General features: G+C 46.8%; 1 protein-coding gene across 4 annotated transcripts; it reads right to left on the bottom strand.

The window, feature by feature from the left end:
* Positions 1–16,570: 16,570 nt before the first annotated feature.
* Positions 16,571–71,557, bottom strand: NGF (nerve growth factor). Of its 4 annotated transcripts, none has more exons than XM_084755742.1 (3): positions 71,506–71,557; positions 23,669–23,792; positions 16,571–17,472 (listed from the first exon to the last, which is right to left on the bottom strand). In XM_084755742.1, the coding sequence occupies exon 3, from the start codon at positions 17,458–17,460 to the stop codon at positions 16,735–16,737; it is 726 nt and encodes a 241-aa protein (XP_084611868.1). In that variant the 5' UTR covers positions 17,461–17,472; positions 23,669–23,792; positions 71,506–71,557; the 3' UTR covers positions 16,571–16,734. The 4 variants fall into 4 exon arrangements, with proteins under 4 accessions (XP_084611868.1, XP_084611867.1, XP_084611869.1 ...); XM_084755741.1 differs by lacking the exon at positions 71,506–71,557 and adding an exon at positions 71,046–71,132; XM_084755743.1 differs by lacking the exon at positions 71,506–71,557 and adding an exon at positions 25,104–25,124.
* Positions 71,558–72,089: the final 532 nt, after the last annotated feature.

Raw genomic sequence — 72,089 nt, 5'->3', positions numbered from 1 at the left:
GTTTCTCACTTTTATTTAGTTTTAGGAAGGTTTTTTACTTCTTTTTTTTATTTCTCCCTTGATCTATCCATCATTCACTAATGAGTGTTTTAATTTTCATGCTTTTGTGCAATTACTAGAGATTTGCTTGCAGTAAATTTAAGTTTTATTGCATTGTGGTTAGATAGGATACATAAAATTACTTCACCTTTCTGAATGTGTAAAGAGTTATTTTGTGTCCTAGGAGGTGGGCTACTTTAAAGAAGCTTTAGTATGCTGCTAAGCAGAATGTGTATTCTTTGGTATTTTAGTGTATCTTAGGGTTTTATTGCTGTGAGGAGACATGGAAACTCTTATAAAGGAAAACATGTCATTGAGGCTGGCTCACAGTTCAGAGGTTTAGTGCGTTATCATCATGGCAGGAAGCTTGGCAGTGTGCGGGTAAGCGTGGTGCTGGAGAGGAGCTGGGAGCTCTACATCTGAGTTGGCAACCGCAGGAAGAGAGAAAGAGAGAAACACTGGGCTTGCTTTGAGCTTCTGAAATCTCCAAGCCCATTCCCAGTGACATACGTCCTTCAACAAGGCCACACCTCCTAAGAGTGCCACTCCTTAGGGGCCTATGGGACCCATTTTCATTAAAACTGTCACAGGGAGGGATATTCTGTACCGGGATATTAAGTCCACTCAATTCACAATGACATTTAACTCTGGTGTTTGCTTTTTGTCCAGATAAACTGTCTATTGGAGAATGTGCAGTACTGAGCTTTTTTTGTTTGTTTTTTGAGACAGGGTTTCTCTGTGTATCTTTGGCTGTCCTGGACTTGCTTTGTAAACCAGGCTGGCCTCAAATTCACAGAGAATCACCTGCCTATGCCCCCTGAGTGTTGAGATTAAAGGCGTGCGCCACCACACCTGGTAAAGTAGTAACATTTTATGAAACTGGGTGCTTCAGAGTCTGGTGCATATGTGTTTAAGACAGTAATGCCTTTTTGGTTAATTGTTACCTTGATTAGAATAGAATGTCCTTCTTTGTCTCTTCTTATTTGTTTTAGCTTGAAGTCTGTTTTGTTGGCTATTAAGATAGGACGAATGCTTGTTTCCTAGTACCATTTATTGGATTTTTTTTCTCCATCCTATTTACTCCAAGGGGGTGCCTATCCCTAAAGTTTCTTGTAGACAACAGATAAGTGGATTTTGTTTCTTGACCCACTCAGCTAGTCTTTACTATTTGATTGGAGATTTGAGGCCATTAATATTTAAATTTATTGAAATTTGTATGTTGTGGTCAATCAATTATTGATTTTTGGCGTGTTCTCAGTGATACTTGTAGTAATTATAGATTTTCAGTCTCTAGGCTATTCTCATTTCTCTCTTCAGTCTGAAATGTTGCCTCTTGTATTTTCTTTAGTTTATTGAATATAAGTTTTAAAAAACACTATATTGTAGAAAATTTTTCTATCACTTTCAATAATGACAGATAGTTTGGCTAGGTGTATTATTAGTTTAAATTGGCTGTCATGATCTTTTGCTTTGGGTGTTGGAATACATTGCTCTAGGCTCTATTGGTTTTCAAATTTTCCATAAGAAACCAACCATTATTCTAATGGGTTTTCCCTTATATGTGCTCTGTGCATTTTTTTTTCTTAGATTTCAATACACTTTTTTTGTTTTGTATAATTCAGTGCTACGTGTATTTGTATGGCTATCTCTTTCCTTAGTTTGGCGAAGTTTTCTTCTATTATCTCTTTACAGGTCAGCTCTATGGCATTGAATTGAGATTCTTCTTCATCTATGCCTATAGTTTGAAGATTTGCATTTTTATTGTTTCCTATATTTCTTTCCTGTACTTAACTTTCCCCCTCATATCCCTTGTTTATTTGGTCTAGTTTTTCTACTTTATCTTTGAGTCCTATATTCTATCTTCTGCTTGATTCACTCTACTTGTTAGACTTTCCTTTTAGTTTTCTGGGTAATTATTGGCTTTTTCCCCCAGCTCTATCTTTAATTCTGTTTGAGTCACTTCATTGTTTCTATTTCTTTATTCCATTTCACTTTTAAGTCCTGGATTGTTCTTGTCATTTCCATCAGTCATGTGTTTGTGTTTTCTTGGGAATCACTCATGCTTTTTTTCTTCTTAAGGTCTTTTCTTTTAGTGGTGTTTCTTTGTGTATTCTTCAAACTCCTTAAATTTTTGAATGAAGTTAATGATTTTTTTTTTTAAATTCTGTGTCTCAGGGTTCATCTAAGTAATTCTCATCGGTAAACACTTTTACAGGACTAGTGAGTTTTGAAGATGAGATGCTGGTTTGATCTTTCATGTTGTTTGTGATGAGACATGGGCATGTTAGTTTTGTTTCTGATATGGACTGAGAAGGTTAGAGCAGAAAAGAGGATATATGTGTAGGCTGAGCTTAGAAGTTGAAAATGACTTAGGAGGAATAAAGTCAGGTGGACAGAGGGGACTAGGAATAAAGACAGATATACAAGATTGCATTCTGGTCCAAACCTGGGTATGGAGGTTAATCTGTCTGGGTACACAGATTGGATGTACTACAGGAGGAGCCTGTGGTTTGGGGACAGGCATGGCAGGTCATGGAGGAAGCTTATAGATTGATTGTGGCCTAGCAAAGGTGTCCAGACTAGTCTGGGAAAGAACATGTGAGACCTGGTCTAGACCTGGCAGGTTGGAAGGCTTTCATAGAAGGGAGGATCAGCGTGTTGTCATTATTACTATTGTGTCTTTGTGCCCTGAGCTGAGGGTTCTTCAGACAGCCTTCCCATGGAGAAACATAACAGAGATTTTGAGGACAAGACCTTGGGTGTGAATGTCTAGAAGTTTCTGCCTGTCATTGTGTTTTAGAACAACTCCACCCAGACCCCAACACACGCTGTGGGCCAGGAGAGGAATGCGGATGAATCAGCAGGGCCTTGGGGGTATAACCAGGCCCATGTAGTCGCCTCCCAGTGGTCCTGGCTAATCTCTGTCAGCCCTGCAGTTTCCTATTGCCGTCCACCCTCTTTTTCCATTCTTTAAACCAAAAAAAAAAAAAAAAGGAAAAGAAAATGATACGAAACAAGATATTTCATTATAATTCTACAATGCACATGTTATACTTCAAAATTTCCCTATTATCTTTCTTATCATCCTTCCACACACCCCTTTTGCTGTTCCGCACCCTAATAATCCTTTTACTTTCATGCCCTCTACCCCAGGGCCAATTTCACATGTGATATTTGTCTTTGTGAGTGTGGCTTATGTACTTAACACAATGATCTCCAGTTCTAACCATTTCCCTATAGAGGACATAATCTCATTCTTTACGGTGATGGTTCCCTTGTGTACATGGGCCACATTTTCTTCATCTCTTCATCTGTTGGTGGCACCCAGGCCGATTCCATGACATGGGTGAGCAAGTATCTCCTTAGTAAGCTGACTTAGATTGTTTGGGGTTTGGGGTAGAGACCCAGAGACTCAGAAGTAGTATAGCTGGATCATACAGAAATTCTGTTCTTAGTTTTTCTGGGGAAATTCCATATTGGTTTCCAAGCTGGATAGACTAATTTATCATCATGTCGATAGTTTGTAAGGCTGCCTTTTGCCTTTTGTCTTTGCCACCGCTTGTTGTTGATGATAGCCATTTGATTGGGGTGAGATGGAATCTCAGTGTCACTTTATTTGGCATTTCCACTACCACCAATGATACGTAGTTTTTTTTTTTTAATGTACTTAATGGCCACTTGTATTTCTCCATTTAAAAACTGCTCAGCTAATTAGTCTAATTTTTTAAAGCAGTTACCCACTTCTCTATGTTTTCCTGCATCTCTACATCTCTGCAGATGATGCCTCCTCTGTTAAAGATGGCCTGCCTTGATTTGGGCCCAGGGGTCCCGCTCAAACTATGGCACCAGCCAAGGACAATACAGGCAGTAAACTTCAAACTCCTACCCAGATCTAGCCAATGGACAGGACATTCTCCACAGTTGAGTGGAGAGTGGGGTCTGACTTTCACATGTACTCTGGTGCCTCATATTTGACCATGTCCCCTGGAGGGGGAGACCTGGTGGCACTCAGAGGAAGGATAGCAGGCTACCAAGAAGAGACTTGATACCCTATGAACATATACAGGGGGAGGAAGTCCCCCTCAGTCACAGTCATAGGGGAGGGGAGTAAGGGGAAAATGGGAGGGAGGGAGGGAGGAATGGGAGGATACAAGGGATGGCATAACCATTGAGATGTAATAAGAATAAGTTAATAAAATAAAAATTAAAAAAAAGATGGTCTGCCTTGAACAATAGTTTGCTTCTCATATTTTATGCTCCAGCTCCTGTGTGACAGCCCAGAACTCTGTGCTTACATATGCAGAGTTGTTTTTCTTACCTAGGTTACCACTCTCATCCTCTTGTCTATTTATTGTCCATTAATTGTGTGATGGCTAGCTTTCTAGCTTGTCTGTGAGTCCACAGAGGTCAAAATTCTGTGTGACTTACGTTTTTATGCACTCAGTGCAGCCCATAGTACCAATTTAATTCCATTGTCAAATGAACAGGTGGTCAAATGAATGTTCAACATAAAGGATAGCTGTTCTTGGCTGTAAATTTGTAGACAGTGTCCAGGGAACCTGGAGTGATAAGAAATAGGCACCATGTTCTGTGGTCAACTGTTGACGTCTCTTTCCAAGAAGAATAAGAAAAGTGCTGTTGAGTGAAGGGATTCTTGAGGTCAAAGCAGAACCATTCAAAGAGAGAAGGTGACGTAGCAGCTAGCTCTCCTCACTGAACACTGGTTTTTCCACCCACTTGAATCTTCTTTAACACTTAAAGTCTCTCCTGTCTTCTTTCTTATGCTTTCATAGATGCTTAAGCATTTTCTGCTAAACAAAGAAAACAAAGAAGAACCCCATCCCCCCATTTCCTTTGAAAGGCTACCCCCAGAGTCTGCGACGAAGTCTTTGCTCTATCAGGTCCATGATCTACACGTGGAGTATTTTGGTCTTCTCGAGGAATTGGTCAGTGTAGTCTGTGAAATGCTTGCAAACAGGGCAGGGAGTCTATATTAAAAGTTATTGGATAGTTAGACTCAAAGAACATTGGCCAGAGATCAGAATTATTCTTAGCGACAAGGTGAGCAACTACTTCCATGGCCTCATCTTCCTTCAAGCCTCCCCTGTGCATGATGTCTATGGATTACTTTTATGCACCTTTAGATTGTAAGTTCCATATTTGATTTTTTTCTTTACAAATGTATTCTTTTGGTGGCGCGCCCCTTTAATCCAAGCACATGGGAGGCAGAGGCTAGGGGGTTGCTGTGAGTTCAAGGCCATCCTAGTCTACAAAGTGAGTCTAGGAAAGCCAAGCCTACACAGAAAAACCCTGCCTCGAAAAACCAAAAAAAAAATGTATTCTCAACTCCTACTCAGCCCTTGGCTTTAATGAATAAAAGGATGAACAAAAGATCTGAAGTATGACTTCAGTGAACCACAACGCTCAGATGTCTGTGAGAGAGAATCTCCAGGTTAGACAGCGTCAGGAAAACCAACAGGGCAAGAGACTCAGTGTCCAGTCAAAAGGAACTTGCAGTGACTGCCTTGAGCCAAGGTCGCATGTGTTGGTGGTGTTTCTTTTACTAGCCTTGGGTCGGCCTCACCCTGCCTGGAGTCATCTTTCTTTGATAGCTAGCGAAACAGTCAATGTGTTGGACTACCAGCTCAAGATTCAGCAAGGCACAAGGCTGGTGATCATTCGTGTTGTCGGATACCCTTACTTATCCTAGGCTCTAACTTTTACAGGGATCCCTGAGATTCCTCCTCGCCTTACTGGGTAACCAGAAGAGGAGGACATTATCTTCATGTGATGAAAAAGCAAACCAACCCAAACTGGGGCCTGGACTGAGCCAGCATTCTTTCTCCACTTCCTGATTTGGACAGTGCTTTTTTATTCCATTTTCTTTTTTCTTCCCTACTGAGTTGGCCATCAGATAGACCTGTCTGCATGAGTTCCTAAAAGTTCTACTGAGGAGTAGAACTCCAGGTTTGCCCTGTTAAGGCCTGGTAGCTAATATTTTGCATTTAAAATGGAACTTTTTCTCGGCACTTTCTTGGTGTCTTCATTCTTAGGGCTTACGTCACGGTGGGGGAGGGCACCCAGCAGAAAATGCAGCCAATGTGTCAGCAGATGAGGCACCGTGCTAGACTCTGGAATATTACAATGAGTCAGATAGGATTCCTGGCCACACAGATCTTATGTCTTACCATTTAGTAAACCAGATGACTTTGTTTAGGCCAAATTATCATGGAAAAAAAAGCAAGATGGAAGACTCTTGGTTATAATAGTAAGAGCCAAAAACAAAATCAAGGGCATTATCATGTACCATAAATTTGAAATGGAAATCTAGTGTGATGTGGCAAATGGGAAAGTCTGTGTAATATCAGTCTGTAATGATGAAAATAGGTATGCCATGTGGTTCAAAGGAGTTCATAGTCTGGTTATAGTTAGGGCTGGTCAGTCTGCAACTAGAGTATTGTGTTTCTTTCTGGACGCTACATTTACCACATTTTAAGGGGACAAATTAGAGTGTGCCCTGAGAGGGTGGGTCAGGATAGCAAAGGGTCTGGAACCTGTCATACAGGGGATTGAGGGACCTGGTGATGTTTAGTCTAGGAAACACTGACTTAGATGGGAAACATATAGCTATTTTCAAAGATTTGTCACAAGAGTGTGAGTCACCTTCTTCATTGTCCAGGGAGCGCTCTTGCGACATCAGTTGAACGAATGGCTGGAAAGGTTGGGGAGGATCCGTAGTTCAAAATGAGCAGAAACTCACTTGATATACACTGTCCAACCTTGGGCCAGTCTCCCCATCTCTAAAAAATACATCCATCACAAAAGCAACATGTGCATTGTTAGTCTGGGTGAATGCTGAAGGAAAAGGGTGTTGTCCCAGTAAATGAGGCCAAGGAGGAAGTTGGTATGTGGCTTATTGGGTATTTTGAAGACAGTGGAGTTCAGTGTGCCCCAGGGCCTGGCACCACTTGTCATGTCCATAGGGAAATGCACTTAGTGTCCTTGTGAAAAGAAAGCACTGCTCAGCTTCATCCCACACTTCCTGTGTATGGTAGGTTGTTTTTGTTATTGTTTTTAACTTTCTCATTTCACTGGGGTCTTGTTATTTCATCAAGTCTTTATTGCTTTAAGTAGGACTAAGCCTTACACAATGAACCAAGTAACTGAAGAGCTTCTTCCACTTAAAAAAAAGAAAGAAAGAAAGAAAGAAAAAAATACTTTTGTGATTCACCCAATATAAACCACAACCCAATAAAAGCACGATTAAAGTGGATGCAGACTAAATCTCTCAATGAATGGAGTTTCGCTTTCTGTTTTCACGAGTCATCGGAGTCCTTTGATGTATGTTGGGCCCTCTTGCTCATGGCCCTCTGTTCGTACATGACTCTTTCCTGCCGTGAACCTCATGCCTGCGATGGCTCAGCTCAATCTTGGCTAGCAGAAGATGTAGGGAAAGGCTTCCCGGAACATGTGGAGCAAAGTCAGGAAAATGACCCAAGTGAAGGAAAGCCCAGAGAAAGAAGATTCGCAGCAAGTGCATGGCTTTTCCAGCTGGAATGCTTTCCTCTGCTGACTCCAAGGCTTCTGGAGTAAGTGATCGACACTGACTGGGAAGGACTTTTACCCCCAGTTTGGTCTTCTGGGTCTTTCTCTGTATAGAATTGCTTTGTAAAACTTAAAACAAGAGCAGCAACAATAATGAAACGCCAGTCTCTGAAACAACATAGTTTCAGAGAATATATATTTACCGCTTGAGGCTTACAGTCCATGGCACCGTTTACCTGCATGTAAACCACAGAGCTTCCCTGGGTGATGTTAATATATGGCTTTTGGCAAACACAGGCAGTGTTTACTTTGATTCTAATGCTCCAAGCAACTATTAACGTAAAACATTTACTCCATCTGGCCTGACAAACTTTGGGTGGTTTGAATTCTTTACAATATTTTTCCCCAACAAATCTCCTCTTAGGGCAGTCATAAGCCTCATTTTTATTGTGTCCATGATCTTTTACCCAAAATAGTGATATTTTTAACGTAATGGATCAAAGAAAGATTGTGATTATAACGGGGACTATTATGAAACCAGAGAGGGGCCAACTAAAGAGAGAAGGAATAGAGCGGGTTATTTTTAAATGGCATTCTTCAAATATGACTGACTGTAAATAAACTGTATATTGTCCTCGGAGGGTAAGAGCCTGAAGTGGAAACACCACATATGGCCATCAGGAGGTCTGGCACACGGCTTCTGAATGTTTCAAGTGACTCTAGATACAGTTTGGCTATGGAATTCTTCGGCTTAAAGCTGCAGGAGACAGGATTTCTCGGAGCATTAAAAACTACTTGTTTTATCCAGTGAACTGTGACACTTGTCATTTTTACGACCATTACTGATGTCAGTAGAAAGAGCTTTGTAAACTCTCCTGGGTTCAGTGTGCAAACAGTCCCTCGAGCAAGCTGTAGGATGGTCCTAAAGTCATTTGGAAAGGTGGCTTTTCATGCCCTGTCCTCAAGAATATGAACTGAAGAGAGGTACCCATAATGATGGAGAGCCTGCCCCGTGTTTCCATGGTGATGTTCTGTTTGTGACCAAGTCCTCTTTCCCCTCCAAGTAGGACCATGCCTGGTGCCAGGTGGCAGGCTCTGTTCCTATTTCATCTGACCCACTCTGTTTTCTACAACCTGCTTCTACCTCCAGCTTCCCTTTGGTATGAGTTCCTACTTTGGGAGAACTTTGGTTGCCACTCTCCCCACCCCGTACTTCCTGGCATGCTGTTGGTCATGTGACTTCTACATTTCCAGAATAACAGAGCTGACCTCGGAGGACGTGGGCCAGGAGAATCAAGATTAGATCACCAGAACTGTCACATAAGTCCAACTCAGACTCTAAGAACCAAGGAAGATGAACCTCACAAAAGTTCTCAGGTGAAAACTGAGGACCAGCCCACCAAGAGGCAGGGCACGGTCCCAGGCCTGGCTGTCCAAGTATGGGCTGTAGAGCAATGGCATTAGCATTCTTGGGAATGGGTAGAACGTGGAAGCTCATGTCCCGGCCTCCAATTGCCATATTAGACCTCTGGGTTGCTTCTGCTGAGCATAATCTGAGAAGTACATCTCAGGTAACCTGAGGCAAGGTCAAGGGCCTAGTCAGGGTCCTTTGAGGGATTAGACCACAGTAGTGTTGAGAGTGAGAGCAGGCAGAGAGAGACCTAGGAGTGGGCAGGGTTGATTCCTGCCAATACCAAGGATATTTGAAGCCATTTTCACATGCTGTGGGTCTGTGGCTATATGGTATGCAGATATATTTAGACTGTAAAGGGGGCTTGAATTAGCCTTCTAAGAGACTGTAAGAGGACAGGGGCCCACCTTGCTTCTCTATCTACCTGAGACCTGCCATGATCCTTCATAGGCTACAGATGTGTACTTCCTCTTTGTGGAACTGAATAGGGTCCCCTTGGAGCACCACTAGTCATGTAGCTTGGGTTTATCGTCATAGAGAGTCACTTCTGATGCTGCAGCTCCCTCAGGAACCTCCTGGTGAAAGAGCAATGCTTAGGTGTTTTCTCCAGCACAGGGCCAAGCAAAGCAAGACACCGTGCTGGGTCAGAGCAGGCCCAGCATCGCAGCCCTTGAGAGTTCCGTGCCCTCAAAGAACTCATGCCAATTGACCTGCTCATGTGCAATTTCTGAAAAAAAAAAAAAAGACCCAGGAACCTGCTAGCTCCCACGATGCCTGTTTGAAAAGTCAGCGCCCAGATGCCAAATTCAGAGGCGCACTTTGTCCTTGGAGAGACAGAGTGGGCAGCAGCCACCTCCAGGCTCCGGGACTGGACTCTGCCCACAGCAGCCTCCAACCGGCAAGAGTTAACGCTAAGGAGCAGCTGCAGGAATGCGAAGCTGGAGAGCTAGCACGGGAATTGCTATTGCAATCAAAGGACAGCCCAAGTCAGAGTTCCAAAGCCCTTTGAAGGGATGCCAGCTTGGACACATGGTTCCAATTATCGTCCGCAATCTTGAGGCAGTGTGCGAGCTGCACTTTCATTATGTCAAAGTGAAAGGAACGGCTAGGGTGAGATAAAGGGGGAGAGGCCGCCGGCTTGGAGACTGGGCTTTGCTGTGGCACCAAACGTTAGCGCAGGCGGAGAGTGAGCCTCCAAGGTAAGTCGGCCCTGGAGCCTGGCGGTGTGTGGCCCCTACTCTAAGAGCCTTTGTTTCCTTTGCTCACTCTGAGGATGGAGGAGACCCAGCGAGCGCCGCGATACGGGAGTGCGGTCTCCAGGAAGCTAGACCATCTCTTTGGACCACAGATAAGAGTCTATGGAAACCATACAGGGACACCCAGTGTGTCCAGCCGCGGGATTTCAGATCGTTTTCTAAGTGTCTCCAAGCTTTGTGTTTCCAGGAGGAGTTGCTTCTTCTGTCCGATGTTACTCAGAAGGCGGCAGGAGACTAGACCGCTCTTCCGTCTCTCCTACCCAGGGCTGGGCCATTCCTAGGCTGGGTTCGCCTTCTTTCGCACTCTGAACTAAACCCTAGGCCAGGAGACCATTGTCCTCAACTTTGTTTCCAAACACAGCTCAAGAAGTTTCCTCCGGAGGAAGTCTCCCAGGCTTAGCCCCTCTACACCACTGCCTCTTAGGACCCTGCTCATCATTTGAAATGACGATTTGGCGGATCCGCATGCTGTGTTTTTAAGACAGTGTGCAGAGGCATAGGGGGTAGAAGGTGTACTTTCTGGCTGCTTTTTAGCTCTCAAGAATTATTTACACACACACACACGCACACACACGCACACTTACATATTCACACATACAGTCCTTGTGTGTGATAGATCTTTACATATCGATTTACATATGTACATGGATGCACCTGTGGCTGTGTGTATCTGCCTGTTTTATATACAAGGATTGATGCCGGACCAAGACCAAGTGCTTTATAAGACAACCCTGGAGTTTCCATGCCCATCCTTGTTTTGCATGTAAAAGGATGCTCAGCACAGTCCTCATAAGGTCTCCCTCTGAGAGCCACTCAGACATCTCCCATGCAGTGTACCCAGGAAATGTCACTCGAGCTAGTAATCCATTTATTGCTGACATAGGAGGAGTGTAGGGGAGAGGTGACAGGGTGGGTAGGACTGGTGGCTATGAAGAAAAAGAGAAGAGCTAAGTTCTGCCTTACGCGCCCTGAGACACTGCTTCAGCAGACACTTGCCTGCTGCCTGTAAGACTGGGCCCAGGTGTGGAAGAGAAAGACCTCTGACACCCAGAGCAGCCCTGGGTTGGAGGAGTCACCTTAGGCTGCCGCTGTGGTTAGGTCTGACTAACTTTGGCTTCTGGACCCTCCCCCCCCCAACACACACACAGAGCTTCCTCTGCAAGCCCAGAAAAACTCTGGGGAGGTCAGAGCTCTTTACTTGCAAATCCAAATGAAACCCAGCAAAACACACTCCACGTGCTTGCCACGTGGAAACTCTCAGAGCCAGCGGCTGATAAATGTGCCAACCTTGAGGAGTAAACACCCCGGAGAAGGCAGAGCTGCATGCAGGCCTTCCTGGCCTCATCAGGTGGCTAAATTAGCTTCAGAGCCTGGCGGCCAACTAATAGCTAATCCATACAAGGTGTTGAGCCTGGCACATGGTGAGCACACGCTCAGTAAGTGCTAAGAGGCACTATTAGTACCATGCACTATTGCGAGGCAGAGGGAACAGATCATATACTGATAACATTGGCAACAGAGGAACTTACTTGCCTTGAGGAAGACCATTCCACCACATTTTAAAGCCCTAGAGTGTTCATCTGACTCTAGGCTTCAAAACTAAAATTTGTTACATAGTTTTTAAATGCTAGGCACTTACATACATGTATGCATACATGCATGTATAAGCACACAAACATATATATGTATATATATATATATATATATATATATATATATATATATATACAAAATCTTAATTATTTTTAGACTTTCTGAGAATAGCATTATAATTAATTATCCTCATTTCACAGATGCAGAACTTAATTCATAGACAGTTTTTAAGAACTGTGTTTAAAGCCGGGCATGGTGGTGCATACCTTCAATCCCAGCACTCTGGAGGCAGAAGCAGGCGGATCACTGTGCATTCGAGGCCAGCCTGGTCTACAAAGTGAGTCCAGGACAGCCAAGGCTACACAGAGAAACCCTGTCTGGAAAAACCAAAAACAACAACAAAACCAAACCTGTGTCTAAAGGCTGGTCCCTCCATGAAGTTGTATTCTGCCCCCCAAGCATGTTCCATGGTATATATGCTAAAATACACTGCACACACACACACACACACACACACACACACACACACACACACACACACACACGAAGTACATTTGAGCTCCAGTCCACATTCTCTATGTGACTTCAAAGCCTGGCTCTTCATCATTACTCTGGAACTCCTGGACCCTAGGTGATCTCCCCAGCTCAGATTCAGGTGGGCTCTGTAGCCAAGGGAACTGCTATTCTGCTCCTACCCTCCTCAGCCCAGTGGTACACATCTGTATTCCATGATGCTCACAGAGCAGAGGGTTTCTCAATCCCATCTGCACACCCTGCAGAAACAAGTCCAGTGAGCCCTACACAGTGGCTCCTCTCTAAGCCGGCACAGGGCTGCTCACAGCTAAGTCTCCTGAACCCTGCCTAGGGCTTAACTGGTTTCGTGCCTTTGCTCTGTGTTTACAGACCCGTGGTAGTGTTCACTTCACACCTGTGCCTTGCCAGAGTTCACACCTAGGACTGAGGGAGCCAGCCCAAGGACTCAGCTCTGCTACTGTCATCCCAGAACTTGTCCCATCGCGAGGGTCTGTTTCTTCTTCATGACGGGTCACTGATGCCCGTGCGTCCCACTGTTCTGTTCCTGCCTTTGGTAGAAGACTATAAGGTCAATACAGAGGGTAGCCCCTGCAGCTCAGATAACCTGAGCTTCCCCGTGGCTCTGCTTTTCTCATCTATTCCTTTCTCCCCCAGAATACAGGCCAGGCATCTCAGATGCGGCAGGGCCTCTGTCATCTACTCCACGTCTGAGGCAGATCTTCCCCTCACAGTGCTTAAAACTTGGGGAGCACTCCTGAGGCCCACAGGAACAAGGGGAGCCAATCGGTGGTGCTAAAAACCTGTGTCTAGCTCTGCCTTCTGTTAGGAGTGCAACCACCTGTGGGAGAGGCGGGCGGTCTCACTGGAGGTGGGGAAGTCCAAGGGACAAACTGGGCTTCTAACCCAGAATCAGAGCGCCCAGTGCTGTCGGCTCCTGGAACCAGGAGTGGCAGCGGGAATGGATCCTAGGGATAGAGGACACTGGGTTTGCGTTAGTTTTTCTGTGGCAGGTTGGAAGATGCCTTCAGATGGAGGAAACTGCTAAAGGGAAGTGGGAAACTGAGGTAAAAGTCTTAGGAAGACACATGGAGGGAAGTGCGTGGGGGGTGGACCACCACTTCTCTCTGAACACAATGGAAGATTTGGAGTTGGCTTTTCCTCATGCTCAAGTGGTTGGGCCCTTGGCCATGCAGTGGTCTCTCAGGGAAAGTCAGGGTAGGTCGGCTAGCTGGTGCTCGCCTCCACGTATAGGAAGAGTTCAAGCTGTGGAAAAGCCCTGGTGTGGGTTAGTTTTGGACTGCTTGCACTCTGTTCAGCCAAACTGATAGCGCCATGTGCTGTGTGAAAACATTGGCTTCCACATTGTGACTCTATGGATTATCCAAAGAGCAGTTTGCCATTTGGGGAGCAGGGGTGCTGTGGGGGCAGGAGGCCTGTTTCTACCACTAACTGTAGAATTTCTTTCTTGAAAATGGGGTGCCCTCAACCCAGTCTCCATTAGAGATTGCGAGGCTGAGGCAGCTTGGTAAGCAGGCCAGGGGAGCCAACATTTCTCTGATATCCCAAAGAGTCTGGTGACACAGGGCATAGCTCCCTAGGCATGGCTTTGATGGGATAACCAGTCAGAAGGCACAACTGCTCTGCCTAGAAGCTTCCAGAATGTCTCCCTCACCGTCACTGACCTCACATCCATGACTTAGCAAGTCTGCCTGGCCCTAAGAGAAAGGCTCTCCTATTCTGTTCATGAGAGGGGCCTGGGACTTTCGTGGCCATGGAACTGGAGCCCTGCAAAATCCACAGACACAGGCCAGTGGGAGGGCTCCCTTTATCCGACCCAGCATCTCAGGACGGAATGTTCTGGTTAGTGTTTCTGGAGCATAAATCTTTATTCCAATTGCAGTAGCTATGATAGGGAGAGCTAGCATATTTCATCAGACTTTCACCCTGATCAAATGGCTCTCACTCCAGAGCTCTGGGGTTTCCTATTTGCTCTATTTGAATGGGGGGTGGGGGTAGGGGGTGGGCAGGGCTGGGAGGGTTACAAAGGAAATGAATGCAGCCAGTTCCCTTTGCAGACAATGGACGATTTAGATTTCTTTTTTAAACCAGAGTAGGCATTGTCATCCTTAGAGGAGACGTATGGACACTCTCCATGTGATGTTTTCTATTCTGGGGGCGGGGGGGGGGGGGAAATTGTGGCTTAAGAGAAGAAACAAACAAAAACCAAAGCAACAACAAGATGCAAGGGGTGGTGACTATGTGAGCTGGGGCCTGCCCTGCTCCAGGAGGATGCTGCAGTCTCTCTGCTGCTACCTTTATTGCTCTTGAGGCAATGGACATGAGCACATTAAAAAAAAATTAGCCCATTTCCAAAACTACCCAGGGAACTGGCTGTCTTGGAGGCAAGGGCTTTGGTAAAAGATAAACTGTGCTCGTGCACACACACACACACACACACACACACACACACACACACACACACACAGAAAGAGAGAGAGAGACACACAGACACACACACAGGCACACAGACACACACATGCACACACACAGATACACACACAGATATATACACAGACACACAGATAGAGACACACACACACAGAAACACACATAAGCACATACATATATGAGCACACACAAAGATAAACACACATAGAAGCACACATGAGCACACACAGATAAAAACACACATAGAAACACAGAGGCACACACACATGCATAGAGACCCACACAGAGAAACACACATGAGCACACACACATATATGAGCACACACAGATATAAACACACATAGAAACACAGAGAGACACACAGGAACACACATGAGCACACACAGAAGCACAGACACACATACAGAGACACACAGACACAAAGAGACACAGAGACACACAGGCATAAATGAGCACACACACATGTGAACACACACAGATACACAGACATGGACACAAGAGATATATACACACAGAAACACACACACATACAGAGACAGACACACACACACAGACACACAAGCACACACACACACACAGATAAATACACACACACACACACACACTGAGACACCCCCCCCACAGAAACACACACACACATACAGAGACAGACACACACACAGACACACACATGTGAGCACACACAGACACACGAACACACACAGATATATACACACAGACACACATACTAAGATAGACAGACAAACAGACAGACAGACAGACAGACAGACAGACAGACACACACACACACACACACACACACACACACACACACACACACACACATGCATTATGTCTCTTTCTGTGTCCTTTCCCTGAGGGAAGGACAGAAAGCAGCCGTGCCCTCCTGACTTGGCCTCTCTCCCTCCATCTTCCAAAACTTCTGTTCATCTTTTATCTGTTTTCCCCCAACTCTCGTCTCTATAGGTCTTGTGGTCCCAGTCAGCTCTGGTCACTCGTAGAAACCATCTAAGTAAGAAGAACAAGTTTTTAGAAGTTCCTTTTCTGACTGGTTGCTGGTTTTCTAGTTGAAAGCTGAGGTTGGGGTGCTAGGGCCACCAACAGCTGCTGCTAGAGCTGTTCTGTTCGTGGGTGGCAAGATGTTTGGAAGCCCTGCTGTTTTCTTGGGGTAGTGAAGTCTTTTTTTTTTTTTTTTTTTGCAGGAAGCCACAGGGGAATAGTGGGAGAAGGAGCCATCAGTAGTAACGCAATCTTGACATGAAATCAGATCTGCCATGACAGGCCTCAGGAGATGATTTTGTTCCAGCTCCTAGAGACTGCCTTCCGAGAAGCCTCCACTTACCCACACAGGGAGTTCCCAGCATCCTCCGAGGACCAGCCTGGGTCTCTCAGAGGTGGGGAGGCCACTTGGCTCACAGAGCAACCTGCTTTCTGACCAGTCTCAACTACCCTCCCTCCTCAAGTGAGGCAATCAAGGCTCAGGGATTCATGCTGCGCAGATAATCCAAGGATTTGGTAGACGTGGCTCTGGAATGTGGAACAGAGCCTGCAGGCTGGCTTCCCTTAGTAATCATGCTGGGTGCAGGGTAGTGTCTGAAACCAGTTAGCTAGCCCTGGAGCAGGGCTGACTGGGAAATAAGGGTTACAGACAGCCTCTGGAGCCAGGAATGGCTGGGGACAGTTCATCCCGGACACTCCTAAAATTTGTGGGTGCTCTTACCGAGGAAAAGGACTCAAGTGAGGGTACACAGAATGCTCTGAAAATTTAATAAATAATGACTTTAAACTTGTATAAACGATAAATTACCATGCAGTCCTTATAATTTAAAATAATTTACAGGCTGAGGTAGGGAGGGGCCCAGGAGAGTGTGGAGGGGGCAGGTGGGGAAGGGGGGCTGTCCGGGTAGATCAGCCTCTTCTTGCGGCCTTCCTGCTGAGCACACACACACAGGCTGTGTCTATCCGGATGAACCTCCAGGCAGCCTGTTTGTCGTCTGTTGTCAAGGCCTTGACAAAGGTGTGGGTTGTGGTGCAGTACGAGTTCCAGTGCTTGGAGTCAATGCCCCGGCACCCAGTCTCAACGGGATTGGGGGCTCGGCACTTGGTCTCGAAAAAGTACTGTTTGAATACACTGTTGTTAATGTTCACCTCGCCCAATACTGTCACCTCCTTGCCCTTGATGTCCGTGGCTGTGGTCTTATCCCCAACCCACACACTGACACTGTCACACACCGAGAACTCCCCCATGTGGAAGACCGGGTGGGTGGCTGAGCGCTTGCTCCTGTGAGTCCTGTTGAAGGAGATTGTACCATGGGCCTGGAAGTCCAGATCCAGGGAGTCTGAAGAGATGGGTGGGGGCTGGGTGCTAAAGAGCACACGGGGTGACCGGAGTCTCCGCTTCTTGAACAGTCTGGGGTCTACAGTGATGTTGCGGGTCTGCCCTGTCACGCGGGCGGCTATTGGTGCAGCAGGGGCGCTGCGGACTCTGCGAAGGGCTGTGTCAAGGGAGTGCTGAAGTTTAGTCCAGTGGGCTTGGGGGACGAAGTCTCCTTCTGGGACATTGCCATCTGTGTATGGTTCTGCCTGTACGCCGATCAAAAAAGCTGTGATCAGAGTGTAGAATAACATGGACATTACGCTGTGCACCTGCAATGACAAAGACAGAAGGGTTACTCGGGGCGGGGGGGAGGGGCGGGGGCGGGGAGGAGCGGCCAAGGATCCTCAGGATGGTGCCCGGCTCCCTTACGGAGTTCTCCCGACAGGATGCCATGAGGCGCGTTACTGGTGGGCCACGGGTGAGAGCGAGAAAGGGATGCTGGCAGCAGTCACATTGAGATGACCGGCAATAAGCAGAGCTGACTGTGTGGTCCTGGTTCTGGGAAGCAACAGGGCCCTTGAAATCCTGCCTGGGAACCTGGGGTCTCACTCACAGAATCATTTGGGCTTTCTGACTGCCCCCTCAATGGACCGGAGGGTCATGGTGCCTGCATCCTGAATGTGATTCCCTTGGGAAGGTTCTGAGAGGTACTGCTGGGAGCATGACGTAGGAAGCCCTTAGCACTGGTTTTGTTTTTGTTCTTGTTTTTTTTGTTTTCCTTCACACAGTAGCTCTGAGTTCTTGAAATAAACCCACAAAGCACCACAAATAACTGAAGACTCTGGGGGCCATTCCAGTTAGGAACGGCCATCTTTCTTTCACATATAAGGATCCTAAAGCCATGATGGAAGCTAGACCAGAAAGAGAATCCAAAACACCTCTTGCAAGCCAGTCTGAGCTTCTCCCATCTTTCCACCTTTATCTCTCTCGTTTTTGAACAGGTCCTTTCTTTTTATTGCCTTCTGGGAGCTGAGACTCGACCAAAGTCAGGCTCCACAAGCTCTCCCTGAGTGACACTGGAGCCAGCTCTGCTCTGCTGACCACTGTCCTGCCCGTACTGAGTACCAGTTCACACCTGCACGTGTGCATCAAAGGCCAAGTCCTTTGAAGCTTCTCTATGCCTTGGTGGGCTCGGAGCAATCTCCTACAGAGTGAGTGTTTTCCAAGACCCCAAGTCTATCTTTTCTCTCATCTTCCGACACTGATGGATTGTTTTGCCTTGTCTCCTATTTTTTTTTTTCAGCTTACTTTGGATATTTTTTTTTAACTCCTCAAAGCTTTCTCTGATAACTCTAGCATAAATATCTCTCTCTCTCTCTCTCTCTCTCTCTCTCTCTCTCTCACACACACACACACACACACACACACACACACACACGCACCTACTTCTCACTCCCTTTGTGTGTGTATGCATGTGTATTCTTTCCTGCTAAATCTATATAATGAAAACAAAAAGCCTTAGCATTGGCTCTGAGAAAACTTAGAATATCCAGTTCAGATACTTGTTAGCAGACGAAAGCCATTTAATCTACTGCACCTTAGCCTCCTTACAGGCAGTAAACACTCCTTTCTGGGTGAATATTTGGGTTACATGTGTTGATTCTGAGTTATTGTATCTCTCGGAAGACATGGACTTTGTCTTCGTTAGTTTTACTGTTGGCTGTCCTCACTCTGAGCACCCTCCATCCGTGGGTTTTCATAGCATATTGTCCTTCCTCTCTCAGACTTCTGTTAAGCATGCATTTGGTTTTGTCCACCTCCTGGATGTGTAGTCCGAGAGGGCAGAGCCATGTCTAATCCACATGGATGGCAGGTCTCTCCATCACTGTGTTAGCGAACATCTTTCTTGTCTTTCACAGCGACTGGACCTCCTTCACCTGGTGACGTGGGTACTCATCCACAAGTCTGTCTCCCTCCCTGATGGTGTCTCAGAAGCTGCGTGGCTTTCACTTCAATCACTGCATGGCCATACACAGTGTCTGCAATGTTAGGTACAGCTCCTCAAGAAATCTGAGGAGAACGAGGAAAAGACCAAATGGAGGCATCAGAGAAGCCCAGCCTTTGCTTGCTTTCTACTACAGTCATGGCTCCTTTGGACGGCACCCAAGGCTGCACACTGCCTTCCGAGCAGCATTCAGCCAGCGAATTCCACATCATTCTGTACTTCTTGGTGGGATCCAGGCAAGAAACGACCACATTCTTTTCTCCTGGATTCCTCTGAAGAATGTTTTCATCACCCCACTTCTCCAGTCACCTGTGTGGAGGAGGAGGCGGCGGTGGTGTACCTAAGCATTTGATTCCCCCTACCAGACCTGATGCCTAAAGGTCTTGTTGATAACTGTCTTGCCAACCCTTAGAGGACTGAGCATCCTCTAAGGCAGCCAATCCAGCCTTTCATGTCTGTTCCTTTTCCTGCTCCACCCCTTTCTTCTCGGCACACATTATCTTTCATCAGGTGAATTAAGGCAGAAGACACAGAACTGAAATCCATACTTTTATGCCCAAATTGGTAACACCTGTTAGAACTGGATCGGGAACTGAAGAAACGCTGACTGGAGTTTAGGGTTTCAATGGAAACAAAGCCTGCCTTGCTCCGTGCCTCCCACTGTCTTATTCTGCAGGCTCTGCTGGAGAAGCTCCTCTTCTTCCGAGGAGATGGGCTGATGCCCACAGCTCCATCTCTAGCCCAACTCCTCCCTTGGGGCCACTCTCTGGAGCTCCTGCTTCCCGAGGGCACCTCTCCACGGCCATTGGCAGTCTCAGTGCAAGACATGGCTGAGCAAAGTCTTCTTGCTCAATCGCAGCATCCTCCCATCGTTGTCTTCCGTATCAGTAGTAGCAGCTGCATCTTGGACCACTTGGTGCCTTCCAAAAACAGTTCCACAGTCACTACCTCTGTTGCTCCTGTTTCTTATTCTCCTAGCTGGCATCTTTACATTTTGCTTTCCCGTTACTAGGGCCATTCATTATGCCTTCATTGGCCGGCTGCAAATTCAGTTCATCCTGGACTCTGTCCCCAGCCCTTCATGGAGACCTCTATGTTGTCATTTGAGCTCTCCTGGCGTAGCATTTCTTATGGCTGAAAACTTCCTTTCCAGCCTCACGTTTGTGTCCCTGACTCAGGTCCTGGTATTACCTCTCACCTTGATGTCCTGGATTCTTCATCGCTCAGATTCCAGAGCCTTCTCTCTGACTTCCCATTAAGCTTCCTAATGCCTCGCTCTGACCTCATGGCCCTGAACAAAGGGGCCAGTGGTAAGCCCTTGTTTATGGTCCCAGAACAGGTGGCCAACCCCTGCGCTGGCAGCACCATCCCGCCTCCTTCACCTTACTTTACATTTCTTCATTCCGGGCACAAGAGCACCTGGAGTAGCTCCTGCCCTGGGCTTAACCACCCCCGCCCTTGCTTTGGGTTTTTTCCTACTGGTATACACGCTCTTTTTTTTCTCACTCTATATGTTGCAGCAGCTAACATATAACTTCAATGGCATCAGTCTGATAGTACCTAACTCTAGGCCAGCACTTCTCAACCTTCCTGATGCTGCGACCATTTAATACAGTTCCTCACGATGTGGTGAGCCCCAACCATAGCCTTATTTTCGTTGCTACTTCATAACTGTAATTTTGCTACTGTTTTTTTTGCTACTGTTAAGAATCATAAACTGTGTTTTCTGATGGTCTTAAGTGACTTCAGTGAAAGGGTCATTCAACCTCGAAAGGGATTGCGACCCACAGCTCGAGAACCACTGCCATAGGCAGAAAAACTCTTCCTGGTACAGCTGTCTTATGACAGGTGTGTTCTCTTCTCCCCTCTGATGGACGGGGAGCTCCTCATAGGCAGAAAGCTAACTGCTTCACTGTTGTCGCCTGTGGCACCTTCGCCTCCCAAGGTGATTGCACGTGGAGCTGCTTTTCTCAGTGCCTTTTGCTCTACCTGAGTGTTGGTGTTTGTGGTGCCTATGAACTCTAATGTTTTTAGTTTAAGGAATTATAAAGCTTTCTACTCTATGGAGCGCATGCTCGTTCTACACAACAGACTCCATAATGTTTTAAGAGTCTAATGCCAGTTGTGACTGTGCTCTTGGCCTACCACGTGGTGCTGCAGTCATTCAAGGGCAATGGACAGACAGTTCATTAAGAGTTGAAAATGGCTCAAACAGATCTGTTCAGTTTTTGATTAAAATGTAATTTGGGGAACCATATTGATTTACTCATAATGCTGTATTCCTATATTAAAAATCCTTAGAAAAAAAAGTCTCTGGGTCTTCAGGAAATAAAGTAAAGGGGGATAAATAACCCACAGTTTCCCATTCCAGTGACACCCTGCAGGCAGAGCAAAGAGAATGCTCTCCTTAGATGAAGTGAGCCAGGGAGGAGTTGACCTTTTTTTTTTTATTATAGCCAGTCTTCAAAGCCTGGGTCCTGAGCAGGAGACAGCGCCCCCTGTAGCTTCATGGCGAATGCCTGAGTGGGACACTTAGCTGGGGGAGAGCAGCCAGGGCCACCATGAAGGGATACAATCCATGTCAGGTATAAACGTCCTTCATCTTGGCAGACTCCTACCCAGAAATGGAGAGGTTAAGTGACTGGAAAAAAAGAGGCTGTCCTTGGGTGGCTTTGACCCAGTCTCCAACGGGGACCCTCCCTCTGGCTAGCAGAGCATCCTGAGGATTGACAGCATTCACCCCCACAGTAGCAGATGTTCCTGTACCAGGTGAATAATCTTTACAAGGGTCTGGCCCTACCTGACTAGGTGATGAAGGTGCCAGACAGAGCTGAGCACTACATCCTAATTAGTCCTTGTCTCACATTGCCAGGAGGCCGGCCAGCCAGGCCTGTAGAGGCGCCTGACATAAGGCCAGAAGATAAATCTCTGCCTTAGAGAGAGGTGTCAAGAGCTGTTCACAGTTCTTGGGCTAGAGATCAGATCTGTGGACCTGGGTCACCAACTGTTGGCCAGAGAGACAATTCTTGTCACCAAGGAAATCCAGCCTCCTCCATCTCACTGGCCACAATCTGACAGGGGGTCCAGGGGTCACTTCTTGCTTTGCCCTTGGCCTCCAGCCTAAATGTAAATTACCTGCTGTCCTCCATTTTAAGACTTGAACTCTCAGCTGCTGGGGGGCCTATGTGGAGTGTAACAGGGATCCAGTGACTCATCAACTCCCTAGGGAGGGGTCCCTGAGGTGTCCCAGGATGAACCCAGGCAAGCAGTAAGAGAGCAGAGTCTAGTGCCACTGTTGGCATGGCCCACACAGTACTCATAAGGAGGAGGAGGAGGAGGAGGAGGAGGAGGAGGAGGAGGAGGAGGCACGGGTAGGAACTGACATCAGAGACTGAAGTCCTCCAAGCTATCATCAGATGCACCTGGAAAGGTCTGTTAAGCCAGGTGACTTCGCCTATTTGTAGAATAGTTGATTCTCTAGGATTTGGAGTGGTGGTGGAAGAAACTTGTCAGACAAGTGACAGGTGACACCAATGCTGCTGGCCTGGAGGACACATTTTGCGAGTTACTAGCCTAGCCTTAGAGGGGCTGGATGATTTGGGGGTGATGTGGCTAGCATGTGCCAGGACCTCCCTGTTACTCTACACTCTGTGACCACAAGTGCATCCTGAGAGCCACATAACCAGTCCGACATCCAAATGCCATTCTCAGATTAGGAGTTTCACCTCCACAGCACCACAAATCCAGACCCAAAGGAACACACTGATGGCTGACTGCTTTTGTGTCTGGCATCTCAGGTTTCTGAGTACCATGCAGAATCTATGATTTTCATCCAACTATGCCTTGATCAAAAAGTATATAAGATGCCAGTGATGGTGACATGCGGCCAGAGGGCTCTAGAAAGTGCTAGACCCCGTGGTTAGCTGGTGTTCTTCGGGACATGTGTGTGAACTACAGGGGGAACAGAATGTGCTAAGTCTGAATCCCAAGAGTCACATCATATATCTCATTAGTCATCATTACCACTACCTGGGACGAGGCTGTGCTCATCCTGTCTCATTTTATGGTTAGGGAACAGAGACACGGAGATTAAATCACTTGGTCCTTGACACCTGGTAAAGTAGAACTTAGAGCCAGGCCCGCCAGTGTCCAGATATGGAAGTCTTCCCTGCTCTTCCATTCAGGCACGAAGAGTGACCACAGACTTTCTGCCTTACAAGGCCACCTGCTCAGACTGCTCCAGAGAGTCTGTGGTGAATCTGTCTGATGCTGTCTGTCTATTCAGGGCTTGTGTTATGTGACTTTTAATGTGTCCCCAGAAGCCACAGAGTAAAAGGACTTCTTTGGACAAGTCCTATTATTTACAGCGCTACTAAGAGCGTTGGTCTTTCCTGATCCACCAGCTCTAACTCCCCTTCCACAGCCTGTAGAGCGTTTCCAGCTGTGTCACCAGGAGCTTCTGCACCGAGCAGCTGCAGAGCTACACACCCCAGGGAGGCAGCTGTCCCACAGGCACTTACCTCAGATTGGCCAGGATAGAAAGCTGCGTCCTTGGCAAAGCCTTTATTGGGCCCAGACACTGAGGTAAGCTTGGGTCCAGCATGCCATCCAGCCCCCTGGACTGCACGACCAGAGGCCAAAACTCTGTGGAGGAGAGCTGACGTTAGACAAGAGTTAACATACTCCCCAGCAGATGGGTGGACGCCTGAGCCCTAGGCAGAGGGAAAGGAATGTCTCAATAAGGCAAGCTGTATTTCCACAACTCCAGAGTTTTATCAACATTAGGACCCATGAAGGAGCAAGAGTCTAGTTGCCAAGATTTCCAGGTTCCTGGACTTACATAGCTCGGGTCTTGCGTGGCCCAGGTCTTCCATGGCCCTGCAATGACTTGCCTTTACTAGTTTCAACCTGGACACTGTCCACAGTGGGACTGTACCTAATGTACTGGCTTCTAGATCTGTACCGGAGTCTTGCTCCAGAGACACCTAAACTAAAATGAAAATTGTTTTGCACACTACCCAAGCACAGATGCAGTAGACCCAGCTCTACCCAGTCTTGGCCATTCAATGTTACAAATGCAGAGGTCTTGAAAATTCAAACAAGCCAATTCTATAATGGAAGTACAAGACAAGCAGTGGGAATGGGGCAAGCTGACTATATGATTCATCATTTAGATCTATTGCCGAACCAGGACAGGAGTGCTATGCTAAAAGTCAAATGCCAGGAATCAGAAGCTATGGAGATAACACAATGAGAGAAAAAAAAATATGCTTTACCTTGTAGCTTCTAGAGCTGCTATTTTCCTCTCACTTCTGTCAATCTGATACAACCAGGTGCTTCACTCACTCACTCACTCATCCATCCATCCATTCATTAATTCACATTCATTAATTCATCAATTAATTAATTCATTAATTCATCCATCTCATGAGCATCTACTATGTGCCAAGCACTATTCTTGGTGTTAGAGACACAGCAGTAAATAAAACAGGCAAGTTCTCGACCTCTGTTGTGGACCTCACAGTCTAATACAAATAAATAACTTCACTTTCTGTTCATGCAGTGAAGAGACCAGGCCGGATGAGAGAGACAAGGGGCCATGTAGACTGATTGCACAGCAAGGAGCTCCTTGAGGAAGCTGCCCTCAAGCTGATGACAAGGAATGGAGGACAGAGCATTCTAGTGGAAGGAGGAGTAAACATCAAAGCCCTAGGTAGAGGTAAGACAAAGTAACTGAGCCTGAGAGAAGAGGCCTGGGGGGGTGAGCTGGAGGCACAGAACAATCTGGGTCTTTAGGGGAGAAGCCAGGAGCCACAGTTGCATCCCTGAGGCCAACAGGAAGGGAGTGGAGTGAGGGCTTTCAGCAGGAGAGAGTGACATGGCAATGGTGAAGGCAAACGGCTAGATGGCTAAGTCTGTGAAGAAAGTCTGTAAATAAAAGTTTGAGAATTACACCTTTGTCCCTTCAGGCCCCACAAACTCCTCTTCCAGCCGTGCCTTGCTCCACTGTGATGCCCCCTGCCCTAATGCTTCCCTTTTGCTGTGGCTGCAGATGTCACAGAAGCCTCCCAAGGGGCAATTGCTTTGTTGCAAAGAGGGGCTGGAGAGTAGGGGAGGTGGGAGGGGCCTGGGGTGGCTTCTGTGTCACCGGAAAGCCTGGCATCAAAGGTTGCAATGATTCTGTTCTTCTTCCTTCCCCTCCCTGCCCAACACACTCCTTTTGGGCTTCAAAAACTAAGAGAAAAGCCTTCTGATACTCAATTGAGACATCAGGCACAGAGAAGACCTTACTCTAATGCTCTTTAGAAAGGTGAGCTTGTGTGACAAGACCTCAGTGCCATGCCAGGGCACGCTTATCCTGGGGGATGCAGAGTTACGTGTGCTCTGGGGCAGGAGGTGCACATCACCGTCCTCATGACTCAAGAGGGGAACTCATCTATTCCACACGCCCTTCTGTTGGGGGCTTCGCTGAACTGCACAGGTTGAAAGGCTGGAAGCCACAGAGCCGTGTTCTGACTCAGTTTCCTCTGATTCTTGGGTAAGACATCACTCTGGGTGTCTCTGTCTTTCACCTGAAAGAAAAGTTGCGGGAATAGATGACAGGCCCCTCTGGCTCTGATCCTCTGTGGTTCTAAGACACTACGAATGAGCAACACTTTTCTCCATCCTTACATTAAATGTCCTTATTTTCACCAATTAAATACTGAAATTTCAGGCCCTGTGCCAGACACTGTGCTAGGTGCTAGGGACACAGAGAGAAATAAGATCCATACGATGTTTCCCATAGCAAATCATCTGGAAGGGAGGAAGGGCCAGCACAAGCTAAGCATTTAAATTAGTGTGACAGTCTCGGTGTACATTACTCTTGATGGGGAAGCATCGTGGACCCAGGAACCTGTTCTGTCCATTCAGGCTAGTCAGAGTCATGAGGGGGTAACATCTGAGCAGGGTTCCTAAGGATGTGCGCTGTGGAAGACTGGAGAGAATGGATGCTCCACAGCCTTTGAGCTCAAGAGCTATTTGGAGGTCGGACAAGGTTAGAGTGTGGCGGAGAGAGAAGGGAGTTTGTGATAGGCCTTTATATCAGCAGAGGGTACTGAGTTTGGGGATCCCATTCCTGTGGCCTGCCCACTTGCTTCCCGCAACACACAGCAAATGCACACTTTTAATTCATGGAACAAGTGGAGAAGGAAGAGTAACTCTGGGAATATTCCAGATAATCCCTCTATTGGATGCCTGCTGCTGATCTAAGTGGTTGGAATGAGAGGCTGGCAATGTATGTATGTGTTGTGTGTGTGTGTGTGTGTGTGTGTGTGTGTGTGTGTGTGTGTTATATAATATATACATTTTTGCATATATATTCCATAGCTTCTCCATATACTTGCCCTCTTGGGGAATGGAACATACACAACCACAAGAGTCCTAGACATTATATCCATAGTCTCTTGCCCAGGTAACCTTGGTGAACACAGTCTCCTACTGGTGCCTGATGGCTATGTTTGAGGCTCTTTCCAGCATCTTCCATGCCCTTGGTCTTCTCTCATACAGTTCTGGTACAGCAGTTTGCTACTGGAAAGAGAATTTCTTGCCAAGAATACTGACTGATTTTTATAGGTGTTGTTGCTTTAGTCTCATCCTAGGGAAGGCTGGGGCTCTAAAATTAAATCCAATTTAAATATTGCCAATCTCTAATGCAAATGCACCAGGGACAAGCAAACTAAACGGATGCCTATTTTTAAACCCCTAACTGTTCTCATAATTACTTAAGAAGACATCCGATGGCTCTCACACTTTTGATAAATGTATGGAAATAGATCACAGCTCACTTATAGACTGCCTTATGCTCCTTACAGAGCACAGTTGAAATACTATTGGAATCTGGCGTGCTTCTGCTAGACCCTGGCCTGGTCTGCTGCATTAAAGCAATGGTACTGCAGTATCTTAAAGCTTGTTAAAAAATGCAACGTACTGGGCAGCTATCCTGAGTAACTGAAATAAGACAGCCTGTGATTTAATACTCCTGCTTATTATATTATTACCTGTCATCTAAGTTTAAGAATATTTAGGTTCCATGCTGGCCTTCCTCCATATTTGGTTGACTGGATGAAAATTGTAGGAACCAGGCCTGACTAGGCTGCCTGCCTGTCTTGCTGTTTCATGTCCTGTTTCTAGCAGCTTCCATGTCTGTTTATCTTGGTTAGCTAGTCATGTTTACTGCTCTGAGAATGCTCCCCTCCCTTCCTCAAGACTTTTCCTCCTGTGTGCAATCACCTCTTGAGGGATTTCACCTGGGAGGAGGATTCCTGTTTTGTTGCCTATAAGAAGGCTCTTTGGAACTCTGGGAGAACGAGAATAATAAACCGCTGTCACAGCTGCTGCTCTCTTAGCACAACGGACCCGCTGTGTTATTGTGTGTGTGTGTGTGTGTGTGTGTGTGTGTGTGTGTGTGTGTGCCTGTGTGTGTGTGTGTGTATGAGTTAAATCCGCAGTCCCTTGCCCTCGACTCAGTACCACGGTGGCGCGGGCGCCACAAAAATCACCTAGGAAACGGAGACAGCCTTCTGGACACATCTGCGAGGGGACTTCTAGAGAGGATGACCGGAAGCAGAAGATCTGTTCTCAGTGTGGGAGGCACCTGTCAAGGTTTGGCCCAGATATAAGGAGGTGCAAGGAACCAGCTGTGGGGAGGACCTCCTTTTCTTTCCTCTTTCAGGGTAAGTGTGTCTATCACAGCTGTGTGATCTTCTGTTGACTTCAGACTCACATGAATGAATTCTGTAACTGTGGCTCACCAGGGGACTTCCATACTTTCTGGCTTGGCACTGATTTGAGGAGTCAAGCCTCACAGACTGAACAGTTCCTGTGTTCTTTACCTCTCCCGCGAGCAGGTAGACACTGTTGGGGTACCCAGCACCTGCGCGTGAACCGATCTGACAAAACCCCTCTTTATTATTTATGTCCTACTTGTCCTGTTCTGCTAGAGAACCATGCCTAATATCCTCTTTATAAAGAGGTCCAAGCCAAAGAGGACGAACTCAGAGATGGCCTGCTGCTGCTGCAAACTGCCCACCTGCCTGTCACTTTCCATGAGACCTCTCACTCTAGAACTCGTGAACAACCAGCCCAGCATCTTCTAGGGCTGAAGGATAGTCTTCCGAAGATGCCTGGGAAGAGGGCTGCTCGCCTGGCTCTCTGGCTGCTGCCCCGCTACCGTCCACAAACCCTTTTATTTTATTTTTTTAAGTCTCAAAAAAGCATTTTGGTCCATTCTCATCGAGAGCTTTAGATTAATAGCAAACTGTTAAAGTCCAATCCAAATGAAATTGAGAGCAGCTTTGCTTCCTCTGGTAATGCATGGGGAGTGGTGGACATCCCTCTAAGGCCTTCATACTTGACTATGGTAGACTCTGTCCAGCCCCCTGGTTTCTGCTTTCCACTGCCCTCTGGTTCTCTGCAGCAGTGACTCTCAACCCTGGCCACACAGCCAACTCACCAGGCCAGCTTTACAAACCCACCATGCTGCCTGTGTCCTGCCTCTGGGGAAGCCTAGTTTCATTGGCTTGAAGTGCTGCCCATTCCCTACGAGTTTTCAAAAGCTCCCTAAGAGAATGAAATGTAAGGCCAGCTCCGAAGTCACCGCTGCTCAGAAGGAAGAGGAAGCTTGGCAGTGGCTGTGATGAGCCAGCTGAGCGAAACTCATTATCAAGAAATCAATATCTCTTAGAAAATACAAAACGTGGATGCAGTCATATTTTAAGCAAGGAGATACGAGGATGCGGCGTGCAGATTTGGGGGAGGCCATCTTTGCAAGCCCTTGCTGACTAGATACAAACAACATCTGTGAACTGAGACATTTTCTGTTTTGAGTGTTATGCAAGCCACTTAAAACACACTCTTCAATACTAGAGCCACAGTGGCTTAGTACTAAAGAAGTTCAAGGACTGTTTGCTGACATTTTCTTTTTAAAGATTTGGGGACGGTTGACCCTAAGGACCTCTTTAGAGAGTATATCATGTGCTCCAACAAAGCAATGGCCAGACCCCAGAGCGCTTACACGGTTCTGAAGCCAGGGAGCTACGTCCCTCTTCCTTTTACCTGGTGGAGTTCTGAGCCAGGAAATCTCCTTTTTGGCCCAGCATTAAGAGCATGCTGTTGGGGTGCAGTTAGCTTCTGTGCTGCTAATTGTGATTTTCATCGCTCTAAGCATCCTTCTCAGTTTTGCTCCCTGTCTGTCCCTTCTTCCACCAAGCCTGCATACAAAGGGAGAAGTGGTGGAGGTCTTTGGTGCTGCGAGTCTGTTTTTCTAATTCTTAAACCTAATCAGGCACTTTCTAGAGAGTAATATGACTGCAAGGTTTGCTGACTAAGAGTTCTTTTGTTGTTCTTTTTTTTTTTTTTTAAACAAATTTAAGTTTGGACCACTTTGAGATGATTTGATGTCTTTTAACTATTTAGTGGTTTTGGCAGATCCAATAGGAAAATAGAGCATCTGGCACCAAGGACTTAGGAAGACACAAAGGTTCAGCAAAACTATTATTCTTTTTCACCAAATGGTCTGGTGCTGACAATTCTAAAGTGTCTTGTCACATTTCTTAAAGAGAACTGGCCCTGTGGCTCCTTGGGAGATCTTGAGGTAAATTACAAAAGCTCTCTCAGCATTTCCCCAGAGGCAAGCAGATCAAAGAAGAAGCCATTGTGGTTGGCTGCCCTTCAGCTTTGGGATGAAAGAGCATTTGCTGTGACTGTGAGTAGCGTTCTATGGTGTGCAGCTGCCCGCATCCCGCATCTGTTTACCTGACTGCAGTAACTCATGAGATCTGTAATGCTCAATGCCACAGAGAGGCTTTCAAAGTACGGCTAATTACAAAGCCGTTAGTGGGGTAGATAAGTTATCTAAATGCAAAGCAGCCTTCCACGACAGAGAGTTGAGGGCAGAATAGTTTTGCAAGGACTAAATAGCAGTCCTATAGCCTAGTCCATCAGCTTGGTAAGGCTAATGATAGATCTATAATCTAGGTTTGAGTGCCAAAAACAATCCAATAGTTTTTGCAAGCTGCTCTGCAACCTTAAGAAAACATCTCTTTGGTTCCAACTGGCTGATCCTTAAACCACAAGAAAAAGATCGCTTTCAACTGTGCTCTTGGTCTTTGCCTGGTCTGTTCCATGCTTCTAACTATGCACAGACAGCAGTACTCAGAATAAAGGAGACTCTGGTTGCTTGAAGTTGAAGTTCACATTCAATAGTAACAGTCTCCAGGCCACAGCAGGTCACGGATGACAACCTGGGACTGAAGATGCGAATGAAAAGAAAATGGCACCAGAGAATGTTAACTCAGCCCGGAGCCCTTTATTCCACTGGCTTTATGGGAGCCCACATCCTCAGTTCTTCTTGAGCTAGCCTTTTCCTCTCAGTGTGTGGCATGTTTTCCAAGCAGTAGGACAAGAAATGTTACAACAGATGACTCTAATGCAAGTCAGATGTAACTCCAGGAATTAAGCTAAATATCTATAGGTCTGGAAAGACCAGGAAAGAGCCCGGCTTAAGAGATACACAGGGAGGTTTCTGTGGCTTTTAAAAGGCCAGGCAGCCCTTCCTTCTATCAGGGAAAGTTAGTGGAGAGCCGGGTGGGGGAGCGTGAATGTATGGATTCTAGCAAAACGCTACCTTAATGGGTAAAGTATCCATGCTGCGGGCATTTCTGTTTAAAAAGTTGAACTGTGGGTTCACCACAAGCAATGATTATACTTAGTTACCCCACTTCAGGAAAACAGGGATCACAAATGCCTGGGACCAAATACATCACTGGACACTTCCTCACAGCCCTGGAGCATCAGCGGCTCCCCTCAACTCTTCTGCACTGACATTTCCTGGTTTGTCTGCTGACTTCACACCCAGAAAATCTGACTGAAGGCATGAAATAGATATCCGCCTGCTTTGCCTGGGCATGCCACACATGGAGTTCCTCAGTCACCCCAGGCTAAGATCAGTCCTGGAAATGAAGAATTGATTCCCCGGGTGTTGGGGGTAGGGTGAGGGGCTGCCGTTTCAGCCACTTCCTGTGTCTGGTTTCAAACACTGCAGTCCCAAGTTGTGAATGGTTTACACTAGAGAAAGGCTCTTGGATGCTCATCCTTGAACTGTGTTAAGGAGAGTCATCTAACTCAACCTCTCAAGGGGAAAGGTCAGGGGTGAGGAAAACCTGCTGTCTGCTGAAGTCACGTGACTCTCATGTAATTATGTTTTAGAATATTCCCCATCATCTAGTGTTTCTCTTTTTAGGGCTGTTTGACCATGACAGCCTGCACAAAAGGAAAACTCTCTACTGAGGAAATTCACTCCAGAACTAGCAAGAAAGCCACAGAGCGCATCTGTTCCTAGGGACCTAGAATGTTGTGGGAGTTAGAAATTCCAGAGAGAAGGACAGTTTCCACACTCCATCTACACACACAAACCACTCAGCTGTGGCTCCTAACGAGCTAGTTTGCATGATTATGATTCATGGAAATAGAAACTATCTTGCCTTAGCACCTGCATAAGCCTGTAGCCTTACAGGGAGGCTAGAGACTCTAAAATTCAGTGTTCTTGAGAGAAGCCTGAAGCTGTTTCCCTCTCAGTGCTGTCTCAAAAAACAAAACAAAACAAACAAACAAAAACAAAAAGAAAATAGAGTAAATATCACTTCTACCTTGAGTGTCGAGGATTAACAGAATAAACAATTGGCTCGCTGCACTAGATAGTTAGTACAATAAATATCACTTAGTCTTCTTTATAATTATATTGTTGACACTTGGCCAAGATAAGGCGATGAAGTATTGTCAGAACGTGGTGTATAAGAGAAATGATGCAGAGTGTCCATTTTAGGTCCCTATCTGGCCTAGCGTGGGTGGGTGTCCTGTGGTTTTGTGTCCCAGCTGTGACTGGAGTGGCTGGCCACACGCATGCTCCCTGGGACTGAGAGACTGCAGGGCGGAATTTGCAGCCATGTGGCAGTGAGCGGCAGTCATTTGCTAAGAGGATGCTGAGGGGAAAACAGAGACGCTTGCTTTGGAAAGGATCGCTTTCTTCAGCTCTGTCCCAGTCAGAGGGAGGAAGCTGCTTCAGTCATGGCTGCGGTGCTGTGAATAAGGTGACCTGGAGTGATGGCTGGGACTTGCCTGTAAAGTTGGGGACGTCTTTGCTTGGGGTAATTGCTGCCTTAGAGGGAAACTGAGTCACAGAGCGCACTGGAGAGAGTCATGCAGAGCCACAGTCATTAGAAGCTTGGGGTTCTGTTGAATTACCCACTTCTTGAGAGTTGAGGTGTATTTGTACCCGTGGGGATGTCCTGGGGTAGGCATTTAATGAATGTTTACTGAGCAGAATGGCGACCTCTTCAGACAGCTACTCTAGTTTACTCAGCCAAAGCGAATCATTATTTCACATTATATTGGAAAATAACATATGGTCCCAACCCACAAATTCTGGATATTGAGTACACTGATGGTGTGCACTCAGGAGCACATCGGGTTTGTGGGCTGACAGGTATACTGCTGGGGGACTGAGATCCTGGTCTCCTTTTGCCTCCTCGTTGCAAAAGTGTACACAGGTGCTGAACAAAGCAAACCCCTTTCTTATTTCCAGCCTGCTTATTTTTCTTGTCCAGCATTGCGTCGGAGAAAGCTGTACTCCAGTCTGGCCACTGGTTATGTAATGCAATCCAGTGGGATGGGCAATCAGTCATCGTTTAGTTATAACCCAGGACAGGAGCACGGGAGGAGAAAGCCCAGTGCACACGTATGAGCGCTGCTGGGGATTGTACAATGATAGTGGAAACCACTTGCTAGCACCTCCATCCTTTCTCTGTGATTCAGCCAAATTCCTGGCACCAGGCCTGTCTGCTAAGAGAGCTGCTCCTCGAAGGTTCTCTACTCCTGCTCCGTGCCTGGTCCCTGGGTGCTTGAATGACTGTTGAACTATTTTTTTAGCTTTTTCTCACAGGCCAGATTTCTGTACTCCCAAAACAAGGATTTAGGGTTTTTTAAAAAATAAAAAACAAAAATGAAGGAGGAAAAAGTAAAATAAAATCTGGACAAAGTTACATATTTTTTACAGGCAGCAGAACAACATATGCCTAAGCATGTTTATTTTGCCTACAATTGTCCCCAGGAGCGGAATGACCTCAACAAGCACATGAGGTGGCCCCACACAAAGAACTGTGCGGAACATTCTCTGTGTTCTTTTTCTCATGAAGTTCTAAGACCCAAGTGCTTCCCCTTTCCCTATCTCAACCTATCATAGCACTTATGTAAATTAGGTCCCTTATTCAGATTCACAGAGCATGGCAGCATTGTTTCCAATGGCCTGGCTGCTGGGACCACCAGCATCAGCACCATGATCACCCAGCATCAGCACCATGATTACCCAGCATCAGCACCATGATCACCCCAACATCAGCACCATGATCATCCCAGCATCAGCACCATGATTACCCAGCATCAGCACCATGATCACCCCAACATCAGCACCATGACCACCCCACCATCAGGACCATGATCACTCCAGCATCAGAACCATGATTACCCAGCATCAGCACCATAATCACCCCAACATCAGCACCATGATTACCCAGCATCAGCACCATGATTACCCAGCATCAGCACTGTGATCACCCCAACATCAGCACCATGATCACCCCAACATCAGCACCATGATCACCCCAGCATCAGCACCATGATTACCTAGCATCAGCACCATGATCATCCCAGCATCAGCACAGTGATCACCCCAGCATCAGCACGATGATCACCCCAGCATCAGGACCATGATCACCCCAGCATTAGGACCATGATCACCCCAGCATCAGCACGGTGATCACCCCAGCATCAGGACCATGATCACCCCAGCATCAGGACCATGATCACCCCAGCATCAGGACCACGATCACCCCAGCATCAGGACCACGATCACCCCAGCATCAGCACCATGATTATCCAGCATCAGCACCACGATCACCCCAGCATCAGCACCATGATCACCCCAACATCAGCACCATGACCACCCCAGCATCAGCATCATGATCACCTCAGCATCAGGATCATGATCAGCCAAGCATCAGCACCAGGATCACCCCAGCATCAGGACCATGATTACCCCCAGCATCAGCACCAGGATCACCAACAACAACCCTAACACTTCTTGACCATCAACACCCAATCACCACTGTTATGTATTCTAATACTGGTTATAAATGTGCCAAGATCTAGGATCACTTAGGAGACAAGTCTTTAAACTTGCTTGAGGGATTATCAAGATTAGGCTAATTGAGATCAGCCTGTGTGGGTGACATTGTACCATGGGATGGGATTCCAGGCTGCAATGAGTGAAGAAGGCAAGCTGAGCACAGACATTCATCTTTCTCTCCTTCCTCACTAAAGTGACCAGTGGCCTCATGCTTCCCTGGACTTCTATGCCCTGTGGGACTGTATCCTGAAACTTTAAGGCAAAGTAAACCCTCCTTCCCTTATTTAAGTTGTTTTCATCAGGTACTTTTGTCAGTTATTTCACAACAATGAGAAATGTAACCAAGGCAACCACCACCCAACCAACATTTTGCCATTGATATTTTCAACTCCACCATCAATAACTCCATCACTGCTAGACCACCACTGCCATCACTATGGTCACGATCACCATCTCCAAAAAATGAGGAAGCCTCTGGGGCGATCAAACGCTGATAAACATTCTCCATGGCTTTCTGTTAGACCAGCTATGAGTAGCAAGGGCAGAGTCAACACCTGGGGTCAGTTAGTTATTTGCAGAACGCTTCAATGCATTGTTTAGGTCCATGTGAGTCCCAAATGAGTGGTGAATCAAGTGAGGCCCATAAAATCAATGTTCTTATCTTCCTATACACTCCATTATATTATTTTACAGCTTCCTTCTAGGAACTGGTGTTTTTCTACATCCCTTCCTCTTTTCTCCCCTCCCTTTTGTTCCCCCTTTCTTTTTTCTTCTTTCCTTTCAATGGAAATACATATCTTACAACAATTTTCAGTTTAGGCCTTAATAAACTTTAGACTTACCTTAAAAACTTAGTACTTATAATTGCCATGAGATTTATAATATAGACACAATATAGGAACACAAATATTGTAAAAAACCAAATGAAGAATTATGTCCCTGGCTTCTCCACAGTGAGACAGGGCTTTCCTTTTGCCTGACACAATTGTTAAAAGTATGGGCTCAATTTTTACAGGCCACCGTGAGGCTTTTCCTATTTGAAGACAAGTAAATCTTGCACTTAGGATCGTGCAGAAAGAAAAAATCTCTCTTTGAATCATGCCGCCCGTCTTTCCAGAATGTAACTGTCCCATGGGAGTAATTGGCTCCCACTTGAAACAGGGGTGCCAATTCCCTGCGAGTAAAGGCTGGGCCCTTCCACCCTCATGTGAGCAGTGGCCGCCAGCTGCCCTGGACTCTCCTTCTTGTCACTTGTTCCTTCTGGTCACAATGAATGACTGCCCCAAAATTGGGTTTGAGTTGGGGCTTGTGGGAAGAGAGTCTGTGGAGGGGACAGAGGTCCCCCAAAGAGCCACTGAAGGCCTAAAGCTGATTATAGGTGTGAAAGTCAAGTACAGCCTGGTGTGTTAAAATGTTAAGTGCTTCATTGACATAAAGAGTGGGTTATGGGCAGATAGGCCTAACACTACTAAAGGTAAGTAGTCTCTATGGTGTAGTCTCTACCAGACACCACTTTACAAGAGCTTCCTGTGTAAAAGTAATAAAAACCTTCCGAGATCAGTGTTTCCCCCACTCTATAGCCAAAGAGACTCCTGCACTCAGTGACAGCCTCCTGCTGCCCTGCCACACCCTGCTCCCACATCTGACCAACTCAAGGGAGTCAAGGTTCCTTCGGAGTGTTGATTTCTGAGTCAGTGGTATGGGTAATGGATAAGTTGGATGCTGTATGTTTCTTTTCTTAAATTTACCCAATTTCTAAACAAATAAATGAAAACAAACAAACAAACAAAAAAAGTAGAACAGTTTTCTAGAGCACCGTGGCTACTCACTTCTCTGTCATGAGTCTTTTATTGAAGGAGCCCAGAGAAAAATTCACTCCTTACTGAAAAAACCCCAACCGCCAGAAATGGGATATGGAAGGACCATTCTCATAGAGACATAGTTATGGAAGATGGGCCACTTACGGATGTCCACTTGCTCTTTTCTGGGACTTCTACAAAAGCTAGAATGTCGATGTTTCATTTACTCCTATGATTTTTTTTGACAAAATACCTTTTCCATGCCTATCAAGAAAAACACAGGAAAGACGTGCGAGCTACTTGTGCTGGGCTGTGGATGCGACTCCCTGTTGGTTGGTTTTTTGGGTGTGAAGACCAAGTCAGAGGCTGGAGCCAAGCAGAGCCTGTTACTATTTCCATTCATGGACATGCAATAGCAGAGCATCTCACACATTTACAGGAAAGCATCGCATACAGCATGTTTGTTGTGCTTAATCAGAACCAGAGTAGAATTCCAGGCGACGAGAATAGAAATTCATCCTAATGATCTCATTTTTAGTCCAAGGCATACAGTTTTTCCCTCTGTTTGTCACTTTCTAAAACAAGAAACCACCGAGAAGTGCCTTTGGTTTGAAGGGCGAGTCAAAAGCAACAACACCAAATAGAAAGAAACATGAAGATATCAAATGACAGACGGAAAACCAGAAGTTGGGTCCTTCTGGATTATTGAATTTACTCCCCTGGTTCATGTGAAACACTCAATCAGGAGGCAATTGTCCAGGCTTCATGCTCTCTGCAGCTGAGCACCCCCTTTCAACAGAAGAAAATCACAAGGCAAAAAGAACTCTTTAGATCCCAGTAAGACTTTTTTTTTCCAAGAAAGAGGTGGATGGTTTCACTTTTAAAAGATGAAATACTCTTTTCCTAAAAGAATAGCGATCTCATACCATGAAAAAAGCACAGGCCACTCAAGTAGAGGAGATTTTGATTTGGCATAATGAATTGACTGGGTGGTCTCATGTTAGCGATCCAACTGCTAAGCACACAGCAAATCAGTGGTGCTCATGGCAAGCACTCGCCTTGGAAATTCTGGAAGTTCATTTAACCCACCAGTTTACTGCTTCTAGAAACCCACCAGAGAGAGACTTGGAAATGGCTTTCTTTTAGAGCCTCGAGAACACTGAATTCAAAGGTGACAATCAGTGGCTCTGTAGCAGGGAGAAGTGGCCATCACCTATAGAGTAACAAAGGCATTTTGGCAGTGACATCAGAAGGACACACACTGGTCGTTAATCATACAGCTTGGCCCTGTCTCACAAACACCATGGGAAACCTGACTAATGCTGGCCCTGGATTTAGCCCTGGTACTGGATCTGCTGATTTTATTTAGTGGTCAGGCTGGGACTGATCCCGGATCAGAGCGACAGGGAGTGTTGCCCATCTCATTTCCCATCAGCTTGGAGCCTGATGGGTGTAGTGACAAGAATGAGTGAGTCCTGATCAGATGGAATCAGATCAAAGTGTCATTCGATATGTGCCCTACCCTCAGGAAATCTGACGTGATCCTAGAAGGAAACTGAAGAGTCAGGAAGAGCAGGAGGGAGCAACAGTAAGAAATGATCGAGAGATCTGGGAAGATGTCTCCTTCAGCAAAGTGCAAGCATACACACGTGAGCATGGCTTTGGATGCATAGAACTTATATAAAAACCTGCGTTCATGGTTGTGTGTGCCTGTAATCCTGGTCCTGCGGAGGTAGAGACAGGAGGATCGCTGGGATTTGGTGGCCAGCAGTCTAGCCAATGTGTGAGCTCCAGGTGCAGTGAGAGACCCTGCCTCAAAATACAAGGTGGAGAGCAATTGAGGAAGACACCTGACATCCATCATTGGCCTCTACATGCCTGTGCACAGATATGCATGTAAACACACACACACACACACACACACACACACACACACACGAAGCAATTAAGAAGGGGATGAGAGAACAACATCAAGCACGGTGAGAGGAGAGGCAGAAGGGTGTAGGCAACTCTAAAGAAGAGTGGAGAGGGACATCCAAAGGCAGAGGGACAGGAACAAAGGAAGAAGAGCATCCTAAAAGAGCCTCCAGAGAAATAGTGAAAAGAGAGTAGAGTACAGACTGAGAAAGGACTGGCTTTGAAGATGAGAGGGATGAGAGGGAGAGACCACTACCCAGACTCTAAACAGAGCCACACTCCTTAGCCTGTGCTGCTAACATGTGATTTCTGAGTGGCCCCAGAGAAAAGGCCCAAAGAGTAGGTAAGCACAACTATTCATAATGAGTAACAGCCCTGCCAACAAAGGCAAGTTTCATGGAATCAGCTTCTGGTAACCTTACAAGCCAACCCTGGTGATATTTCAATGAACAGCATGAGTTCTGCTGGGCAGATTCCAAATCTGAGCCCAAACCCAGTGATAGTATTGCCTTGACAGGCTGATTTCATCACACAGGTTAGGGCAAGGCCACATCACAGACACGCAGCACATCCAACACAAAAGCCCTTCATCCCGGGGCCTCTGGGCTGGATGAGCCAGACTGGACCAAAATAAATGAGATCGTATGACCTCACCATTATCAGCTTCAGAGCGAATGCTTTGGAAAGAAGTCATGAGCGGAAAGGACCAAAGGACATCAGGGGAATTGGGGGTTCCACTGATGCTTGGGTCCAGCTGGAGCTGGTTACTATATAAACTTTGTTTAATCAAATCCACTGTCATTAATAAAACTCAAAACCAAATCCAAACAGAGATAGATGAGGATGTACTTGGATTTCACGTTGGGTTTGCATCACTGTTTTACCAGGTGCCATCCATAAATCTGGGATGCAGGCTGCTGGAGCCAGGGCTGCAGAGAGGCCATCTCAGGAGCCACTGCCATTTCTATGGCCCTTTCACTGGTGTTCAGGGCTAAGAGAAGTACAAGATCTTCCCAGGACCCATTGTCCTTCTGTCCCCGAGTGGTGAATGTTAATGGCCAACCAGGAAGTTGAGACTCCTGGAAGGTGACCTGAGTCAGAACTGGCTGGAATTGGGGATATTACATATTTAGCAAAGCCATCCATAAGGTAAGAGAGAAGAGTTTCTCTCCACTGTTGCAGGAGACATACCTGGGATGCGTGGGCAGAATTAAACGAGAGGCAGATGCTGCCTCAACTGTACTGACATTCAGCATAAAGAATAGGCCATGGACCACAAACTTCTGGTTGTGAGGAGTTAATACCTGTATGAGGTGGATAAAGGTAACAGCTCTGTTTATAGAATCAGATTTGTGTGCACAGAACTACATGGAAACATAAAGAATAAACATGAAGGGGGAAGAGGAAATGAAGATGAGGGAAGGATGGAGAAAAAGGGGAGAAAGAGGGAGAGGGAGTGGAGAGAGGGAGAGAGAATAACATGCCATGTCATCCCATCCAATAAATGCTGGAGGTAAAGGCTTGAATATGCAAATATACATCCGTACGATACATTCTTCCGCTAGAGTTAGTTCCCATTAAAACCTTCATTCTGTTGGATATTGTAATTAAAGATTTGTGTGTTTTAGACAACATGGTCTCTTCGCAAGCCAACTACTTCATCTGGTGCTCAGCTGAAGATCATGGCCCTTTTCCATAATGGAGATAAAATGAGCCTGTTGGACTTCGAGTGCTACGCCCCAGCCCAGACCCTCCTGAGGAGTGTACAAGGTAACTTTGGCTGTGCTTCACAGACCGCTTATATTCTGACTTTGTGTGCAGCCCCGCCCAGACTCCATAGAATGGGGCTTCTAGAGATGTCCTGTTGGCAGGAAGAATGGAAAGATGACCTGCTACACGACACACACAATGATAAGAGTGCTGTGTGTGTGTGTGTGTGTGTGTGTGTGTGTGTGTGTGTGTGTGTGTGTGTGTGAGAGAGAGAGAGAGAGAGAGAGAGAGAGAGAGAGAGAGAGAGAGAGATCCAATAGCCTACAACCACCCATCCTCTGCACTCTAACATGACCACTTTATTTTCCTAAGTAGATCTGCTCACTAACTGCCTTGTAGACTAGTAGCTCTGCAGCTTAACACTTAGTAACCCTTGTCTTGAAAATGTTATAATTGAACTAAATCTAGGTAGATGCCTATGGAGAAAAGACTGAAAGGAAACAAAGGTAACAGTTAAAAGGCTATGAGTACATTTTTATTTCTTAGGCCTTTCTATATTTTCATGCATACATATTTTATTGTAACATTCCACAGCAAGCTTTTATAATTAGTTTATTTTAAAATAATTATATAATTCCATATTTAAACATAGGATGTCTGTGGTTTTTACCCTCCAGCTCCACTTTTGAGATTTTTGTATTCAGAGGGAAGAAGTTTTGCTCTTCTTTCTTTTTTTTTCCTCACTAGAAATTTTGAATCACGTAACCAGACACCAGGAATTCTTCAACCAAAGGGCAGCTAGTTACTTCGTGGAACATCTTTTTCTTGAGGATCTGCGCCGTCACTAAATATGAAAACTGTGAGGACAACAAGCACAAAGGGGCACTTGTAATCTAGTACAGAGTCAAGAACACAGAGGAGAGCATGTGTGAAATCATGGCAGCCAAGGAAACCACGTGCACATAGGAGTCCGGCCTGGAAGTGGATGGATAAATGAAAACAGTTGTACTGAGTGTGAGAGGTCTGGCTGAGCCCCACCCTTTCCCTCCCTCCCTCTCCAAGTGGCTAGTGATGTTGTTATAATGCCTTCATAATGAAAATAAGGTCCATAAGACTTTCCATATGTCTTCTCTCTGGGTCCCCCAAGCTCAGGAGTGCACCAAATGTTTCCACCTTTAGCCTGCTCCCCATGGTGCCTAGCTGGGCCTGCTTCAGCCTGCAAACGCTCAGGCAGTGTTGCCCAGTGGGTAACCACGTCTACTTGACTGCTTAAGATGGGTTTGGGTAGAAGACAGCGCTTGTGCCTCTGTTTAGACAAGTTATAATCTCATCACACTCAGTAGAGAATGAGTCATTGGAGAATGGTTGCAACGTGTGTGGACACATTGCTTATATTCGTGCACGAGTGCAAAGGGCTGTGGGTTCAGACTTTCATGTATCTGTTGCTGACTTAGGCTGTTCTGCTCTCCAAAGCTCACATAAGGTTTGGATATAATATTAGCTCCTGCAGATCTGTTCTATAGAAGGGAAAATTGGAAGTAAACCACCAAGACATTTGTAGGGCATAGAATCTGGCTGTGTTCATTCCAGACATCAGGGAAAGGGCTGGAAGGAGAAAGGAGGGCAGCAGGAGGAGGAGAAAGGGACCCTGGGAGCTTAATGCATTCCTGCTACCTCGCAGGCGTCATTCTAGGTCGTTTCTTTCAGGGCATGGCTCACTACTGCTTGCGACAGCTCTGGAGCAGGCATTCCGCCTTTCATATAGATTGGGAAACTGAGATTTGGGAAGATCGATAGCTTGTTCTGTGACACAAAGGCTAGGAAGAGAGGTTTGTTTAGTTCTAAAGCATACAAAAACAAACAAACAAAAGAAACTCTTTCCATTCTTTCAGCACAGAACAGTGGACCACTCGTAGAATGAAAACTTCACATTATTGGTAAGTTTAATTAGCAGGATTTCTTTTGCGATTCTCAACCAAGAGAGTTTTCCCCCCACCTCTTCCCACCCCAAAGGGGACATTTTATGATGTCTGGAGACATTCTTTCACATCGGTAAGCAGCTAGCAGGGGTGCTAGTGTTTTCTAGTGGGTAAGGCCTAGGGTTCTACAGACTTCCTCATAGAGAATCACATGACCCCACGTCAGTAGCACAGATAATATGAATGCCACATTGTCATTTCCTAAGGGAAGCCAGGGGAAGCATCTTCTCTCATTCACGTTCTCATTTGCTTATGAAACTAAGTTTTTTTTTTTTTGTTTTTTTTTTGTGGCTCTGAAGAATTCTCAAGTCATTAAAGCAGCAGAGGTGCTTAATGGCTGCACAATTAGAAACCGCCAAGAGTATATAAATCAAATAAATGTGCATAAAATCTGGATGACAATGCCGAGCACAAATATGAAATTTATGTAGGGAGTTTACAGTGAAATTGCTAGCAAGAAATTAACAACTCCCCAAGTGTTACCAATTGTGGCTAACCTTAATCTGCACTAAATTCTACAATGAAGAGCTAAGTGTTCATTTGATTCCCAAGATGCCCATATGTAAATTCAGACACTTGGCTGTTCTCCGGTTACAAGGTCAAGTTGACTGTGTGCTCTAAGGTCTAACACTTCAGCTGTGTCCACGGCGGAGAGTAATAACTTCCATTTGCTGTGGCTTGTCCTCTGGGAGTGGGGGTGGGGCCAGCATGCCTTGATTTTGTTACTTCTGTGGCATTAAGATGGCTGCTAAAAAAAGTTGCGCCAATGAATTACTCAATAATTTTGTGGTCCACCATAGTCTTGTTGGCACAGGACTATACCAATATTTTAGAGAGACTCTTATTATTACAAAACTTTAAAAAAAAATTAGACCATCCAGTTGAGTAGTTTAGTCTTGAGTCAGTCAACAAGGACCCATTACATGTCCTGTTATATAGCCATCCCATGCTGGGAACCCAAGGGAACGGTAGGGGAGGGGGTGAAAATAGTTAGCAAAGCACTTCGATGGTAAATGATGCCATCAGAAGAGCCTGCATCATATGACGATGCGGGTACTGTGCAACTGTTCATTTCTCCCATCATACTAACAGCTACCAGCAAAGCCAGGACTTTGGCATTTCCTTTTTTTTTTTTTTTTTTTTTGTCTTGATGTCTTAGGCAGGATCTGGCCTGTAGACGCTAAGAAACGTCTATGTAATAAGTCAATGAATGGACAACACAAAGTGGGCCTAGGCCCTGACATCACAGGAATGTCTAACCAGTGTTTCCCATGCTTGGAACACCAGAAGTTCTGCTATGAGCTTCATATAAAGCATCTTCCGCAAAGACCCATGTGTTGAGAACTTGGTCCCTAAGGGAAAGGTTCTATCATTGAGAGGTAATTGCACCAGGAAGGCAATGCCTCCATGAATAGATTAACTCATGAGTGGATTCATAATTCGATGACAACCATTAGGTAGTCATAGAAAGTTCCAGAGACAGGACCTGGCTGGAGGAACTAGGTCACTGGAGGCATGTTCTAGAAGGCTGAAGCTTGTCTCTGATCTCTCTGCTTGCTGGCTTCCTCTTCCTCCTCACACTTCCACCTCCGTGACACCTTTGCCTTAGACCCAAAGCGATGGCTCTAACTAACCTTAGAATTTAGCATGTATTTTTGGAATCTTGAATGAGAATAAGTCATTCTTCCCTTTAAGCTGCTTGGTCAGGTATTTTGTTGCAGTAATGGAGAGATTGCTCACCCTAGTTCTGTAGTCAAACACATTTAGAAATCGCTGGGCTAGCGATGCCTTTCATTGAGCAGAGCTTCCCATGCACCAGCTGGCACCGGGCCTCTAAGATTTCACTTACTTGGAATTAAACTTATTTCAATATGGGGCCTTTTTTTCTTTTTTTTAAAATTTATTTATTTATTATACAGTATTCATGTGAGCCAGCAGGCCAGAAGGGGCCACCAGATCTCATTATAGATGGTTGTGAGCCACCATGTGGTTGCTGGGAATTGAACTCAGGACCCTTGGAAGAGTAGTCCATGCTCTTAGCCTCTGAGCCATCTCTCCAGCCCCTTTTTTTTCATTGTAATGAAAAATTGGTAATGTATACTTGAGTCAGTATACCAATCAATTCACTTAGACAGTAATCTAAATCATCCAAGAAAATGCCTTTTTGCATTGATCAGAGCTTGGGGAAACACAGGCGCACACACAGAACTGTAGTCTTAGGATCTTCTGGAGACAGAGAGAATGCCTGTCCTTCTAAGCCAGGTCAGTATGAAGTAAGGACCGGTGTACTTTTCTTATCTCACTTAAGCGGCTTTGATAAGTGACTTCTTGGTTTAGAAAGTTCTGCTTTTGCCTGTTGTAATGATTTGAGTCCTTGATGCATATTTTTAAAAATTCTGGACAAGCCGTTTTTTTTTTTATTCCCACTGGGCTCATACTTTTATTTTTTAAATGTCATTTGTCCTAAAGCACTCAATTGGGCTTGACGGAGTTCTTAGCAGACGGCTGGCCCCAGACCCCTGGGTGAGCTAACTGCAGTTTGTTTTTCTGTAACCCTACATAGGCTTTGGTTCTGGTGGGCTTGTCTGCACAGTTGCCAATGACAAGGGTCAGGGGTGGGCAGAGACCTGCTCAGCAGGAGCAAAACGACCCACCATATTAAGCTTCTTTGCCTTATTTGACACATTCTCTCTCTCTCTCTCTCTCTCTCTCTCTCTCTCATTCTCTCATTTATCTTTCAAATGAATGATCATCTTTCTTTCTTTCTTTTCTTTCTTTTTTTTCGTTAACAACAACAGCAAAAGACTTTTAAAAAAAAGACTTGTTTTTTTCTTTTTTAAACAAGTCTTCCAGATGCTAAGGGTTTTTTTTTTAATTAAATGACAAATCTTTCCCCAAACAACTGATTGGTGACCTGGGAAGCCAAAAATACATTCTATTGTCACCAGGAGAAAATATGAACAGACAGCAACACACTGTATGAATTATTTCTATTTAAGTATTTGAGCCTGAGGAAATAGCGGAACGCAGAGTTAAGTCCTATCCTCTTTTAACAAGAAGCTTTGATTTTAAGATAAAAGTGTAGAGTGATTCCCGATACATCGTGTTGTGTTCTGGCTCCACTCGTAACTGTGAGTTTTGTGTCACTCTCTCCTCCTTTGGAAGGAACCAGTTAACTGGGAAGACCTTATTACATCACAGTCTCCCCTACCCTGCGTGGGAACCCCCACCTGTCACACAAACAGATGGCGATGACTCTGAAGCCGAGGGGCCAAGTTGTCTAACTCCCCGTGATGCGCAGAGGAATGGGCAGGAGCGGGTGCTACTGACTCACTGTGGTTTGTCTACACGGCTCTGTGGCAGACAAATAGCATAGACTTCCCCCTCAAGACAGACCCTTTGACCTTGGCTGCTCAGATCCAATCAACTCTCTGGTCACATCTCTTTCCCCAGAGCTTGGCTGTGCATGCTCAAGCCCAGGAAGGTCACTGCAGACAGCACTGATTATTATCCAACCCAGCTGCCTCTTACTTTTTCAATCATGTGATAGGCTATTTGTGCTGGGTGGTTTTTTTGTTTTGTTTTGTTTTGTTTTATTTTGTTTTGTTTATTGTATCAAGAGCGGTGGGTTCTAATGTAACCCTGGGACTACCCTTTTAAAAATTAACACTCGGGTACAATGCTTCTTGCAGATGATTTGTGTCTTGGCTAATTTTGTGTCAACTTGACACGAGCTAAAGTCATCTGCAAGGAGGGAACCTCATTTTAGAAAATGCCAGGTATGGTGGCACATGTGTTTAATCCCAGCACTCAGGAGGCAGAAGCAGGTGGATTACTGTGAGTTCAAGGCCAGCTTGGTCTACAAAGTGAGTCCAGGACAGCCAAGACTACACAGAGAAACCCTGTTTCAAAAATAATAATTAAAAAAAAAAAAAGAAAGAAAGAAAGAAAAGGAAAGAAAAGAAAATGCTTCCATATGATTGCTGGTAGGCCACTTTCTTAATTAGTGATTGGTGCCATTCCCTGGGCTGATGGTCCTGGATTCTGTAGGAAAACAGGCTGAGCAAGCCACGAGGAGCAAGCCAGTAAGCAGCATCCTTCCGTGGGCCTCTGCATCAGCTCCTGCCCCCCATGTTCTTAACCAATATGAGTTCCAGTCCTGACTTACTTCTTGCTCGGCTACCATGTGCCTGTGCAAGCCAAATAAGCCTTTCCCTCCCCAGCTTGCTCTGGTCATGTGTTTCATTACAATGTTATAACCCAGTGTGCTCTACACTGAAGCCACAATTTGTCGCTGGTACATGACAAGCTCTCAATATAATCCAACAGATGCATAAGGAACACTTCCCACAGGCACACCATGCTTGAAACCACAGGGATTACAGAGGCTAATGACACTGACCAAAGAGGGGCATTTACTAAGCACGGGTCACTCAAGTGAATCATGGTAGGAAAGAAAGCACATTTGTGGACTCACTCTTTCCTCATTTGCATGTTAAGCACCTACTATGTGCCAGGGAATTCTCCTAGAGATGGGATGCAGTTGTGAATAGAACAGGAGAGTTTCTCAGCTCTGAGGCAGCTTAAGTTCTAGCAAATGAAACAAAGCAGCAGACAGCAAAAGGCCAGCTGGCGATATTGTTGGAAAAAGCAAAGTATAGGAAGCATTTTAGGATTACAAATGGGAAAAGTGCTGATTTAGTCTTTCTGTGCAGTAATGGTTATGAGGAGGCAAAACGGTCAGGGGTCAGACCTGACAGGCAAGAGGGATTGGCTCTTACAGGGCGTGGTAGTCCTGGGTGAGTTTGGACCTTATAACGAAGGAGGGAAGGAAGCCCTAAACAGGTACCGAGCAAGAACACGACACAGGCTGGAGCTGTGTCACGTGTCATGTGTCAGTTAGAGGGAACACTTTGACTGAGCATGCGGAATGGGAAGCAAATGACATGATGGCGGAAGCAGCTCCGGCAGTGAGTGAGCGGCGACTCTGATCTGGCCCATAATGACACTGTAGGTGAAGAGGAGAACGTTGTGCATGGGGCATGCTGGAGAAAGCAGGCCAGTGGGAGCTTCTGATGGGCTGCGATGCCCAGAGATGAGACATCGAAGGGAATCAGAGACTCAGGCATCTCAGCATCTAGCTGGGGGGAGGGCAGACTCACGGAGGCGGAAGACACTGGGGAAGAAGCCGGGTTGAGAGGCAGAATCAAGCGCTAGGCTTGGGCAAGCTAAATTCAAAAGCGTATATATCGGCATTTGAGATAGCTCATGTTGGACAGATGAGTGCGAGGAGGAGGCTGCTACAGAAATTTGCAGCTTAAAGGGAAGTACAAGTAGTGTAAAAGAAGCAAGGGAAGGCATCAACTTTATTTGGGGTAAGTAGCCTGAAGTGTTAGTTCCCTGAAGCTCACTGGGCAATTCCTTTCTCACGTTTTTTCTTCTGTAAATCAAAGTGCACAAGTCCCCCCTCCCTAAAAACCCCCACAGCCCTGCTGTGCCTTCCCTGGTAAGCCTCTGGGAATGTTTTGAGGGCAGGGTCTTCGTGGTTTTTTTTTTTTTTTTTTTTTTTTTAGTTTCCCATCCGCACTGCTCAGCGTTTACCTAGGCACATCAGAGGAGTGGCCAAGACATTGTCAAGTACCTGCTGAAGGCTAGGGGTGGGCTTCTGCCTGTGTGACGTCATGAGAGCACTTAGGGCACAGCAGAGGAAGGCAGCATCATTACAGATGAACCAGGAGCAAGACCGCATGTTAGAGCGGAAAGATGGAGAAGCAGCAAGGTCTGGGGCTCTTCACCTCTCTGCCTCCCTGTGACATTGGGCAAAGTATCTATAAGATGTTGGGGTGACTATTAAGGTCATCTCCAGTCCCCACTACCTGCCATGCCATCTCAAGCATAACTTGAAGAGCATCTGGGAAGAGAGCTAAGAACTGACAGCGCCGAGAGGACCCCGGATGCTCGTTGTGCACGCACATCTATCTCGTAGACTCAGAAAGTAAGATAACCGAAGCTCTCCTGTCTCCTTCTTTTGAAAACTCCTTTGGGGGCTGAGGGGAAATCAGTGGGTAAAGAGTTTGCCATATAAGCATGTGGACCTCAGTGTGATGCCCAGAACCCAGGTAAAGCTGGATGAGGTAGCACATACCTCTACTCCAGCGCTCCTGCAACAAGATGAGAGGAGGGGATGGGAGAGTCTCTGGTAGCTCCTAGGCCACTGAGCCTCACACACAGTAGTGAGCAGCCAGAGAGCCTGTCTCAAACAAGGCAGAAGGCAACTGACACTCATGGTTGCCCTCTGACCTCCACAAGCATGCTGAGGTGTGTGTATGCCCACACTCACAGATGGGTAGGCATGCACGCGCTGTACACACGTTTTCTTTTAAAGAGATAGGTTTTATCTTTGTAAAAGGTAAAAATGAAATATATAGTGAATACACACACACACACACACACACACACACACACACACACACACAGAGAGAGAGAGAGAGAGAGAGAGAGAGAGAGAGAGAGAGAACAGAGAAGAAACAGTTAAAAAGTTTCCAGTATCCAGTGCATTAGTTGTTAAGGTAAATATTTTAAATGCATTACCTAACTTAATGCTCACAATAGCCTGACTTATTTACTTTTCATGAAAACAAGGGAACTAACAGATTTCTTATGTAACTCTCCAATCCCAATCAATTAGTAAACTTATTCTAGCAACCTTTTATCCAGATTACATACTTTTAATTTAGAAAACTCAAAAGAAACTCAAAACAACTTAGATTAAATTGTAAAATTTGGAGCTATTGAATTAGTTTGTTGCCTCTTTAGCATTTTAGGATAAAAAATTTCTTGGAGTTAAATTTATATACTAAAATTAAATACTTTACATAGTTCCACACAATCTCAGAATGTTTTATTGGCAAGTTACAAATTCAATGATTAAGCATAAACTTCTCCATTAGACTTACTTCTTTCATTCCAATGCCATATTGATTTTTATTCCAATCTCTTCTATGCAAAGATAACTAATACTAGCTTTTAGGACATATTCCAGAATTATCTATCATATTCAAATTTTTATCCAGTAATCATCCTTTTTCTGTTCTGAGACACCCACTTCCTGCCTCATAGCAGCCTTAAACTATTAGTAATGTTGTACCCTCTACACACCATGCTTTTCATATTCTTATATAATTATGAAAACCTTTAACTTATAAATGAAGTTAGTAGGGGACCAACAGTATCGAAAAGTAAAATAAAAATTATAATAATACTCCCCTCCCCATCACACTTCTTGTGGTGCTGCATATAAAGCCTGCATGATGAGATGAAAGACGAAGCAAAGTGAATGGCCCGGCATTGTGCAACTACGTTAGGCTTCCCTGTGCTGAATCTACTCATGGCAGCACCTCAGCAGTAAGTCTGATAATCAATTCAGTTTCCAGGTGACTAACAGGTAGGGGTAGTCCATACAGTATAGATACACCAGCCAGAAGGGACGACTGGCATCCTGGCAGGATGGAGCCATATTTTTATCGAGCTACTCAGAACAGCATGCAATTTACAACTGAGTTGTTTATTTCTGGAATTTTCCATTGAATCCTTTCAGACTGTGGTTGACCACAGATGACTGCAACCATGGAAAGTGAAACTAGATCAAGGGTCAAAGGTGCTGCTTTAGCCATCTAGAAGTGTTTTATTTGACAGAGGTCTTGCCCCTCAGACTGTGTGCATGGAGAAAGGAGAAGGCCTTTCTTCCTCCTGCTTGCTTGTTTAAAACAAACAAAACAAAAACCAAAAAAACCCTACAGTCATCAGAGCATTAAAAGATGGAGGCGCGGCCCTTGTAATTTTCTGATGGTGCTTGCATGGAGCCACCATCTGTTTGCAGGGCCGTGCTGAGTGGTGTGCATCTGATTTCAATAAGCTGGGAGAACAGTTCCATCCTCCAGCGCATTAGCAGGCAGGCACATCTGCTCTACCTCATGTAGCAGAAGCCGAGAGAAAGCTGGTCTGGTGGAGCCTGTGGTCCAACTTGACAGCAGAAGACAGTAGTTGCTGTTGGATTCTCTCCAATCCCCACGGAGGTCATGCTTTGACCCCATGCCTTTTGGAGCATGGAAGCCAGGCTGGTATTATTCCTTATCATTAGTCGTGTTGTCTTGATCAGAAAAAAAAAATAGAATCTATGAAGTCTGGATGCAGAATTCTCAAGTCTGGAATTCCTCCCACACATGGAAAACAAGACTTAGTCAAGGAAACAATGCCACTGTGTGTGTCGCCCATGCACTTGGGGATCTGACCACAAAGAATACTTCACTCTTTATCAGTGACGCTTCCTCACCTGAGATGGACAAGCAGTCACTGCTGAGCCACAGTTAGGGGACACCAGCCAGGTGACTATGTGGCCGTAAAGAAAACACTCTGGCGTGGTGCTCTGTGTGACTGGAAATGCATCCGTGGCCCTGGCAGGAGTTCCCTATTTGCTGTAATGTTTGGAGACTTATCAGCAATAAGATGTTTTATTGAACAATATTTGGACAACGAAGACAGAAAGCTAAACAAGCTAATTATTTCAATGTCAATAAGGGAAACATCTCCTCATCTGCAGACCACAGACACTTCAGCCGTCCCTAGGCAGTCTTGGAAAGTGGGTGACAAGAGTGTTCCCTTTCTCTTTCCCCAAGGGCTGCCCCTCCCCCAGGCACTACTGTGAGCTTCTTCTTCTCTGGCCAGCAGGGGCTACTAAGGTCAGGACCACACAGAATCATCTCAGGCAGAGCCCTTTCCTCCGGCAGGTGCAGTCCATGCCAGGGGCACGGTTTGGGGAGCAGATCCTTTTCAGTCCCCTTGGCTTGATGCCTTGGCAGTCTGCACACTTGTGGTCTATGGTGGGATTTTAACCCTGTCTCCTCACTGTGGGATAGGATGTTCCCTCCGGCCCATCTTGCTGACTTTTCCTGTCTGGACCAGGAACCTCAAATGAATGTACTTTGCTAGAACAGGCAAGGGGTGCCTGTGAATTCTGGGAATGGTAGGAAAGGACACTTCAGGGAGACCCCCAGCACAGCAGAGCAGGGAGGGGGCCTGGGTCAGCTAGGGTGGTCTTCTGTTCCATTGGTCTGGCTGCCTTGCTGCCTACCCTATGCAATCTCTTTTCCCGTAGACTCTAGGCTCTTTAGCTACTCTCTCATCCTGGTCTCCTTCAAGAACCATCTAATCCCCAAGCCACCCTAGCAGATGACCTGCTGGTCCCTACTCACCCAACAGTTCCTATGTTGGAGAGACTTTCCTCCCTGTCCACCCTGAAGCATGCAGCCTCAAGTATTATGACCTAAAGAGATGACCTGCAAGATCAGGTGTTAGCAGTTGAGAGTACCGCCTGACAATGTCTTATTCTGATTGTTTGGAAGACCTACTGGAGATGCACAGGGAAAACAACATGCTACTAACATGTGTACATGTGTGTACACATGCATGCATGCATACTTGTACACATAGGAGCGCACACACGAAACATAGGTACCATATCCCCTTGAAATAAACTGCCAATGCAAAACTTGTACCTCAGGAGAGGCTGCCCATCCTTGCTTTGTGACAGTTCTTCATTAAGAACTCAGCATTCCTTTTTTTTTTATTCTTTCAGGAACAATGATGGTAAATGGGTGTACACAGGTGGTAGACTCTGTTGACTGAGAACAGGAGTACCATATGTGCTCTAACCTGTAGCAACCCACTCACCCACGACTACAGTGCCGAGAAACAAAGTGGCAAACAGCAGCTGTGCCATCTCCCATCCTGTGTCCTTAGCTGGGGCCTCCCAGTCCTGACCCTTGGGCCTCAGTTGCCCGTGTTATATTAAAAAAGAACAATGTCAGCCTCGCAGCCTCAGCCAGGCCCGAATTCCTCAGGGGTCACAGCCTGACTCGAGATCTGCCTGGCTAAGTGTCCCACACAGTGCTGGGCAGGCGTGGGTGGTTGATAAATATCATTAGATGGCGAGGGGGTGACGGAAGACCACAAGAACAGGCCCTTTCTTAGCAGCTTGGTCCTAACTTGTTAGGATGTCCTGGATCTTGGAGATGCCAGATGGCCCAGCAGCTGAAATAAACAGCCCAAGGCTAAAGGCACTTGTTGACTAGAACAAGCCCTTGGTTTCAGCAAAACCGGGATCAGGCCCTTGGTTTGAAGGACAGCGTTTGTGCTCCCTACAGCCAAGAAGCAGGTGGTGCGTATGGAGTACTGGTCAAGCACCTTTCCAAACTCGGAGGAGGAGCCTAATTGGCGACATCTGCAGATTTCTGTGGTGTACGTACATCTACCTTGGCCAGTTTCAAGTTACCATGTGACCTCGCAAAGCCTGGAGATGGTAGAGAGGTCTGTGGCAGGGCAGGTGTGAGGCTCTATGAATTCTCAGCAGCATTCCCCAAGAAAAATGTTTTCCTGGGTGAGGAAAGAGGATTTCCCTTCAGCCTTGGAGCAGCCATCTTCTGCCTCCTTCTGCCTACCTTTCAGATCTTAGACGAATCATGCCTTCTTTCAGGAAATCGGAGGCGTCTGCTTGCTTTGTGGTATTGGTGATCAGGGACTGCCTTCTAGACTAGGCTGCAAGCCCCATCAGAAGGTCAGGAACTACGGGAGTTTGTTCTCCGATATCACCGGTGCCCAGCTGAGCTCTCAACACAAAGTAGTTGGTGAAAGAACAAAGGGAAGAAAAATGCTAAGATGTAGCCAGGCTCTGCCACGCACATGGGCTTTAGGCAAAGCATGTTCCCGCTAGCTTTGGCTTTTTTCCCCCTTTGAGACAGATAAGGAGTGCCTGCCTCGCTCTAGGGCACCGGGCAGGTGTTGAACACTGTTAATACTGCTATGCGTGCTGATGACAGGCTCCTGCTGTGAGCACTCCTTTCCTGTGAGCAGTTCTTTCCTGTACATAAGCAGAGATTCTCAGGATGGGACAATTTGATCCTTATTAGTAGCCACCGGACTTGCTCTTGCTGCCCTTGGCTGCAAAAGGACTATCAGGCTGTCAACTGAGCTACCCTGTCCCAGCACGGGCAATCAAGAACACTCCACAGTCATCTTCAAACAACTTTGCACAGATAGGCTGATCACATAGGCTCTTGCTGGGGAAGCCGCCTGGCTAGGGCTGTTTGCACACTTGGTATCAGACCTTTTGCTATGGCAAGCCTTCACTTTAGATATCTCTATAACTATTTCTACCCTGGCCAAAGGAGAGAGAACATCCTCTCGTTGCCTAGCAGAGACTGTTATGAGGGTGCTAAAGAGCAATGCTAGGATTGGTCCAGTAAAAGGCTATTATGGGCTCAAACATTCATGGCTTAGTTTATATTAGTAGGCTTTTCAGGATTACTCAGTGAATTAGTTGGTTGGGACATTCTTCAAAGCTGTTTGTGGTACGGCAGCATTAGGCATGACCGGGCTCCTCTCAAGTGTCTTCTCGTGTCTACTTTCGGAGCAGGTGTTGAGTTGGAAGCCGGAAGCAGCAGGGACAGCATAGAGGGTAGCCATGGTAACAGAGTGGCGGCCACTGGTACAGGCCACACAGTCAAAGCAGTAAGGTGGACTACCGCTTGATGGCGGCACCAGCTTTCAAGCATCCTCACTCCCAGGCATTATGGTGAGCACCCTGGTGTCTGACTTTCCAGTGACCTGCCAGGCATCCTGATTCCTATGTAGACTCACATCCTAAGTGGCCCCAGCAGTTTTCCAAGGCAGTCCTGGTGGAGGTAGGCATCCCAAAGAGTCTCAGCCACAGCAGAGTTGTGGAAGTCGAGCAAGCAGCTTCCTGAAGGAGCTGTCCAGTCTTCAAAGCCAAGAATTTGAGACCCAGGGCTTAGTGTTTCAACACTGGCTGCTTCCCGCTACCCCAGGCTGTATGGGAACTGCAACACAAGGGGGCGCCACCTATAGCTTCTGCCTGCGCACAGTTGTTGCCAGTTACGGGGGGGGGGGGGGGGGGGGGGGGAAGGAGGGGGGAGGGAAGAAGGAAAACAAAGTTGCCAGACAGCAGCCCTGAAAGAGTGTCTTAGTCAGTAGCCATGATTCCTTTATGGCCAGAGCAAAAGAACGTTCAGCCAGCTGGCCAGTGACACTATTTTCCCCCTGCTTATTCTCTACAAAAAGACCTGCCAGTTTCTCCTGACTCAACACTACAATTTCATTGACTTCTGAGTTGAAAGTATTGCAATTCTTCACGAGAGACAGATGAGAGACAGACAGACAGACAGTCCAGGAAGCATATGACTGGGACAGGAGACTGCTAATAAGGTGCTTCCCCCCGCCCCCCCCCCACCCCCCCACGGCCAGGCCTGTGGTACTAGGTTTGTCTCGGCGATTCTCTCCCTCAAAGGATAACACCTTCATTGGAATTAAAGTTAAAATAATAAGTGCCAGTCATATTGCAAACCCTTTAGCCCTTCGTAGGCAGGTGCGAGTCTTAAATGTCCTTCTAATGTTTAAAGCCCAGAACCCTGTGTGCACACAGTAAGGACACAGCGGTTCCTGGGGGAAATGACTGGGGTGAAGACAGGCAATTCTCCTACAGTAGAAATCACTTATAATTACCAATTTTGGTAGGACCAAAAAGTTCATCCCTTTTAATATTAGCTCAGGAACACAGGTGAAAATGCCCTTACATTTACATTTTGGTAGTCTTCATCCCAAATAAGAATCCCTGACTTATTTCTGTGTCTAAGGAAAGGAGGTGACCAGAAGTCCTTCTCTGGCCTGGCCCAGCACTCCCTGGCAGGGCCAGCGGCAAGAAATAGAGCCTGGCTCCACACCCTGCGTTGGTTGGTGAACTACACTTCCTTCAGAGGGCGCGGCACCCATGCTTTTGTGCCCACGGAGGGATGACGAATGAGGACTAGGAAATCAACTGCAAGCCCTGGAAGGAAGGGAAGAGGACGGACGGCAGTGCACGGCATCGTGCTGCATGTGACCAAGCCACCTGGAGGCAAGTGGTCCCTAGAACTCCCTGAGGATTTTGGTGGCTAAAAAAATGCCCTGTAAGGGCTGGAGAGATGGCTCAGTGGTTAAGAGCGCCACCTGCTCTTCCAGAGGTCCTGAGTTCAATTCCCAGCAACCACATGGTGGCTCACAACCATCTGTAATGGGATCTGGCGCCCTCTTCTGGCCTGCAGGTGTACATGCAGATATGGCACTCATACAGAACAAAAATAAATAATATATCTTTTTTAAAAACTGCCCTGTAAAGGTAGAGGGCCTTAGTGTAATCTCTATCCACATGCCGAATGCTAATGTAGGGGCTGTATAGTCCCTATCTACAGGCCGGATGCTAATGTATCTACATGCTGGATCTGGGCAAAGAGATGGCTGAGGGCCTGAGTGTAATAACAACAGCAAGAGCAAGCAGCAGAGAAGCTGTTTGTTGAGACTGGTGTGCTGTGTTAATTGTTTCATAAGCATTGTTGTCAACATGGTATCATGATCCCCATCTTACAGACGGTGTAGCCGAGGCTTACCCCACTAAGAAACATCAAGTCACGTTTCGCAACACGGATGCCAACCTTCTACAATCCTTGTTTGGGGATTCTTCCCGCCCCATTCATTTTTTTTTAACCTAAAGAATACTTCCGGCTCTAAAGTATTTCCAGGAGCTGCTGACTGACATCTGCATTTCACTTTCCAAGATTTTATGAATGTAATTGAGGATGGCAGCCTTCATTGAACAGCTTTTGTGAGCCAGGTACCAGGCCGAGTGTTATATGACCTCTCCCCCTTATTCATTTTATAAGGAAAGCAATGTGATTAATCCACTTCCATGGCTCAGGAAATGAGATTCAAGGAGTTTATATAATTCATTTAATGTTGCGCAGGAAAAGAAAAAAAAAAGAGAGGAGAGAGAGAGAGATTACTACCGGCCTGCTGGCTGCCCTGTCAGTGAGTGGCTTGTGCCCTTTTCTAATGGTGAGAGTGCGATGGCAGCTCACAGCATTTGCCCCTGGAGTAGGTTTAGCTCTGAGCCTTTAACAGCCACATTAGTTCTTAGCATGAGTGGGGGCTCAGAGGTTGCCATTGATGGAGACGTTTGAGAACATCAAACCAGAAGAACAAGCTGGCAGGTGGGTTCTTATAAAGGAGAAGGCAGGGATCAGTGGTGAGGGTGGGGCTTCTGAGCCTGGGGGACAGACAGCCTCATTGCCCCAGCAAGGCACCCAGTACCCAGGCAACTATGAGACCATGTCTGCGGGGAAAAATCCATATTTCTATGGACTGAGTCAGGACTAAATTAGACATGAGTCTTCCAACACATCTGAATTTCATCGCCATTATATCACCCTTTGGACCTTGTAAATTTTCATAATACTATTTTGGGTAGGTTGGAGTAAGCCGTCTCCAGCTGAGGTGTGTTACTTTAAATCTACATTAACAGACCAATAAAACAAGGTGTTGGCCAGCTAATTCCATACAGTCATCGCCACAGAAGCATCCAGGCAGGAAAATGAGCCAGTCATGGGTACATGTCCTGAGGTGGCCCTGCAAGCACAGACCCTGACCACACGGTTTCCTGGGTACGCTTTGTGGATGGTTGGTATATCTGTCGATCCCAGGATCTGTATTCTCTAGAATTTGGGGCCTTGGATATGTGAGCTTGATCTAGTCCTTTACAACTTCCCTTTCCTCAAGTGTTATCACTGTGTGAGAGTGCAAGGAGCTGACCTGGGTGTCGGGGGAGGCTTCTGACCTGTCATTGGTAAGGGCCACCTGCTCCTGCCCTGCCCTGCCCCTCCCCCAACATGGTGTTATTGTCACTGTTAAGGACAGTTGCCTGAGGCTCAAGTGCTGGACAGTGGGTCCAAGCATTTGCAATTTTTTTCATGTAATTATACCTGGTGCTACTAACCCAGGAGGAGGCCAGTGTGACTGCACAGGGCAGCTCTCTGCCTGGAGCCTCCTCCTCATCTGTCTCAGCATCAGCTCCCATCCCCTCCGTTTGACCGCTTGAAGACAGGTACCAGAAGCACCTCCATCCCTACCACACTCCTGCAACAACGGACTCTTTCCTTAAGACACACGCAATTCGCTGGGCCCTCCTTTCCCTCTACCTTACCCACCCAGATTGTCCCTGTTGGCTCGGACTTGCCCCCACCCATTCTTTCCAGAGTCTTCTCTCCAATGGAGTCTTGAACCCTCAACCTCCAGTTTAGCTCTCCATCCTTTTAAAGATTCAAGTCCACAGCTCTCTCTAACTTATAAGAGAGCTACCCACAGGCACATAAGCATCTGAGGGGAGATGGCTGTCAAGTCCTGTTCCATTTTAGAGAATCACAGGTAGAGGGGAATGTGGTGACCCAAAGACTCTCACTGCAGCCCATGGCCTCCTCATCAAACTGATGAAGACCACTAACAAATAACTGATAAGTGTGACATGGTTGTGGCTTATTTGTTAAATTACTCATCTGGCAATAGATTCTTGAGGACCTACTATGGGGTGAACTCCTTGATGGACACAACAAATGTCATGTCCCCATTCTGTATTCTCTTGGAAGAGGCAGGAAAAGAAGAAAACACATTCAAACAATACCATGAAACTAACAAAGCAGGTGGCAGAAGGGGGTGTCCAGACTTGGTAGAAGTGGAGACAGACTCCTCATGAGAGTGGTTAGTGGGTGACAACTAGGCAGACATAAGTGATGACAGCTAGCCATGTACAGATGAGTGGGTAGTGAGTCCGTTGGCAGAAACAGCACCTGCCAAGATCCTGAGATGGCTGGACACCATGTGTTAAGTCACAGCACAGTCACTGTGATTGTGGTGTGGCAGGTAAGGCCAAAGGTGACAAAAGGCACTGGGGCCAGTCAGTCTGGCTCTTTTAAGGCACCATTCCTCCCCATCAGCATTACTGGCATTTGGAGCCACACCCTTCTTTATTTGGGGGGAATGTCCTGTGCACCGGTACTGTGGGCTGCTCAGCAGCATCTCTGGTCTCTACCTGCCAGATGCCAGTAGTTATCCCAGACTGTTTCCAAGCATTATCAAATGTCCCCAGGGGAGGAAAATGAGCTCTAGTGAAGGAGCCCTGCAACATGGTCACGGTGAAGACATGGCTTTGAGACAAGGTCATGCAGTCCCAAGTGGCTGCAAACTATATAACCAAATATGACCTTGAACACCTGACCTTCTTGCCTCCATCTTCCAAGTTTGGGGATGACAGGTTTGCACCAACAATGTGGATCTTATTCTAAGTACATGGAAAGTGATTGGAGGCTGAGAAAAGCCACCACCTGATTTCCACCTGCAAGGGGATGTGTTGGCTACTTCAGGGTTAAAATGCTGTATCCAGGGGAACAAGAGCAACAGGGTTGGGGGGCTACCAGGGATGAGCAGCAATGGTGGCTCAGACTAAATTGGCAGCAGCGGTGGCAAGAGACGGCTAGACTATGAAGGCAATGCCAGCAAGACTTCTATTTGGATAGAAATAGCACAGGGTTGGGGTGGGAGTGGCTGGAGAGATGGCTCAGCGGTTAAGAGCACTGACTGCTCTTCCAGAGATCATGAGTTCAATTCCCAGCAATCACATGGTGGCTCACAACCATCTATAATGTGATCTGATGCCCTCTTCTGGCCTGCAGATGTACATGCAGGCAGGGCACTGTGTACGTAATAAATAAATAAATAAATAAATAAATAAATAAATAAATCTTTAAAAAAATTAAAAAAATAGCAAGAGGGAAAGTAGAATTCAAGGACAATTTCTAGATTATTCTGTGGGAATAAAATAAGAGCAGGAGAGTGGCTTGGGAGGGCCAAAAATCTAAATTTGAGATGTCCTTTAGCTAACCATGTGATCCTGCTTGTAGAACAGTAAAGCCCAGGGGAGAGGTACAGAACAGAACAGACATCCAGGAACCTTAGTCCTGTTCATGATGGGCAGGATGACATCAGCCCGGAAGAGAATGATCTGGAAAATTAACAAGAATCCTGAGCCACACTCCAGGGACTCTCATTTAGAGGTCAGGAGGAGACAGAGAAGGCAGAAAAGGGCACACAGGAAGTAATCATAAAGGACAAGGGACAATAGGAGCGTTTCCTGTCCTCAGGTGATCCTGATACCATGGTCACATCTGCCTTGAGATGTTCTCAGCCAGGCTACCAGGTACTCAGGAATCACTCATCTTTGTTGTGCATTTATGTCACACCACTGTAACGCACAGTACCCATGCTGCAGACCAGCAGACGACTGACAGTTGCCTCTCTTAGTCCTTATGTGAAGAAGCGTGTGCTAGCAGTCTCATTTATATGCGGGGACACTGACAAGCAGGCAGCTACAGCAATGTATGTCCATCATGGGCGTCTTGAGCCCCTCCCAGGGGGTCTGCTTAACACGTAGCTCTAATCAAACACTGTCAGAACACTCACTACATCCCAGGCCTCTGAGGATATTTCCATACCTGCTCTTGCTCTTGAGATGGACCATGTGGGACCAGGGACTGCCAAGGCCTCTCAGGCAACCATGAGCAGCATTAGCCTATCCTGGAGTCCCATTCTCTCCACGCAGGCCTTCACTTCTGGCCTCTGTGTCTACAGCTCGGCTGTGTTGTACATCCACAGTAAGTGTGAGGCCCTGGGGCTGTTGAAAAATATTATTATCTTCATTTCACGGATTAGGAAACAGGCTTAGAGGTGTTCTGTGATTTATTTGCCCAACTTAAATGGTATGTGATAAGGATACAAGGTTTTTCTGAATACGTGATAGTCTCCCATCTCTTAAATTGTCACTAAACTCAGATTTATAGCTGGGTTTTTCTTTCCCAACTCACAGGTAGGTTTTCTGGATTTTCTCCATCATCAATATTGCTGCTGAAAACTCTACCAGCACATGTAATTCTACAATAGAAAATCATCAACAGAATAAAAATGACGAGAAAGTAAGCATTCTGTCCACTACGGTGATTTAAAATTACTTTCTTCTCTTTAGTAGAGATACTGTATAAAGAACTTTTTTGAGACATATTTGCTGCTTTATAGGCTCCATGTTTACTTATACATCTTGCTTTTTTTTTGTTTTGTGTTTTAGAAATCAAGGACACTTTAAAAAATAACCTAGCCCTAACATATTTTTTTGTTTGTTTGTTTCCAAGATCTGGGGATGCTGACCCATGGGCATGAAATCCAGAGTTGGGGCTTCGGCTTCTGAATTCTTCAAAGGGGAGAACAGAAAGCATTGCCAAGCATTTGCACCCTTTCTGTGCATGGCTCAGAAGCAACACCCTTGAATACCGATCAAAAAGAAAGGTAATTTGTTTCACTCTCAGTGGCTTGTCCCTTCTGGGACAAGAGATTCCATTTGTCATTGCAAGGTTTAGAAAAGGCAGAACTACACTCCCCCAGGCTCCTTGCGGGCACAGAAAAAGTCAGCCAGCGTTCGCTTTTCCTAAAGTCCAGGTGCAGCAGCAAGGAACAAACTCATCTCTACCAGCCCTTTTTTTGGCGGGGGGGGGGGGGGTCCCCTCCACTCCAGCTCCCAGGTGCTTGGCTCAGGACTGTCCACCTGCTGAGGGTGCCTCTGGGTCTGACGGGACAAGTGTCTCTCTTCTGTTATGAGTATCACTTGAAATGTGTCCCAACTCGTGCCATTAGTTTTGTGGGGACGGGTGTGAGTGGTGAGAAGAGGGGTGCTCTGAAAGAAAGGAGACTCGCTCCTAGCACCAGCTCCATTTCCTTCCTCCCGCTGCCTCATCTTTCTGCAACCTCAAACAGCGTGGAAGGAGTCAGTGTCTGGTCTGGGCAGGAATTCAACCTTTGAGGAGACGTCACAAATAATCCTCTCTGAGTATTCGTGGTGAAAACAGTGCCTACAGGAAGGGCATTTTACTAGCAGAGCTGGAATGAGCCCCAGGGGAGCTAGGAGCCGGAGCTGAAGAAGGGGAGCAAGGATTCTACACACACAGAGTTCCCGGCAGTCTGTCAGCACTGATCTGCCCCCAGGGCCACATCTGCCAGGCTCTCAAGGAAATTAGGACAGTCACCTTCTTGGCTCAAGAGTCCCTGTCACAGTGGGGGTCACTCTCTCCTGTGCCTTCCACTGGGAACCTGAGTAGTCAAGGTCAAGGGCCAACTGCTGGTCTGGCTGAGGGCGAGGTTGGCGTTAGTCTTACCTGAAGGTGCCACCTCCCGTGTCCACACTGCCCTTCCAGCTGCTCCTACTGGGAGAGAAAACTTAAACCCTCCAAGTGGGTCAAGAGAAAAATCTTCAGCTCTCTGCTCTGGACAGGAAATTCTTTAGAAATTTGACAACTACCAAACTATCAACATTGCAATGGTGTTTCAGGTGTGTGTGTGTGTGTGTGTGTATACATATATATGTATATATATGTGTGTGTGTAATTTAAATATATATTTTGTATATATTAAATATATTTTTATATGTTAAATACAAATATTTGAGAGAGAAAGAGAGAAAGGCGACAGATGATCCAAAGTCACTGTACCCATACCAGGACCAATGCATTTATCCTAGTGACAGGACTGGGAAAGGCCACACCATTGCCAGTGACAGAGACAGATGCCTTTTGTCTCTTGCACGATCACTGTCATGTTCACATTTAGGGAACAGAGTCCAAGGAAGATGGCTCTGCGCATGTGAAACGGGGCAGAGGGGGAGGAAGTGAAGCCAAAGACCATATGATCGCTAGGTTGGCCAAGAAAACGTGCAAACATGGGAGATAAAATCCTCACCACCGCGTTGATGAAGATGAGTCCTCAGAAGGCAAAAGGCAAAGAAAAAAATAGAAGAAGGCGTGGCGGGGAGGAGATGGATGAAGGGATGAGGAGGAGGCAAGGGGGGAGGGGAATGGGAAAGAGAAGCTGGGTGCTGAGCTACAGAAGCCCCGGCTCGTCAAGGGGACGGCACTGACTTTTGTCACCTCATCTTTGCAGCATCTCTGTGATGGGGCAATTAGTCCACCTTATAGATGACACCAGCACCCAGAGGACCAAGCTTACCCAAGACCATACAGTGAGAAATCGCAGAGTTCAGACTGAACCCCGGAGCTGTCTGGTTTTAGACCTCCACCCTTTTCTGTGGCACTTTAACACTCGGTCTTCTATACCAGTAGCTTTCAAAGATTTTTCCTTTTTTTTTTTTAAAGAAAAAATAACACTCATAGTTTAAATAGAAAATATTTTCCATTATTAGCCAATCTGAACACTTCCACGTGGATAGGAGCAGGCAGTGGAAAACAAGACTTCATTGCTACTTCCAATGTGTATTGGTCTTTAAATCTTTTACCCAAATCTATCTCTCCCTCCCTGCCTTCCTCTTATGTCCTTCCCTTCCCTTCACATGAATGAGAATGGTAGTATTCAATTTATCTCCTAGACTGCTAACAGGTCTCACTCTATATTTTGAAAGACGTTCCTCCTCCTCCACGCAGGTGATCTGAACTGTCTCTCGGCCTTCTGCTGTTCTGGGAGGGTGTGGGCCATGCCTCGCACTGAGGCACACTGCTAATTGTGTTCTCTGAGCATCCCTCTGCCTAGGGGACATCATTAATAAAATATCTCAGAAATTAGAACTATCTGACAAAGAGCCACTGCTTGGAAAAGAGTCAGCCCAGGAAACCATCCAGGGGACACAACTGCTGATCGCAGGCTCCAGTGGGTGATATTTTAGGCAGTTGGTGCATGCTTTTCTGCAAAAGAGACTATTTCCTCTGCTTTCAGAAACTAAAGAACTCGTCTGCTCATCAGGCCACGTGTGGTCACCATCTACCAATAAGCTCTAGGGACAAGAGAATGGCAGGGCTTGTGGCACTCTGGCAGCAAGACTACGGTTGTCTCAATTCTTAGGATCTGGAACTGTGCTGTTATGGGGGGGGGGGTGCCTCCCATCCTGGCTTTGGATTTGGAGATGATTCTGCCTGATAGTGAGGGGCAGTGGCTGAGTTGGCTGGATCAGATTAGGTAATGGAAAGTGAAGTCCAGGTCAGGTGTGGCTGAGCGAGAGTCAATCCTGATGAGCTGGGGACTGGTGACTTCACTTAAGAAATGTGCTCAGTAATTGAGAAAACATGTTCCTGTGATGTCCTCACACAAAAATCCAGATTTGCGATTTTTTTTTATTCCTAAGAATTCCTTGAATATTTGCTGTGCATGTCCGTACAGACTCCCAAGCACAACTTCTAACTTAGTACACTATATATATATTTTTTTCCCCTGTGGTGGTCTGGCTTTTAAAGGGTAGGATTCTAATGGTGGGCATTGGGCAAGCAGCCACAGGCCCTGGAGGGAAACAGGAAGGGGCAAGAGAGCCTATACCTCTTGTGCTTTTAGGGGCAGACAAGACAGGGCAGTCTGGGTCCCCAAAAAGTAGCCGGCTGTATGCTGGATTCTGCAAGGGGCCCTGAGGAGCCAAGCCAGCCTCTTCTTAGAGACACCCTCAGCTTCTAACAGCTGCCCCCCACCCCCCAACACCAGCAGCAAAGCTCCCCAGGCTTTGTAAGAAAGTGTTTCTCAGAAGTTTCTCTTACTGTCCTGCCTGTCCGCTATGGCTAGTGCTCTGATCCCTTTGCACAGACGAGGGGCCTGGGGTTAAGTAACATGGTCATAGAACTCATGGAAGTGGGAACAATAAAAAACCCATTTTGGTGGATTTTATGCCTGGACTCCCATAAAACCCCTCACTCCCCATTCCCCACCCCCACCCCCATCCAGGCTTCCTGGCATCTCCTGGCCCTTCACTTTTCTTCCTTTTGGAGCTTATGACCACATAATTTAAATTTAATTCTTCAGGTAATTGTTACTACACCAAAGATGAGAGTTTAGATTAAAAGATAAAAGAGCCTTCTCATGGATTTTGCTTGAGCCACTGGGATTTATTTTATCCCTCCCCCCAAAGACTTGTGTTTTGAACAGTAAAGTCTCACCCCTAGATTCATGCATTAGAATGCTTGGTCTTTTATGCATTTAAGTTTGAGACTTGATGAAACTGTTATAGACTATGGGGACTTTTGAAATGGACTGAATGCTTTTCTGCACTGTTATGGCTGCAAGCCCATGGGGGCCAGGGAGCGGAATATGGTGGCTTGAATAGGAATGGCCTCCTCAGACTGGTGCGTTTGACTACTTAGCCCAGAGGGAAATGGTACTGTTAGGAGGTGTGGCCTTGTTGAAGGAAGTGTGTCACTGTGGGGGCAGGCTTGGAGGTCTCCTATGCTCAAGCTCCACCCAGTGTGGATCACAGTGTCCTTCTGCTGCCTGCAGATCAAGATGTAGACCCCTCAGCTCCTTCTCCAGCGCCATATCTGCCTGCACACTGTCATGCTTCCCACCATGATGATACTGGGCTAAACCTCTGAACTGTGAGTCAACCCTAGTTAAATGCTTTCCTTTATATGAATTGACAAGGTCATGGTGTGCCTTCACAGCAATAAAACCCTACCTAAGACTGAACCTAGGGCCTTATAACAGCCTGTCTCTAACCTCTAATCCTCCCTCTTGACTTCATTTTGAGGCAAGTTTTCACTAAGTTGCCCAGGCTGGCCTTGAATTCACTCTGTAGCCCAGGCTGGCCTTGAATCTTTGGTCTTAGTGTTTCAGCCTCCAAATTGGTGAAATGACAGGCTTGTGTCACCAGGCCCAGTACGGTGGGTTGAATGAGAAAGTCCCCCACAGGCTCAGTATTTGTTTACTTGGTCCCCAGTTGGTGGCGCTCTTTGGCTCAGTTTAGGAAGCACGGCCTGCTTGAAGAAATATGTCACTATGGATGGGTGTTGAGGGGCTAAGAGCCACGTGATAATCCCAGTCACGCTTATGACTTCCTGCTTGCTCTTGGGATGGACCTCTCAGCTGCTCTCAGTGGCCTGCTGCTTGCTGCCACAATTCCCTATTGTGATGGACTCTTAACCCTCTGGAACCATAAGTCAAATAAACTCTTCCTTCTACAAGTTACCTTGACCATGGTGTTTTATCACAGCAACAGGAAGGTACCAACTACAGCAGGCTTCAGGGGGAAGCATTTTGACAAAGAGGAAATAATGCCCTCAAACTCAAAGTTTTGGTTACTCTTGAACACTTGCGAATTTTGGCTTCATTGGACCTACAGTCCTGCAAAATAGTAGGTGGCCTGACTCTTGACAGTGGGGAATTTTTCTTTTAACTTTTCACATTCCTAGTTCTTTGTGGCCTGACTCCTATGTATGACCTTGTGAGCTTCAGGAACAAGTTTTCTTTTGATTGGCCAGCAAGCTCCTTGTTACAGAATTAAGATTGTATTTGTCATGCGTCCCCCACAGCACTCTGCTGCCAGGAACACGTTAGCAAAGAGGCCAGGTGAGAGAATGACATCAAATAGTAACTGTGGAGGTGGCAGCTGTGTACCCTGGCCTACATCGGGAGCACATGCCCAGCTGCCACACTCCTCTTCCTCTTGCAAATGCGACAAGATATTTACTCTCTTAAACATGCAGTGAAGGGAACCAAGATACTCCTAAAACTGCCAGAAGACATGGTGATCATCAAGGAAGGCCTGATTTCAAGAGAACTGTCTAACGTTTTCTGTCAGCAAAGTCTGAGGAGAATTTTGGCCTGAAAAGAAAACTCCAGACAAATACCCGTCAGCCTCTTTTTGCCTGGATGTGATGAGGAAGACAGATGTGTAAATTCCATCAAAAGAGTTCTTGCCCTCAGCATAGCAGAAGTGCAAAAGCAAGGCTGTTCTACTAAAAATGAAGGCACCCAAAGGGAGGTCAGTCTCCCCAGAGCTCAGACTCTCTTCACCCCCCACATGGAGAAAGGGCTTTAGGGAAGGAAGCCCCTATTGGCTTCATGCCTATGTTTGGCGTTTCACACCTATCTTGTGCTGGGTTCTTTGGTGTTCCAGCCACACTAACTTGTCAGGGTGCAGCAGCCAGACCATAGCGATGACGTGGACTTTGTGCGCAGGGGAGGAAATTGGGCCTTTGAGTCTCTGCACTCCATTGAGCGCCTCCTTCTTCCCTGATTAATTAGCTGAGCATCTTTTAGGCAATAAGAAGCTAGTATGACTTCTCTCTTCTTTAAGTGGGTGCACATATATAATTAAATACATACATACATATATATACATATATACACATATGTGTATATATGTATGTATATATTTAAATATATACATATATACACATATGTGTATATATGTATGTATATATTTAAATATATACAAATATATATATATATATATATATATATATAGAGAGAGAGAGAGAGAGAGAGAGAGAGAGAGAGAGAGAGAGAGTGAGTTAAATTTTGGGGGGTTGGACTCATGATCAGAAGGCAGAAGGAAGCTGTCGTTCTTGGCATCTCCCACTTGCCACAGAGAAGTTAACACATGGTGATTCACAACGGTGAGGCAGTACCTCTGTCTGCTGACCTCCAGGCTGGGTCGACTCAGATCCAAAAAATGGGATATCATCTCACCAGACTGAGCAGGGAAGAGTTGCACATCACCTCATGAGTAACGATGGTTGTAAACCGCAGAGCTGCCTGCAAAACCTCAGGACCGATATCACACTTCCCCCTTCTCTAAGGTGGGCAGTGGCTGCATTCTGGCCTCCACCAGGAGGGACTGCTTCCCCTGGGCTTCCTTGGGGACAGCATGGAGAGAAGCCAACCCTCACTACTGAAGGAACAGCCAAAGGAAACAGGAAAAGTCGCCCGCGGCCGTGCACTAACGTTCTCTCCCACCTCATTGACTTAGGGGTGAACGGCGAGTATGTGTTCCTATGATATCCTCCAAGAGAGCAAATAGCTTGTGGTTACTTGGAAACTATTCCAGTATCAGTGGGTTGTAACTGCGCAGCATGGGATAGTTTCTGTGCCAAACTTGGGCTGCGCATTCCAGGCAACTGCAGAGCCAGAGTCAGCCACTCGTCGGGACTGCACCTGCAAGAGCCACCCAGGCCGTGCCAGAGCCTCTCAAGCTGCTAGACTACTGATGAGTTTTCACAGAAGCCCTGAGTATCTGATGCTGACTCACACCCCTACCAATAAAAAGACTTGCTGCACGTGCAAAAGGTTTGCCAACCTCTTGGGCAATTCGGAAAGCATTGTGGCTAGCCCTACCTGACAGATTTTGTCACCAGATCAGCCTTATTTGTAATCCCTTCAAATCTCCCCCACCCACCCCGTGTGTGTGTGTGTGTGTGTGTGTGTGTGTGTGTGTGTGTGTGTGTAGTGTGCATGTGCTGCAAGTGTGTGAGCACACACACATATGCATGTGCTTGTGTAATGTCAGGTGTTTTCCTCTTGCGTCTTTACCTTATTTTATTTTTTAAACAGGGTGTCTCACTGAACCTGGAGGCCACCTATTGGGCTAGGCTAACAAGGATCCAAGGATGCTCTCGTTTCTGCCTCCCTGGTGCGAGAATTGGAGGCTCTTGTCACCAAACCTGGCTTTTTAGATTGGAGGTGGAGATTTGAACTTGAGTTCTCATGCTTGCGGAAACCAACACCTGATCAGCCGAACCACCCGTCCTCCTGGTTCTTCTCCTTTGTCTTCTGTCCTTTGATCTCACTAAGAGTGGACTCTGAAATCTAGGCGACCCTTACGTTAATTTTCTCTTCTATTTCTACCAGCTTTGGGATAAGTAGCAAATGTGTGTTCCAGTACATCCTACAGAGACATTCTTTTTATGCACTATAAGTAAGCAAGAGGTTTGTTGTTGTTGTTGTTGTTGTTGTTGTTGTTGTTGTTGCCGCCTGTTTTTTGTCCCATAGTGAAACCTTGTGGGCGGAGGCGAGGATAAGGTGAGCTTTTGGATTTGAGACCGGCACGCGGTGCACAGCAGGCAGCATCCTTTCCGTACAGCATCCCTAGCTCGTTCTTTCAAATGAATTATCAGTTCTCACTTATCCTTACAGCTTGGCTAGTTGTATTAATTTGATATCAACATGTGCTCATGCGGTATTAAGTGCTGTCAGTGCCAGGGGTGATGGGATGAGGCTCCCTGCTTTAGGGAGGGCACCTCCTGCTGTCAAAGGGTAATCCCATCAGCAACAAAGGGAGGAGTTTTTCTTCTGGTGCTGGGGACTCCCCAGCAGGCGGTCTGTCTGTGCTTTCAACAGCTTATGGATGAAGAGGAAGTTGCCATGTTTTGGTAGCCCCTGTTTTCCACCCCTCCCCCCATTCTTTTCTTTTTCTGTGAGTCCTTTGCAGTGAAATTCCAGTCACAGAAGACAGAGGGTGACACCTGGCAGGATCACAGCCCCGAGGTCCCTCCAGATGGAGGGAGGCACAGTGTCTGATGTGCTGACACACACAGCACAAAGCACAAAGGCCAGAGCTTCTAACGTCCCAGGTCTATGTCTCAACAGAAGGAAGAATGACCTTTATCAGTCATTCCCAAGGGAACTCTTAACAGGAAGCGCCGGTTACACATGGAGTCAAGCCCATTGGCCACCATGACCTCTGGCATTTAGTAGGTAACGCAGGGACACTGGGCTTCCTGTGTGAGTAAAGTGGCCACACTTAACCACGAATTGCCCTGATGTGTCAATGGCTCCATTGACAAATGGTCCCATGCACTACACTACTCAGATTCCGTGAAGGCAGTGACTAGCTCGCAGTCACAGGCTGCCGCTGCCTTTCCTTTCTTAGGACTGAGAAACCACCACTGGAAGATCACTCACAACACAGGAGAAAGCAATCTCCACTTTTCAATTTGATTCTCCCTGTGTCTGAGGCCAAGGGGGGGTCTACAGAAATTGCCCCCAAAATGTTATGTAATCCACAGAAGAGCAAAGAAAAACATGACGCCCCCAAGCAGCTATCTTCAGTGGTGAGAGCTCTCTCTTTTCCAGTCCTATGTAAACTTTGTGACTGAAGGTCTATTCCCTTTAGCTCCAATAGGAATACCTCCACACTATGCACACCCTGTTGGAAAGGGAGTGATCCCAAAGCCACAGTTCCTGTATTCTGAACATTGTTCTCAGAGTCACCTCAGTGTCACTAGTTGGAATAAGGAATCCTAACCCCACTGTCAAGAAGCAAACATCCCAGGAAAGGCTTGGGAAGGGTCGGCCTTTCCCCTTTGTTTATCTGGCTGACGTCACAAATGACACAACAGGAATCCCTGAATCCCCTTGGAGGAGTTAATCTTAGAACTGGCTAAGCCTGAGAGCAGTAGTATTTAAGGTCAGAAGCGCCAGTCAAAGAGAGAAGAGACACCTTTTTGGCAACACAGATCCTTTGCTCCTCAGACAACCAGAGACTTTGTCCACACCCTCAGGAAGCCTTCCACTTCCTGACAATGGAAGGCCTGCTCCAGATACTGAGGTGCCTGGAAGCTCTTATTAGGAGAAGGCAAACGGCCAGGTGCCTGGCTCAGTCTGTTACTGCTGTGTGGGGTGTAGGCACAGCTTGGTTGCAGGCCTAGCCAAGAAGAGCAGTGGCTGCATTTGCTGCAGCTCTGAGGCCCTGTGCTCCACAAGTGAGCAGCTGTCATGTTCAGCGCTCGTTTAGAAGTGTGTGATTTTCTCATCAGCTGAAGCTCAGTAAGGAAGAGAAACTTCCCTGGGGCTCCAGCCCTGCCCTGCCCTGCCTGTCTGAGTGCTGATGTTGGCAGCTGGGGCCCCCTTTCTGGTCCGGGCACAGAGATCTCCCTGGAGGAGAACAGAGTGTGGCTGGCGCCTCAGCCCATCCTCCCACTGCCCTCGGGGCATGGGGGTTGTAAGGTGGTGAGGGGAGAAAAACAAAACAAAATAAAACGAGAGCTCATTCCTTGCTAAAGGTTAAAAGTACAGAATTGAGAGTCACCAGCATCGGGGTGATTGTCCTGAATAAACCGTCCTCCTCCAAACTTTCTGATGGTCCTGGGCTGCAGGTGGCTATCCAGGAATGACAGTGACTTTGGCTGCCTGTAAACCCCGAGCCACTCCTATAGCTCTGTCAAATCAGGTGTCCCATGTCCCTTGCTCCAGAGACATTTTCTCTTGGAGGCTTTTCTCTCTCTCCCTCCCTCTCTCTGTCTCTGTGTCTGTCTGTCTGTCTGTCTGTCTCTGTCTCTCTGTCTCTCTCTCTCTCCCCTTCCTCTCCTTCTCCTTCTCTCTTTCTTCACTTGGCTAAAATCTTGGGGAAATGATGGGGGAAGGTACAGAAGAATGTGCCTTTAACGCCATCCTCCTTCAAGCACCCAGCCCAAGGAACCACTGCAGAGTCTCATCTCACAGGCCACGCTCTCCTCCAGCTGTTTGTCCCCTGTCAACCTCTGGGAATACTCTCTGTGATGAATTAGCATTCAGGTGGCCAGGCTGACTGACACAGGGCTTACTCAGCAGATGAAACTCTCCAGGCTGAATGTGGCCTGTGACTCCGCAGAGAGGGAAAGTTTCACTTGGGAGGGAGCTGGAAGCCTGGTCAAGAAAGGTGGCAGGGGCCAACTGTACTGCCCTCTGTTCTCCCTGGGGAGCCTTTTTCATGGGGTATAACTGACAGAATCAGGAATTGGAGAGCCTGAGATGAAGTCCTTGGTGGGCCCTCCATGGCTAGTTCTGAGCTTGAAAACTCCGGCTGGCCATGCCTGTGGGGAGAGTGCATTGGCATGGCAGAAGGTGGAGGCAGGGCTTCACCTGAACTTCTGTGACAGACACGGCAAAGGCACCCAGGAAAGCAATATTTTGGTTTGCAGCTGGGAATGTGCGCGGAGTTTTCCTTAATACCCACAGCACCCAAAACACTTTGCTGTAATACACTTTAATGCACGAAACACCCATAAATTATCCTGCAAACTGCTACAACTTCCAGCCTGGAACAACTTGGAAAAACCAGCCTAGCAAGCAGGCTCTTCTTGAATCTCTGAAGTAAACCTGCCGAGAAAGGTCAAGCCAAAAACCACCTTCCTTAAGAATCTCAGAAAGTTGTTGTTGTTGTTTTTTTTTAAACCAAGAGCATTGTAATCAAACGGAGCTAACCAAGCCGATGTTTACGTTGGCTTCAAGTTGCAACACCCTGACCCCACAGTCCTCTCTCTCCCTCCCCTGCAGCCTAGCTGCCTGAACCCAAGGGAGCCCGCTGCCCTTCCCAGTTCCCGGTGCCAGCCTCTGCCACACCTGGCAGCAGACAGCAGAATGTACTGGGTGACCCAAGCAGCAGGGTTATGCCTTGAGATGCCCAGCAGGCCGCACCGCGAACCCTGGTGCCCCTGACCTAGGCACTTGGAGCCCAGGCTTCCTGAATCAACCCCTAGCACCCACAATCTTAGATCCTGAGCCCTACGACAAGTATCGAGTCTAGTGCGTCTTGGGCGACTGGTCCTCTTACCTAGGGGCAGCGTGGCACCGTGGAGACTCTGCACACTCCCCAGCCAGCGGGATTGTGCATTCGCCCTCCAGCGCGCGGGCTACTGCTCCGCCACCCCAGCGCTCCTGCAGCGCGCGCATCCCTCACTCCAGGCTCTCTAGAGCGCTGTCCCCTTCTGGCCCGAGAGCTCAGGCAAGGCAATGTAGCTTCTGCAGGAGCCAGTGTTGACTTTGGAACTTCTGGTCATCCTGGGACAGGGATTTCACGACCAGAGAGACCCTCACTCCCTTAGCCTTCCTTGCCTGTCCACGATCTCCCGTTCCTACATCCACTCCGGACACTTCTTTCAAGGCTGCGTTTCAACTCAGGAAGATCTCGCCACACAGAGATCCAAGCACACCATTCCAGGGAGCCCAGCAACCCCGGCCCGCCGCCCCGCGCTGCACCCCATCGGGGCTCGGCTCAGCGCAGCCTGACTCACCGATGCGTTCCCCTCAGGCTCCAGGCGCTTTCTGCTGTGCTGGAGCGCAGAGCTGCTGTAACAGGCTTCCTGAATATTTAGCCCCTCCTCCAAGCTCGAGTCACACCCTCTCCAAATCCTGCCCCCCCACCCATCCGACCCCTCCCTCTCTAGCCAACCCCAATCCCAGCCCCGCACCTGCTGTGACTGGACCCAGGGGGTCCTGGCTGTAAGGGGTCCTGCGGACAAGGGCTGGATAGCTTCAGGAGGGCTGGTGGGACCTAGCCAGGCAAAGACAGGCAGGGGATTCAAACCTCCTGAGGTCAAATGAAAGCGCATGGGGATGCTGAGGAGTGTCAGAGGCAGAAAGAGATTTTCTAGGGCACTAGGCAGGGTAGCTGGTCCCAGACACCAATGGGCAAATAGACTGAACAGGGCCAAGTTGCTTGCCAGACTTTGAATCCCTTTATCTCCTGCCCCAACTCACTGCCCTACTAGCCTCCTGGGTTGACTTAGGCCTCCTTTGGTGGCCTGGACATCACCATGTGTTCCTCTCACTGCAAATCTGAGAGCTGAAGGGAACGTCCGGAAGCTCCAGTTGGACT

The sequence above is a fragment of the Acomys minous genome (assembly GCF_964271855.1).
Source record: "Acomys minous genome assembly, chromosome: 14".
Taxonomy (NCBI): Eukaryota; Metazoa; Chordata; class Mammalia; order Rodentia; family Muridae; genus Acomys; species Acomys minous.
Note: the sequence above shows the minus strand (reverse complement) of the source record. Positions and strands in the feature narration are given on the sequence as shown.

What these genes read in the sequence shown, in the direction of transcription:
- NGF (XM_084755742.1), bottom strand. Translation starts at nt 17,460, where the DNA reads ATGTCCATGTTATTCTACACTCTGATCACAGCTTTTTTGATCGGCGTA.